At 43.4% G+C, this 72089-nt stretch overlaps 2 long non-coding RNA genes across 2 annotated transcripts; one reads left to right on the top strand and one right to left on the bottom strand.

The window, feature by feature from the left end:
* Positions 1–21834: 21834 nt before the first annotated feature.
* Positions 21835–23708, bottom strand: LOC310845228. Its single transcript, XR_014564583.1, has 2 exons — positions 23310–23708; positions 21835–22215 (listed from the first exon to the last, which is right to left on the bottom strand). It is a non-coding gene; the product is annotated as an uncharacterized lncRNA (long non-coding RNA).
* Positions 23709–27673: 3965 nt separating this feature from the next.
* On the top strand, positions 27674–68293 carry LOC310845702. Its single transcript, XR_014564919.1, has 3 exons — positions 27674–27928; positions 28236–28352; positions 67901–68293. It is a non-coding gene; the product is annotated as an uncharacterized lncRNA (long non-coding RNA).
* The last annotated feature ends 3796 nt before the right edge of the window (positions 68294–72089 follow it).

The raw sequence follows: 72089 nt of genomic DNA, 5'->3' as shown, positions 1-72089 counted from the left end.
TTGATGAGGCCCTAAGCTACCGAATGTAATGGGGCCCTTTATATTTCCAGCTGTCCTTTGTCAACGACAAATTGTTGCTGTTTTTTGTGTTGAATATATGCTATACAGTCACACCTTGGGTCAAAGTAGCTTCGGGCTGAGCATTTTTGGGTGGCCTGGAAGTAACAGAGCACGTTACTTCTGGGTTTCGCCACTTGCACATGCACTCAAAATGACATCACGTGCATGCGCGGAAGCGGTGAATTGTGACCTGCGCATGTGCAGACGCAGGTTGCATTCGCTTTAGGATGCGAACGGGGCTCTGGATCGGATCCCATTCGCATCCAGAGGTACCACTGTATAGTAATTTATGTAGCTAATAGGTATCTAAATCCATTTGCACGTAACAAAATATTTATTTTATCAAAGTAATTGTTGAACTGAAATACAATTAAGAAGTATATTAATAGTGAAATACAATTAAGAAGTATATTAATAGTGAAATAATTATTAAGCTCTAACTTAAAATGATTTTTTATTTATAACAGGGTTTTTTCCTTTAATTTTTTTTAGGGCCCCAAAGAGAGTGGGGCCCTAAGCTATAGCTTGTTTAGCTTATACATAAATCCGGCACTGGGTGGGCCGAAGGGACCTCGGCCTCTAGGAGTTGGCTCCTACGTCCAGCACCAGCACCTTGTGATATTTCTCGCCCTATCTCAGCCCTTCCGCCCACCTACATTCGCCTCCGCTGCTCAGAGTCTCCCCCTTAGGGACTAGTCGATTGCAAGAGCCCAATTAATTGCTTGGCTTTGGCAGCGACGCGGCTGGCCGTTTGACTCTGGAAGAGGCTGCCTTCCACCGTCCGAGGCGATCCACCGCCCACCCTTTTCTTTCTTTCACACATCCGCCCCGAGAGCCGATGCATTTCAAAGCGAAGAGCCCTCCATGTTTTGACAAAGCGCATCAAAGGCACGCCGCCTCCGTGCGGCTCCTCCGCCCCACCTGTTGGAGGGCTGCCTGCGATAAGGGTGGCAAATGCGCCACTCTTTTGGCAGTCTGAAGTGTGTCTGGCGGGGCCGTGCTAGAAGGATCCCGCGGACGACGCGTTGGCATGTTCTGTCAGGGGAAACAGTCGCCCCTTCATGAATTTAGACAAGGCAGCGATAATGAGTCTGCCTGCTTCTCGGCTGTGATTCTGCAGCGGCGCGAGGGATCAGGAGCTTAGCACTTCAAAGGGGATTCCCGCTGCTTCGCTGCGCTCAGTGCCAGAATTACAGAGCATCCGGCTACCTAACCATCTCTGATCTTTTTGCTGCCAGTTTCGTGCTTCCCCGGAGGTCACAGAGGATCCATGACCGCCACCTACTGGACAAGGAATTCAACCGCAGTTCGGATCTGCATAGAAGGAGGATGTCTTAATCAATTGGTTCACCAAAAAGAAAAAAAGAAAAGTCATGCACAAACAAAACCTGGCAAATTTCTTTGCAAAATACTCCAAAAGCAGGAGTGGCTAATAAAATATTGGGAGGGGGCCAGGTAAGCCCCACCCCGCATAATCGACCATAAGACACCCCCCCATTTGAATAACAATTTTCATCAACTTTGGCAGGGAGCCCCACCCCCCTCTAAATGTTATTGGGAGGGGGCTGAAGGGACCGTGGCCCCTAGAAGTTGGCTCCTATGCCCAAAAGGAAGAAGATAAACTGTGATGGCAAACTCACAAAGCTTTATAATTTCATTCATTCCATGATATGTCTAACAGCCTTAAATAGCTGCCCAGAGTGGCTGGGGAAACCCAGCCAGATGGGCGGGGTAACAATAATAAATTAGTATTATAGTATTGTGGTGACAGCAGGGGAATAGCTTTATTAGAACCCCAAAGCTAAGCAATGAGCAAGGTTCTTCATCAGGGGTAAGCAACCCATTCCGAAGCCAAAAGACTGAATCATACAATTGCAATTGGAACTTGGAAGGGACCCCAAGAGTCATCTAGTCCAGGACCCAACTGAGATGATTTTCATTTTATGCACCACTTGTTTATTAAAGGCTGCAGCCCTAGACACATTACTTAAGAATACTTCCCATTGGACTTGTTGGACCTTACTTCTAAGGAAACCAGTCTCCAAGTCACTTGTCAAACAGATAGTTTCAAGCCTCTTTTCAGGGTCGCTGATATTTCAGCTAGCCACTGCAGCTATACTTTCAACAGGATTTTGATGTGCAGAAATGAACAGGAAGCAGATCAGCATAAACGTCTGCTAATTGTAGATCGAGCTTCTGGACAGTTGAAAGATTTGTGCCTTTATCTTCACATTGTACAGATAGGCTGCAGTTGCTCTTGGTTTTGATTTGTAGGCCCCTTTTTTGCTCTGAATATGTTTAAACACACAGCAGTTGATTAATCTTGTACTTGCTAATTATAGCTATTAGGCTCACACAGGGATGGCTCCATCTGAATTTGCTGTGCTGTCGTAAGGTGTGAATTCAAGTGCTCAGTTTAGTCTGGTTGTCACATTATTTTCAGATAGCGCAGACAGCAGCTGTAGTTTCAGAGAGAGAGAGTTCATGCACCAAAATAAGCTTCAAAAAGGTTTGCAAAGTACAATCCCTGTAGAAGTCAAGGATAGCACATCCCTACCATTCTCAGAGCTTACCAAATTTCAAGAGAAATTATTACCTTTAATATAGATATCCTTTATTTTAACCTCTTAGCAGTCGGACAATAAAAGCCTGTTTTAAACCAGATGCATTTCAGAGATGGCATTTCATTCAGGTTTATGGGAATGGCAAAAACAAGGACATTTGGAACAAGACTTAGGGGCTGTGGTAGGCATCTCGATGAAGATGTCCACCCACTGTTTGGCAGCTGTGAAAAAGGCAGATTCAACACTAGGGATCATAATGGCAGGAATTTAAAATAAAAGTTTGCATCCTAATGCCATGATACAGATGGTGCATCTGCATTTGGAATACAGTGGTAAAGGGACCCCTGACCATTAGGTCCAGTCATGGCTGACTCTGGGGTTGCAGTGCTCATCTCACTTTATTGGTCAAGGGAGCCAGTGTACATCTTCTGGGTCATGTGGCCAGCATGACTAAGCCATTTCTGGCGAACCAGAGCAGCACACGGAAACACTGTTTACCTTCCCGCCAGAGCGGTACCTATTTATCTACTTGCACTTTGACGTGCTTTTGAACTGCTGGGTTGGCAGGAGCAGGGACCAAGCTACGGGAGCTCACCCTGTCACGGGGATTCGAACCGCCGATCTTCTGATTGGCAAGCTCTAGGCTTTGTGGTTTAACCCACAGCGCCACCTGTGTCCTGGAGGTACATTCTTAACTTGAAACTGTTCTTAACCTGAAGCACCACTTTAGCTAATGAGGCCTCTTGCTGCTGCCGCGCCGTCGGAACACAATTTCTGTTCTCATCCTGAAGCAAAGTTCTTAACTTGAGGTACTATTTCTGGGTTAGCAGAGTCTATAACCTGAAGCGTATGTAACCTGAAGCATATGTAACCTGAGGTACCACTGTACTGTGTACAGTTCTGGTCACCTCAACTCTGAGAATTGCAGCTATATGAGGAGAATAGGTGTCTCCTAACAACTTTCAGTACCCTTAATAAACTACCATTCCTAGAATTCCTTGGGGAAGCTGAAACTGCTTTAAATGCAGTGCTTTTTTTCTGGGGGGATGCAGACATACACATACCCCTAAACATTTTGTGAATCTTGGTTTGGCCTCATTGAGGGGCAGTATTTCAATATGAGTAGGAAAATGACAGTACCGCTAAACATTTTTTTAAAAAAGAAAAAAAAGCACTGTTTAAATGTATAGTGCAGATGGGGCTATAGGCAGAGTATTAATGACCACAAACAAACATAACGTTTGCCTCTAGCAAGCATAATTTTTTGTTTCTTGACTTCATTGAAATTCATATGATTTCATTCCCCCAAATAAGGTGTAAACATAAAAATGCTAACTGAAGCTCCTAAAATATCATTTTTACTTACAAAAAATGCTTAGAGGTTTTATTTACAATTTAAGTTGTATACAAATTCTGTTCAATTTAATAAAATAAACCAGGAGGGGCTTCATAATTATTTTTTAAAAATAACAAATTATAGGCCCTGCCTATGGGCTTACCACTTTTTTATTACTATAATTACTGGAATAAAGAATTAGCTGGTATTATGTTTGATAACTTACAGTGAAATCTGTGGCTTTATCTGTAAATTTTAAAGGGTTTGATTAACAGACGAGAATGGATTCTTTTTTAACTTTTGCATAAAATGATTTTTTTTTTTTGTATGAGCTGTGCCAGAGGAAGTTCCATTTTTAGCATCTATTATATGCTTGAAATGCACATAATGGAATTCAATCCAAGGCATTCATTCAAATGAATAGTGAGAAATTGGGACACAGCATGAAGAATGTCGTGTTTTTGCCTCTTAACAATTTTAGCTTGAGCTTTAAGCCAAAAAAGCAGTTTAGAAGCCAGAACTACTTTGATTAGACAACTGATGCATCAACACTTTGATAGTATTATCTGTAGACTTACAATTTGAGAGTCACAATTAAATAAGTAATTGTTACTATGTTGCAATTTACTGTTGATAGTGATGTGATAAAACAATGACTGCCTCCGAACTCTATTATCCGACGAACACAGAAATCACTTTAAAAAAATACCCTGAATCAGAAAGGCAGTATTCTTATTCCAATCGCTAGTGTAAACTATTCCAGAAGAGTTCTTCTGAGGTGACGCTTTCATCTTCAGTAAAATAACTCTTTCTTAACTGGTTTGTAGCTTGCAAGACTGCGATTTCCAAACTGGTGCCAGAGTCTTGTGGTAGTTTTGCATTGTTTTGCACTGCGAACACCACATTTGGTGCTGCCCTCCCAAACTGAGTAATTGACTTTCAAACCGGAGACCATAGGTATGCCAAACTTCAGCCTCACTTTGCAGGGGATCCAGAATTTCAGGGTCACATGTTAATGAAGCTTAGATGGATTTTCTTATGTCAGATTTCATGTAAGGCACGTCACTTGATGATCAAGAGATGTCAGCAATCTTTAGTGGAAAACCACTGTATTCTTGTTCTCTGCCATTTGGAGTTCTGGAGTTAATTTTGCTGGCAAGTGAGCACCCTCCTTATGTAACAGAGCTATATAGGAATCCATTATACAATCCACTGATTATAACAATCTGCTACGATACTAAGCTACATCACCTAGTAAGAACCATGGCAGTGCTTAAAATTTAATTTCTGGAAAACGTTTTGTAAAGCAATCTCAATCAACAAATTTTATGGGGATAATCCAGTCAGCATCATTCACTTTAGGATTACTCCTTATTGAAAAGTGCTCTTGGCCGTACTTATCTGGGAATAAAAGCTAAATAGTTCAGCTAGCACAATCAAACTCCCTGAAGTTCTTATCTACCTGATATACATTTTAGGCATCAGTGATCGTCCTATTTAAAAGGTAAAAGGTCTATTCATATAAAGGGCAATCAATTGCATTGTGTTTGTTTTTTTGTTTACCCACATTTTACCAATGACAATGATGAAGACAGTTGAGGATGGTAAAACAGTTGAATTGTTCTTTGATAACTCAAATTCCTTATCAAATTAAGCAAGCTGTAAGCTTCTCTTCTCTCACTGCAAGCGTATTTTCAGTGAATTCATGTTATGAAAGCCACAAAGCTTTGCAGATTTACCGGGGATGAACCCCACTGAGCAAAGTAGGGCTTTTATTGGAGTGTGTATGCATAGGATCAGACCTTCAAAGCCCCAGTAAAATGAACAGCATGAAAGGTAAACACAATGGATCTGGGTGCACTCTGAAGATTCCTTCACCATATACCTATACTCCCACTTGGACTACTGCAATACGCTCTACATGGGGCTGCCTTTGAAGGTGACCTGGAAACTACAACTAATCCAGAATGCAGCAGCTAGACTGGTGACTGGGAGTAGCTTCTGAGACCACATAACACTGGTCCTGAAAGACCTTTATTGGCTTCAAGTATGTTTTTGGGCACAATTCAAAGTGTTGGTAAAAGGGTAAAGGGACCCCTGACCATTAGGTCCAGTTGTGGCCGACTCTGGGGTTGCGGCGCTCATCTCACTTTATTGGTCGAGGGAGCTGGCGTACAGCTTCTGGGTCATGTGGCCAGCATGACTAAGCCGCTTCTGGCAAACCAGAGCAGTGCACGGAAACTCCATTTACCTTCCCACCGGAGCAATACCTAATTATCTACTTGCACTTTGATGTGCTTTCGAACTGCTAGGTTGGCAGGAGCAGGGACTAAGCTACGGGACCTTCTGATCGGCAAGTCCTAGGCTCTGTAGTTTAACCCACAGTGCCACCAGCATCCCTTGGTTGGTGCTGACCTTTAAAGCCCTAAACAGCCTCAGTCCAGTATACCTGAAGGAGCATCGCAACCCCCATCATTCTGCCTGGACAATGAAATCCAGCTCTGAGGGCCTTCTGGTGGTTCCCTGACTGCGAGCAGCGAAGCTACAGGGAACCAGGCAGAGGGCCTTCTCGGTAGTGGTGCCTGCCCAGTGAAACGCCCTCCCATCAGATGTCAAAGAAATATGTTTAGTTAGGGAAGCTTTTAATATTTGATGAATTATTGTATTTTAATATTCTGCTGGAAGCCATCCAGAGCGACTGGGAAACCCAGCCGGATGGGCAGGGTATAAATAAATTAATAAATTAATAAATTAATAAATTAATAAATTAATAAATTAATAAATTAATAAATTAATAAATTAATAAATTAATAAATTAATAAATTATTATTATTATTATTATTATGGTTTTTCAGCTATTTCTCTTCACCATTGCTAGCCAGCACTTTCCCTAGTGTATAGCTGGCATGTAAAAAGTCCAAATTCAACTCTTGACACCTTCAGGTAGGAGTAGGAAAGATTCTTGTCTAAAACCCTGGGGAACAGTCACCGCCTGACAGTATTGACCAGTGATGAGGAACCTGTGGCCTTCTTTGACCATTGGTCATGTGGACTGGACTTGATAGAGTTCATCAATCTTAGTACAGTGGTACCTCGGGTTACATATGCTTCAGGTTACATACACTTCAGGTTACAGACTCCGCTAACCCAGAAATAGTGCTTCAGGTTAAGAACTTTGCTTCAGGATGAGAACAGAAATCGGGCTCCGGGGGCGTGGCGGCAGCAGGAGGCCCCACCAGCTAAAGTGGTGCTTCAGGTTAAGAACAGTTTCAGGTTAAGAATGACCTTTGAACCCAAGAACCTAGCAGAGTGCCTCTCCCAGTATCAGCCATTTCAGGCCTTGTGATCAGCTGGGGAGGTCCTGTTGGTGGTGGCACCAATCGGTGCTGCTCTGCTGACGCTGGCCCATGACAGGGCCTTCTTGGTGATGGTTCCCCATTTGTGAATGCTCTCTCTGGAGAGTTGCAGCCTTCCTCCCTCATGTTTAACATGCACGGGAAATATTAGACCAATTCCTCTTCACCCAGGCATTTGATAACTGATTTGTGCTGTTTTTGAAAACCTTGAAAGTTTCAGCTGTGAGGGTATGTTACTGTTTCTTAATGAAAACCAAACCAAACCATGTTCTTAATATTTTTAAAAAATTTCCAATATGCGTAACAAGAACAAGAAGAAGAACTTGTCAGGAATGCTGCTTCCTGTACTGTTGGAATAGGTGACCCTCCCAACTCTCAAATTCCATGATTCTGTGGGGATGAGTCATAGCTCAGTAGCAAAGATCTTCGAGATAAACACCTTTGCCAGAGATCTTAGAGAGATACTGCGAATCAGAGTAGATGTACCAATATATCATATCTTCACAATATGTTGAGCCATATTAAATAGACTGGATCATCACCCTCTCCCATCCCTCCAAACTAAATATTCTTTTTAAAATCCCTTTTACAAGACAACAAAAGCTACCTTTGATCAGTCCCATTGAAAGCAGCACACTGGGACATTCAAACGGAGCCATGTTTGCTCCAAGGTGCTTGTACTGCATTCATTCACAAGTATTTTGGTAATAAAATGGATTTGGAAGACAAAACCCACTGTTGATATCAAACTTAAACCTATGCATACCAGAAGGCCTTTCAGTTGCCACATAACACAAAATGCACCAAGTTGTATCTACCACTACATTGGCTATTTTTCATTTTTGAACATACTGGATCATGTGTTACTATCCTCCCCTGCCCCTTGTTATATTAATTATGTTAAAGAAAGCGCACTCTGTTCTTATTTTGTTTTGTTTTACAATCAGAAAATGGAAAAATGTAGCATTTTGGTTTGTGTGTGCGCCATGATGTGCACAGAGGTCAGTCTGCAATGCCCCCTGCAGGACAACCTAAGCATTTATTGGGGTGAATTACTGACTTGAGCATTTAATTCATGCGTTTGAGCTGCCTGAAATGCTTCACCACTCGCCTTCCCTATCTCCCCAGCCACTTTCATTTGCACCAGCTTCAGATCTCTCTCTGATATTCTCTGGACTGCTGGAACTGCTGGATGCAGAATACATCTTCCGAGTTTCATTTATACAATCAGTCTAACTGCAAAGATTAGGTACACATGGCATAGGAGACTGTACAGGCTGCATGTTTAGGACTGTATAGGATGAAAAGTGTACAGGTTTCCTATTTAGGAAGGAATATAGGAAGCTGGCTTCTGCCAAGGCAAACTGTTGGTCCATGTAATTCATCCTTTCCTCCACTAACTGGCAGCAGCTCTCCAGCATTTCAGATAGAGGATAATCCGAGTCCTAGCTGAAGATGTGAGAAATTCAGCTGCTACACACAAACTACTACCACAGAACTACAGAATTCCAGGAAGTGCCTTGGTTAAGGGTGCCAAGAGTTGTTAGTCTGAAGGAGCGTCTCTACCCCCATCGTTCAGCCTTCTGGTGGTTCCCTCACTGCGAGAAGCGAGGTTACAGGGAAGCAGGCAGAGGGCCTTCTCAGTAATGGCGCCTGCCCTGTGGAACGCCCTCCTATCAGATGTCAAGGAAATGAACAGCTATCTGACTTTTAGAAGACATCTGAAGGCAACCCTGTTCAGGGAAGATTTTAATGTTTGATGTTTTATCATGTTTATTCTGTTGGGATCCGCCCAGAGTAGCTAGGGCAACCTAGTCAGATGGATGGCATATAAATAATAAACTATTATCATATTATTATAATACAGTGGTACCTCATTTTTTGAACGTAATCCATTCTGGAAGACCATTTGACTTCCGAAACATTCGAACACCGAGGCGCAAAGGGTAGTATGCCTATTCGGTAGAGAAAATTGTGAAAAACAACAGATACATGCAGTGGAAGCCGTTCGATTTCCAAGGCGCGTTCGAAAATGGAAGCAATTACTTCCGGGTTTTTGGCATTTGAAAACAGAAACATTCGGCAACGGAGACGTCCAAAAACCAAGGTACCACTGTAATTATTATTATTGATCTGCATCCTCCTCAGAGAGCTATACTTTGCAGAGTTCTCTGGGAAGAGAGATTGCCTGTTTAACTACTCTAGAAATGGTAGCTCTCTGAGGGGAATAGGGGGTCTCTCAGAACCCTTAACAAATAGAGTTCCCAGGATTCCCTGGGGAAAGCCATGTTTGTTTAAAGTTGGATGATACTTATTTAAATGTATCATATCTTAGACCAGGAGGGCGCAACTTGCCTAATTCCAAAAGCCCTCTCGGGTGATTAGCTGAGTCCTCTGTCATTAGCAATCTGTCCCTTCCCTTATTGGTGGGAAGGAAGAGCAGGTGAGCCCACCCACCACTGATATCATCCCCACCCACAGTTGAGATGCAGTCTTCCTAGATATATTGCCTCTGAGGGAATGCAAAGGAAAAGGTTGCTCACCACTCCTTTCTATTGCAAGCCTGCAGGCAAGACTTGATTTGTTTTGAGTTGTTGTATATTCAACAGACAGGGGGACGCAGGTGGCGCTGTGGGTTAAAGCCTCAGCACCTAGGACTTGCCGATCAAAGGTCGGTGGTTCGAATCCCTGCGGCGGGATGCGCTCCCGCTGCTCGGTCCCAGCGCCTGCCAACCTAGCAGTTCGAAAGCACCTCCGGGTGCAAGTAGATAAATAGGGACCGCTTACCAGCGGGAAGGTAAACGGCGTTTCCGTGTGCGGCTCTGGCTCGCCAGAGCAGCAATGTCACGCTGGCCACGTGACCCGGAAGTGTCTCCGGACAGCGCTGGCCCCTGGCCTCTTAAGTGAGATGGGCGCACAACCCCAGAGTCTGTCAAGACTGGCCCGTACGGGCAGGGGTACCTTTACCTTTACCTTTATATTCAACAGATACTGAAGGAAGTATATGTTTAACTTTCCCAGTGAAATCAATGGGCCTTTAAAGCGTCTATCATAAGCTAGAGTGTGCGAGTGACATTTGTCACACTTGATAGCATAATATGAGGTATATAATTGAATCAGAATAAGTACTTGTTGCGCAATGAATGTATCATGCACAAAAGACTCCAAGGCAAAAGCCCTCTGGCAGAATGTTTGGGTGAATACATTCAATGAACACATTCAACTTGTTTCTGCTTTTCTAAATTGGATGACTACAGAGTAATATAATAGGCAGTAATGTCAAGTGGGGACGTATATGTGTGAAGGAATCATTATGGCAGGCTTCACAAACCTGGTGGCCTTTATCATCATCATTTACCCACCCTTAACCTTGGGTCCCCGGGCAGGTTACAGCAATTAAAAATTAAAAACTAAACAGATTGTGATCACAAGCATAGGGTGGACCCTGAAAAGAGGTGCCTCTTCAGCATTCAGTGAAGGTTGTACTGTATAGTGAAGAAGCCAGACACACCTCTATGTGGTTTACAAGAGATATTAAAATTATCCATAAAAACCAGCTAAAAACAATTTAACACATTCAAAAATAATTGTGTTAACAATAAAAGATTGAAACAATCCAACTGGATAGGCTTGCCTAAACAAAAACGTTTTCAGCAAGCGCCAAAAAGATTACTGCCTGTTGTCAACAGGCAGGGAGTTCCAAATGTGGGTGCTGTCAGAATAAAAAGTCCATTTCTCACAACTGCAGAATGATGTGGCACATCTGCTGATTGAAGCGGTTGAGTGGGTGCATATGGAGGAAGGCGACCCTGCAAGTAAACTGGTCCCAAGTATTTAAGGACGTCCCAGCTCCTGTTCAAAAGCACGTCAAAGTGCAAGTAGATAAATAGGTACCACTCTAGCGGGAAGGTAAACGGCATTTCCGTGCACTGCTCTGGTTCGCCAGAAGCAGCCTAGTCATGCTGGCCACATGACCTGGGGAAACTTTCTGCAGACAAACGTTGGCTCCCTTGGCCAGTAAAGCGAGATGAACGCCGCAACCCCAGAGTCGTTCGTGACTGGACTCAACTGTCAAGAGTCCCTTACCTTTTTTTTTTAAATAAAAAAACCTATAAAGTAACTAGATGATTAGTTTAAAGTAACTGGATGATTACTAATGTAACTGGATGATTACTATAAAGTAAAGTAACTGGATGATTACTATAAAGTAACTGGATGATTACTAATGTTGCAGTGTGGGATGTTCCTGTTCATCAGCCCTGTCCATGCTTTCCTTCACAAGGACCTGGGATAGCTCAGTCAGTAGAGCATGAGACCCTTAATCTCAGGGTTGTGGGTTCAAGCTCCACGTTGGGAAAAAGATTCCTGCTTTAGAGTGGGTTGGACTAGATGATTCTTGTGGTCCTTTCAATTCTGTGATACCCCATTCCATTCTCACCACACCTGGCTTTGCCTCCCCTTCCTCGCCGCAGCATTCTGTGCCGCCTGAGCACACCCAGTCTTTGCTGGATGGTTCTGGGTGTGTGTGTACGTTTTCCTGTTAGAGATGCGTTGCACTCCTGCCAACCTCAGGGTTGCCCAAAGCCCTCTGCGGCCAGCCTTCCTGTATGTGGATGGGTGCCCTTTTGCCTACACGCTGCCCCTCAGAGCATTTGGATTGCTCTCAGTCTCCATGACGACCCCAGTCCCTGCAATTCAAAAGAGCGAACCCAAATTTTGTTATGACTGATCTGTCTTTTATGCAGGAAGATAATGCCCTTTCTACGTCTCTAGACTGAGAACGGAGAGGAAAGGTTGGCATGGCAATTATCAAAAGACCTTGAGCAAGCCGGCTAGGGAGCCCCACGGATATGCTGGATGCGTCAGCTTGGAATGAGGCGGAAATTGTTCAAGGGCTCTCAGAGAAGAACAGAACCAAATCTCAAACATTAGGCTGACGACACAAAGTGCTGTCAAAGGAACACAGGAAGCAACCTTAGGCCAGGTTAGGCTATTTGCTCATTTAGCTGGTATTGTCTGCTCTGACTGGCAATGGCTCTCCAGGGTCTCATACAGGAGTCTTTCCTATCAGTAGTAGGGCCGTAGCTCGGTGATGCAGTATCTGCCTAGTGTACAGAAGGTCCTCAAGTGCGGTCCTGGGTTCAGACTCCTGCTTGAAACCTTGGAGAGCTGCTGCCAGCCAGTGTACGCAGTATTGAGATGGAGCCCAATGCTTTGACTTAGTATGAGGCAGATTCCTACATTCCTACCTAGCCCTTTTACTGAACTTTCCTGGAATAGAACCTGCTGGGACCTTCTGTATGCAAAGTATATTTGTTCCAGTAGACCCAGAAACAGAGGTCTACTGCAGTTGGCTGTGCCAACCAGATGCCTGTGGCAAGCAAGCAGGTTTTCAGCACAAGGGCCCTCTCCCCTCCTGTAAAGGGACCCCTGACCATTAGGGCCAGTCGTGGCTGACTCTGGGGTTGTGTCGCTCATCTCGCTTTATTAGCTGAGGGAGCCGGCGTACAGCTTCCGGGTCATGTGGCCAGCATGACTAAGCCGCTTTTGGCGAACCAGAGCAGCGCATGGAAACACTGTTTACCTTCCCGCCAGAGCGGTACCTATTTATCTACTTGCACTGTGTGCTTTTGAACTGCTAGGTTGGCAGGAGCAGGGACTGAGCAATGGGAGCTCACCCCGTAGCAGTGATTTGAACCGCCCACCTTCTGATCGGCAAGTCCTAGGCTCTGTGGTTTAACCCACAGTGCCACCCACGTCCCCTCCCCTTCTGTAGTTTCCAGCAACTGGTATTCAGAAGTAGTGCTGCCTCCAGCTCTGGAGACAGAGCTGAGCCATCATGGGTAGTAGTAGCCATTCTGAGTGCCAGTTGCTGGAAACCACAGGAGGAGAGAGGGCTCTTGCACTTGGGTCCTGCTTGCAGGTTTCCCACAGACATCTGGTTGGCCACTGTGAGAACAGGGTGCTGGACTAGATGGGCCATTGGCCTGATCCAGCAGGCTCTTCTTATGTTCTTGCATACTTACCCATAGAACTCAATGTGTCTTACTTCTGGGTAGGACTTGCACAGAATTTAACTGTCCATCTCAGTGATTCTAGATTAATGCTGCAATGAGGTAGAATCCAAATACAGTGTACCTCGGTTTTTAAGTGTCTTGGAAGCTGAACATTTTGGTTTTCGAACGCTGAAAACCCAGAAGCATTTGCTTCCATTTCCAAACGCTTTTTGGAAGTTGAACAGCTTCTGCTGTGGTTTTTTTCAATTTTCTCAGTTGACTTTGCCAACTGCCCTTTGTGCCTTGGTTGTTGAACATTTCGGAAGTCAAACAGACTTCTGGAATGGATTACGTTCAACAACCGAGGTACCACTGTACTAAGTAAAAGCATAGATTAGTTAGAAGGGTTCAGAGCTGAGGAATAAGTACAGTGGTACCTCAGGTTAAGTACTTAATTCGTTCCGGAGGTCCATTCTTAACCTGAAACTGTTCTTAACCTGAAGCACCACTTTAGCTAATGGGGTCTACTGCTGCTGTCGCGCCGCGAGAGCCCGATTTCTGTTCTTATCCTCAAGCAAAGTTCTTATCCTGAAGCACTATTTCTGGGCTAGCGGAGTGTGTAACCTGAAGCGTATGTAACCCGAGGTACCACAGTACTGTATGGTAGGGTAGGGAGTTTATGGATTAAAATTATACACAAATTATAAACACTACCTTTGAGTTACTCATAAAGCCTAGTTTGGTTCCCATCCTAAGCACATATAACCCAGAAGTAAATCTCACCGACTGACTTCTGTGCTTAAGGTTCCACAGTGTGTTACTCAGGAATGAAAAATAATGGTCATCTTTTGGCTTTACTGTGCGGACCAAAGTCATGATGCCTGCCAGGGATAGCTTTGATAACAGGGAGGAACAGTTGATCTTTCAGCCGGCTTGGTAATCAAAAGAAAAACACTGTTGCGGAAACACAATGAGAAGAATGAAAGGACGGGGCTTTGCTACCGCTCTGTGAAAGCCAATTAAGTGTATGGAGGGGAAGAGGTGAAATCAGAGCCATCGATGGATTTATTAAGCCAGAACAACAAGCGCAAAGTCGAAGGACATTCCTCCCACACGTTCTGCTTTTAACTAGTTTCTCATGTCCCCTTGCCTGCGCAGGGAAAGATATGAAGTTTCCAGCTGCAATACAGTGCAAGGGTAAAATGTCTACTTGGGGAAAACAATTCAGGTAAGAGGCTACCTGGGTTTGAATATAGCAGCCTGCTAATCAGGCCCATGGCCCATCTAGTCCCTGTGATCCTGTTCTCACAGTGGCCAACCAGATGCCTGGGGGAAACCAGCATGCATGATTTAAGCACAAAAGCACTCTTCCTTCCTGTGGTTTCCAGCAACTGGTATTCAGAAACATTGCTGCCTCCATTTCATGGCTAGTAGTAGCCACTGATGGCCTTCCCTGCCATGTACAGTATTTGCACAATCCTCTTTTAATACCATCCTTGGTTGCCTCAGGAGAGTGAGGAAAATTCACAGGGATGATTCACACCCTGGCCGGCACTTTCTTGATCTTCTGCCCTCAGGCAGAAGTTATAGAAGCATGATTAGTTGCACCAACAGGGTAAAGAACAGCTTCTATCCGTGGGCTGTTAGGCTGCTGAATGAAAAGATTACAACAGGGCAACTGACTTTCGGGTTTAGTGGGTATGTGTCAGTAAACGAGGGGAATTAAGACTAAGAGAGCTGAGTGGGGGGTGCTCATGTAATCTCACTGTATACAAGTTGTACAAGTGACAATAAAGTATTTCAATTCAATTTCAATTCAATAAAGCCACCAGCTTGGCAGCCAGCTCTGTCCCCTATGGGAGTGAGTTCCATAGGTTGCCTATGTGCTGTGTGAAGAATTACTTTCATTAAGACTGCAGCTCTACATATGCGTTTATCTGGGAGTAAGTACCATTGAACTCAATGGAGCCTGGAGAAAACAGGCATAGGTTTGTAATGCAACACTTAATAGTGCTAAAATAGGAATAAAGCAGGGACACAGGTGGCGCTCTGGGTTAAACCACAGAGCCTAGGACTTGCCGATCAGAAGGTCGGTGGTTCAAATCCCTGCGACGGGGTGAGCTCCCGTTGCTCGGTCCCTGCTCCTGCCAACCTAACAGTTTGAAAGCATGTCAAAGTGCAAGTAGATAAATAGCTATCGCTCTGGCGGGAAGGTAAACGGCCTTTCCATGCACTGCTCTGGTTTGCCAGAAGCATGTGGCTTAGTCATGCTGGCCACATCACCTGGAAGCTGTACGCCGGCTCCCTTGGCCAATAAAGTGAGATGAGCGCCGCAACCCCAGAGTCGGTCATGACTGGATCTAATGGTCAGGGGTCCCCTTTACTTTAGGCACAAAGCATCACTTTGTAATTCAATTCTTCCATTGAAGAGTGCTTAGTATTGTGGCCCAATAAATCTGTTGTTCTGAGGGGAGGCAAGGCAAGTAGGTATTACAGTGGTACCTCGGGTTAAGTACTTAATTTGTTCCAGAGGTCCATTCTTAACCTGAAACTGTTCTTAACCTGAAGCACCACTTTAGCTAATGGGGCCTCCTGCTGCCACCACGCCGCTGGAACACAATTTCTGTTCTCATCCTGAAGCAAAGTTCTTAACCTGAGGTACTATTTCTGGGTTAGCAGAGTCTGTAACCTGAAGCGTATGTAACCCGAGGTACCAGTGTATTATTATTATTATTATTATTATTATTAATTTTTCATACTGCCCTTCATCCAAGGATCACAGGGCAGTTTACAATATAAAAACACAAAAATACATACCATAATGACAAACAAAAACAACCCCTCACATATAGTTTAAAAGGCCATAGATTGTTTAATTAGCAAAAGCCTGGGAGAAGAGGAATGTTTCTGCCTAGTGCCTAAAGATATGTAATGAAAGTGCCAAGTGAGCTTCTCTGGGGAGAACGTTTCATAAATGGGGAGCTGCAGCCACAGAAAAGGTCCCTTCTCATGTTGCCTCCAGGCATTTCACAGAGGAGGCACACTAAGAAGGGATTCAGACGATGATTGCAGGGTTCAGGTCAGTTCATATGGGGAGAGGTAGTCCCAACAGGCATTGAGGTCCTTGAGGCATTGTGGTATCAGCTGTTTAAGGCAGTATAGGTCAAAACCAGCCCTTTGAATTGGGTCCAGAAAGTTAACCTGCATTGGTTCTAGTTGTTTGTGGGGTACATTTTACAAGGACTGCCCCTTCTGAGATCTCTGAAGTAGGTACAGTCTTACCCACCACGACAGCAAAGCTGATCTACTCAGAGACTAGATTCACTCTGCTGCTGCCTGTTGCGTGCCGAGGTCCCCAAGCCACCCAAAAACAAACTCACACTTCACACATCAAATTTTGTTTAAGGTTTTTGGCATGATTTTGGCCACAGCTTTATTTAAATACACAAATGTGAGTGGTTGCTTAGGGATTGGTTATGACTATCTGTCCCCCCCCCCCCCGGCTGGGGACAGAACTGACTTCCAGACACCACCACAAGCCAGTAAGGGAAAACAATATCGGGGAGAAAATGGAGCTGAGTCACAGACCCTCACCTCTCCCCGCATGCTTCCGGGGGCTTGCACGGCCCAAGCCTGATGCCAGGGGCTTGGACGAAAGCATGGCAAGCCCCTGGATTCCTTTAACGGAATTCCCTTGCAGCACCACCATTGGATGGGTAGGCCCAGCCAATCCTTACCCCTCCACCAACCAAATTTTAACTAATGCCTAACCGCAACCTTACAAGTTGTGACGATTTGCTATGCAGTAGGCAAAACCCAAATGGCACCAATCAATCAGCCAAATGGACAAAATTCCTACCAGGCCCCTGCCCCAACAGCAGGCGGGCCCATGACAGGCACAGCAAGGTCAAGGACAAAAAAACACCCCCAATTCAGGGAGGGTGGGTAGGTGATCCGGTGCACGCAGCCCAAGAGGACGCCCAAAGCTGTGTGTCCAGTAGTTAAAACCTTTGTCCCCACCCCCAAATTGGCAACATTGAAATCTCCCCAGAGACTCAAATTACACAATCACTGCCTGTGGACATCCAAACAGAACTGCCCAGCAACAGTGGGGTGGCCTGCTGGCCCCACCGCAACACGTGCTCTCTGTTACGGAGAACACGTTTTACCACTTCTTGTCTACTTCCACTTTCACTGAAGCCCTGCTTCGTATCTACACAAAGAAAGTTCTGGATTTTTGCCTTGAACAGCCAATTGCAAATCTTTTCTTCAAAGTTCTTACAGGGAGCAATGCAGCCCTGAATCAATCTACTTAGAAGAGACTTTCTTTAGAAATTACTGCCAGCTAAGTATGCTTAAGATTGCCACCTGGATAATATAATTTAGAGATAACAGATTAATAAGGGGCCCTAATATTTTTGGGACTAGAGAAACAGCAGGAAATGTAAGGAATTGTTGTGGCAACCACAAAATACCCATTTCATAGAAGAAAAGCTAGTGATGCTCAGAACACTCCACCTGTAGGTAAAGCACCTATATTCCTAAAACAAACAAACAAACAAACAAACACAAAAAGTTCCCAACAGAAAAAAATAGGGAGAGGAGACCTTGTCAAACACCAAGGGTAGTGTCTGAGAGTAGCCAGGTGCCCAGAGATGTTTGCAGCCTCAGTGATAGAATAGTGTATTGATACATTATTTGTTTATATTCTTCCTTATTGTGTTGCTCACTGGAAGGACAGATCGTGAAGCTGAGGCTCCAATACTTTGGCCACCTCATGAGAAGAGAAGACTCCCTGGAAAAGACCCTGATGTTGGGAAAGATGGAGGGCACAAGGAGAAGGGGACGACAGAGGACGAGATGGTTGGAAAGTGTTCTCAAAGCTACCAGCATGAGTTTGACCAAACTGCGAGAGGCAGTGGAAGACAGAAGTGCCTGGCGTGCTCTGGTCCATGGAGTCACAAAAAGTCGGACACGACTAAACGACTAAACAACAGCAACAACAACATTGTGTTGGTTTCACCAAAATCCTGCTGTTGTGTGCTGAACTAGGGTAGTCAGGTCAAAGGAGGACTTGAATCATCTCTTGTGATAATTCAGAGCTGCGTTCTTTTATCAGCTGTAGTTTGTCACACAGGGGTCAGAAAAAAAGCTGAACTGGATGAAATTATCCCTTTTATGAAAAGGTACTACTTTGACTATTCTATAAAAAGTTGTGGTTTAATAAGATAACGGCACTCTGCATGTGCCCTGAGGCTCTCTTTCTTTGGGCAAACAGATACCACAATTACTATACCTGGCTTCTGTAGAGGGGAGATCCTTTTAACCTGTTCTGCTACATTTGCATGGACGCCTGGGCCGCAAAGTTATTTGCAAGCCACTAGTAAACCAGATTGTGCCAACCTTTTGCGGCAACCACTGTTTCATTCTAATAGCTTAACAGTTTGGATTTAACAATACAACCTATGTCATGAGCATCTGAGGAACAATGCATTGACAGCTGCTTAAAACACACCTGAAAAATGCATGTATATAAGGAGCCAAAAGTGGATACTAATTCCACCCCATCATGGTGCTTATTCTGTTGTTTCTGTGCAGGATCAGACCAGAAAAGCAGCAGGTTCATTGCCAAAGGAGGCTCCCAGCTTTCCTTTGGCTCCCTAGCTGCATTTTGAATATCTAGAAGCTTTCCCTGTTTTAAGCATTCACCATTATTTTGTTGAGATATACAGTGGTACCTCGGGTTACATACGCTTCAGGTTACATATGCTTCAGGTTACAGACTCCGCTAACCCAGAAATAGTACCTCGGGTTAAGAACTTTGCTTCAGGATGAGAACAGAAATCGACTGGCAGAATCCGAGACGTGGGAGAAGAAACAACTGAGGAGGATTGGGAAAAGTTTAAGGACTATTTGAAAAAACACTATAAGTTGTATGAATGTTAAAAAAATGCACCTTTCAGGAAATTCTAGCTTCAGCAAATGTAAGTTATTGGAATGAAAATTAAGACACAAGAATTCAGAGGTAAAATAATGAAATAACTTTATTGTGTTTAATATAAAACATATAAGAATTGAGCGACAGTAAAATTGAAAATAGGGAACATGATAAAATGGAAGTTACAATAAGTTTTGAAATAAGTTAACAAATTGCTGATGCTTTATAAGACAGAGAACGCAGGGTTCGGAGGATGTGAGGAAGTCCTATAGGTTAGATGGAAAAAGAATATGGAAATTTGTTATTTATATCTCTCTTTCTTATAACCACTCTTTATTCTTTTTTCTGTATTTCTGTACCTTTAAAAAAGCAATAAAAAAATGTTTAAAAAAAAAAAAAGAGAACAGAAATCGTGCTCCAGTGGAACAGCGGCAGCAGGAGGCCCCATTAGCTAAAGTGGTGCTTCAGGTTAAGAACAGTTTCAGGTTAAGAACGGAACTCCGGAACGAATTAAGTACTTAACCCGAGGTACCACTGTAGCTGGGAACGGGAGCGATAAATCAGCATTGGAGGCTGGGAGGAATTGAGAAACTGGAAGATTGTAGGGTGTTCAGATGCAAAGGGCAGGGGGAGCATTTTAATAGGTGAAGCTTTTCTCATCCTTGAGCTGAACCTGTATGGCAACCCACATTGTGCCAGCTGTAAAGCCACCACCTCTCTTTACCCAACTACTAGAGCTTCAGGAGTTCTGTCTACCTTTATATTAGTTTTCTTGGAAAAGAGAAGGAAGGCTGAACATCAATATTTTTGGAGATGCCCCCTGAGTTCAATGGGGCACACTCCCAAGTACCTGGACATAGGATTGCAGCCTGATTCTCCCTGTATATATAATCCATGAGAGTCCTCAAATTGTGTTGCTTTCCTCGAGACCCTTGAACTAACACTCATAGGCTGGCTGCTTACTTGTACAAACCCCAGACCAATTAAATCTATTATTCATTGCGAAGTTTTCAAATGATAGGACCCCGAATGCTTATCTCTGAGCTCTGCTACTCAGAGAGCTGGAGCTTCAACCATTTCGTTTGATAGCCTATCAAGAGATATGTGCCCCAATAGATATCTGTGAATGAACGAAATGATTGGTTCCGGGCACAGAGCTAGTAACTGAGTAACAATTCACATATTTAAGCAGCACATTGCAAACGTGGGCTGTGATCTTGTGCAGACTTCCATGTAAGACCCATTAGGACATGGTGAGACTTAACTTCTGAGTAAATATACATAGGGTTGCACTACTGAGCTGTGGATTTCTCTATGAGCCAGATAACATTTTTTGAAAAATAACAACAACATGCCCTAAAAGTACATTACAGAATTTCAAGGAAATATTGGAATAAATGCATTCTATGGCTTTTTATTCCCTATTATCACAGACCCCAGTTGTTCTTAATGCTGGATTTGAAAGAGAGTGTGTGGGGGGGGGTTGCAGGAGAGGGGGTGTATTTTCAACTAAATATATGTAAAAAGAAATGCCCTAGCACCCCTTTTCATTTCACCTTTTATATGGATAGAAGCATTGTGTTTTTAGCAGCTGCAAATAAATTTAACATGTGAAGTTTTTTCCCTGTTCAAAAGTGGGGGTGCTGTGATAAGGATTTGTCTCTCAAGCAGTTGTTAAAGACACAAAGCCTCTGTCCATATAAATGAACAGATGAGGCTTTCACTATCACTGCATCCTTATTCATGGAGAAAACTTTACCTGTTGAGTTTCTACCCAATTGTCCCCTGCACTTAGCTTCTCTCAATAAATTAAAAAGCAAGGGGAATAGCTGTCACTCAGTGGCAGAGCATCTAGTTAGCAGACAGGTGTCTTCAGGTACAGAGCGGAGGGACCCCTGTGTGAAACCCTGGAAAGCTGTTGCCAGTCAGTGTAGGCAATACTGAACTAGATGGAGCCATGTATATAATAATATATTATTACCTGTGTTTCTGTGCAAGAGTTCCCAACTTTATCCCTCCCCACCCCAGTTTGAACAAGTCCCATTGTTTTTGATGAGATTTCAACACACAGAGCTGGTTTCAAGATGAGTAGCTCCTGTCCTCAATGCAGAGTAACCTCAGCACCCCAGAATGCCCGGTTTTGGTGGAACCTAAATGTTTTAAAAGTGTACTTAAACTTCTCTGGTTTCCATGGGGTTTAGGAGCATGTGTGCTGCCAAGCAGCTTTTTAAGGAGATATTGAAATGTTGCTTTTGCTTAACTACACTGCAAGGAACCCAAGGGCCATTGTGTTTCAATATACAATTACCACACCGTGAACCAGTGCACCAGTTGTTTGCTTGTTGTGCAACGTTACACTTTTGGGATCATTGGTTTTGTGTGTGTGTGTGTGTGTGTGTGTGTGTGCTCAGAGGCACCTAGATTTAATTTAAAAGATGTTGAAGCACCCACAAACACATTGAAGCACCCACACTCATTTCCCAATCCGGCTAAGTGAAAGTATTGCTACAATAACACACGGTTTCTATTTCTTCCCTCGCTCTCACTCCACCCGTCTTAATGCAAAATAAGTAAGAGGCATAAGTGCAGTCAAGAGTTCTTTTTATTTTTCAGCAACTCAAAGGGGAAGCACATTTACAAACTGAATGAAGCCAGGAAAGGTGGCACAAAACAATCAAAGCAACCACAGTTTCCCACAAATTGATAGCATTTATGAACTTGTACTTTTTGAACATTATTGCAGTGTATGCTTAAAATTCAATACATCATTAAATTCAGCACATCATTATGCAAAGTTCTGTCAGAAAACATATAGGCATATTACACAGCAATTCTATACAGATGAGTAAGAATTAGAAAATTAATTGAACTGAAAGGGATGCAACAATCTCGAAACAGATCTTTAATAAAAGCAAGGCAACGATTCCCCCGCTGCTTTAACATTGAGAGTTACATGAAAAATGATCTGTGGATGAAACAAAGAAGAAAATTAGTTTTATGTTCTCTTATATTCTAACAATATAATATCACATAATCACACCCAGGCTTCCTTACTGGGAAACACTTGCCTTTAGCAAGACTGATATAAACAGATAGAGCATTTCCTATTAACTGATTGCCTGTGCTGGGAAAAGCTGCACCTGTTGAATTTTGCCTACTATGCAGCCGTTAAAAGCACTGATCCTTTGACTACAAAAAGGTGGCAATTCTAAATGAGCTCTACATAACAGATTTCCTAAATCAAAGGCTAACTCACTTTTAAAAAAGCATGATTCACTACACTTTGAATTACAGCCAAAGCTAACCTGCTTATTAGATTAAAGAACCTGTTTTTAAGTACCCTTTCGCATTCAAAAACCTAACTGGCATGCAAAATAATAATCTTTAGAATTCATGCAAGTTTCTCATACAAGCGGTTTTGCAAATCAACCCTACAGCCCAGTTTACTCAGAAGTCCTCCCCCCCCCCGCTCCCCACATTTTGCCTGTGGAAGATGTCTTGCCGCAGAAGAGCAGGGCGGTGGAGCACCTCAATCGCCCCATTTTCCCATGCCGTATGCCTCTTTAGATCAGATTCTCAAAGAAGTATATGCATAGGAAAAAGGAACAACGAGCAAGTATGGAGAGGAATCCTGCAGTTTGCAACAGAGGTCACCAAGAAACCTAGAAGAAAAACATACATGAAATACACACAAATATATTCCCTATGCACCCATTTACATTTCCACATGAGGCAACATTAATTTATTTGCAGTGCCCCCATTCACTGCTTCTTTCAACAGCATCTAAAACACAAGAACTAGATATCTCAAAGAAAAGACACTCACATATGGACCAACGTGCGGCAGGAAGAAAAAGACTGAACAAAAAGTGATTTCGTTGCTTTAAAGAGTGGCACAATGCAAGAAAACTCCTCTGTAACCCCAGGAAATCTCTTACTAGTGCCATAGCGTTGCAAGAAAAAGTAGAAAAATCTCCCCAAAAAGTGCCCGGATCACCGAAGGCGCTGGACTTGTCTCCTGCTCCCAATGCGAAGAGGAACTCCTCACAATGATCTTACCTGATCAGTTGCCGGGGCTCTTCAGTGCTCCACGTCCCTCTGCCTCAGAATTTATCCTTTGACCAAGACCTTGAGGAGGGATTACAAGACAGTGTTGCTGTTTTCCGAAGCGATAACCATCCTTCCCCCTTGCCAAGGCCTCGGCTGCACCTGCAGATGGGGGCCACGCAAGAACTGTGCTTTGCTGAAGGCTTGGGAAGTATCACTTTTGCAAGAGAGGGGAGGGAACGCAGCTGGCAAAGGGGGGGCTGATCCAAGCCATGGGAAGGCACAGCCCAAGGTGCCCCGTTATCGCCTGTTTTTCATTCACGGACGTCAGCAATTTCTGAAATGTTAGCCTGGGAGAGGACTTTCAGTTCTGGGAAAAGTTGTTTTTCATTTTCTTCCTTTTGTAAAAAAAGAAAGGCCTTTCGTGCTCACATGACTGTCAAGGCCAATGCTTCCCCGTGTTTTTCTAAGCGCTAGTCAGGATCCCTGAAATTTTGTTCTTTATTGCTAATAAAGGAAGACATTATTTACTGTGCACAGAACTACAGTTCCTAGAGTGGTATAATAATCAACCCCCTTTCCCAGGGAATGCTGGGAACTGCAGTTCTCTGTCAGGAGTAGCTGTCTCCTAACAACTCTCAGCATCCTGAACAAACAACAGCTCCCAGAATTCTCTGGAGGAATCCATGACTGTTTAAAGTGGTTTCAAATGCATGGCTTTAAATTTGTGTTGTGATTGTGGCCTATGGTGCCCCGACTCGTGAACAGTTGGTGAAGGATTTTAGGCAGTCTAAACGTGACTTTTGCAAATTCCAGAAACTCTAATAGTTGCTGATAAACAAAAAAAATTCCTTCCAGTAGCACCTTAAAGACCAACTAAGTCAGTTCTTGGTATGAGCTTTCGTGTGCATGCACACTTCTTCAGATACACTGAAACAGAAGTTTCCAGACCCTACTGATAAAGTTGCTGATAAAGTGAGATTTGACTAGGAGATCCTTATTACAAAGATATCTTAGGGTTGTGGTTGTTGTTTTTAACCAGCTCTTGAAACATGTTTATGAATTTATATACAGCAGACCGTATATCCTATTTTCCAGGGACACCCCAAATTTACAGAAGCCATCACAGTTTTTGATTTGATCCCAGAAGGTCCTGCTTTTCCTTAGGACGTCCCTATTTTCACTGGAGAAATGTTGGAGGGTATGGAGTTATGTGACCCCAGAGCCAAGGAGATAAGTAACTATACAACCTTTAGAAGATATCTGAAGGCAGCCCTATATAGTTTTATTATGCTTTTAAAGTGGTACCTCAGGTTAAGTACTGTACTTAATTCGTTCCGGAGGTCTGTTCTTAACCTGAAACTGTTCTTAACCTGAAGCACCACTTTAGCTAATGGGGCCTCCTGCTGCCGCTGCGCCGCCAGAGCATGATTTCTGTTCTCATCCTGAAGCAAAGTTCTTAACCAGAGGTACTATTTCTGGGTTAGCGGAGTCTGTAACCTGAAGCGTATGTAACCCGAGGTACTACTGTATATGTGTTGGAAGTCACCCAGAGTATCATCGTCATCATCATCATCATCATCATCATCATCATTATGAAATAGGGCATCCCTATTTTCAATGGAGAAATGTTGGAGGGTATGTATACTGACTTTTCTAATTTTTTTGGTAAGCTGTTATGGGTATTTATTGCAGAAGACCAAGATATATTAAATGGCATTGTCATTATTGCTGCAATTATATACCCGCTTATCTGGCTGGAACTAAAACGTATTGAACTCTGTGGGTTTTTCTTCTAGGTGGACATGCACAGGATTGCACCTTTCTTTCATTGAGCTCAGGGTAGTGCCCATGGCTCTTTGGCCCCTATTTTGTCATCACAGCAGCCCTGTAAGAAAGGCGAAGGTCAGTAACTTTTTATCAAGCTAGTATTGAAGTGCTTTTAACCACATCTTGATAGGGTAGATGATACTGTTTATCAGCCTGCTGTGGAAAGTTTCATGCAGCTGCTAAAGGCCAGGTGGGCTTTTCTCCAACTTGGCTGCATTAGCTGCAAACTCTATCTGAAAGAGGGACCTGCTGAACTTAGGAGAACTTTCTTCTGGACAAGATATGCACAGTATTGGGCTGGAGAGATTTTAAAGCAGTCAGAACTGCAAGGTCAAAACATTAATATATGATGGCTGCATACACAAAGACCACATAGGCAGAGAAGACTTCCTGGGATTTCAAGCTCTAAAGTGGAAACATGTAGGGAGCCTCTGTAACATATGAAGTTGAGAATCATATAGTGCCCAAAATGATCAAGTTCAGTTCTCACGAAAGATGATTTTCAGAACTTAGCTCTGCAACTGTCCCTTCATGCTGTCTTGTGTGCATTGCAGGGTTTGTTTACTTGTTGGTGGCAACTTTAGGCATATTAAAATTGTGTCCCTTGGAATGCTGGGGGTATTATTCAGCCAATAAGATGCTAAGCTTCCTCCACAGACACCTAAAGGGAAGACAGAGGTTTCTTTTAGTACCCTTTTAAAAATTACCCCATAAAAGCGGCCCTACTGTTAGGCAGATTGAGGTGGCCACCTTGGGGGGCAGGTGCTGGGGGCAGAGGTGACACTTGCCCTGGTTGTTCCTCCTGATCTCTATGACTGTTCCTTCTCTTGGAGGAGAGACCTGGGTGTGCCAGTCAGCCTGTCCTGTGCCCCACAAACTAGCATGCTGTCCTGAGGTGCAGGAGAAGATGTGATTCCTTCACATTTGTGGGACAATTCAGGAATAGGCCTCAAGCCTCTTAAACCAGGGTTGGGGAAACTGGGTCTCTTCAGACATTGTTAACCCCCATCAGCCCCAACCAGCATGGCCAAAATGGTCAGGGATGATGGGAACTGGAGTACAACATTAGAAGCGCCACAAGTTTTCAAACCCTGACCTAAAGAAAGCTCAGATATTTTAAGTTGTTTTATTCTGCCCTTCCTCCAAGGAGCTGAGAAAGGCATATAGTATATGCCACATATAGTTCCTCAAGTCACTTATATATAATCCTGTGAGATTGGTTGGGCTTCCTTTATGGATGACTGGGAATATCTTAGACCACCACTCAAACTATTATAACCATAGGTAAAGGTAAAGGGACCCCTGACCATTAGGTCCAGTTGTGACCGACTCTGGGGTTGTGGCACTCATCTCGCTTTATTGGCCAGGGAGCCGGCGTACAGCTTCCGGGTCATGTGGCCAGCATGACTAAGCCGCTTCTGGCAAACCAGAGCAGTGCATGGAAACGCCGCTTACCTTCCCACTGGAGCAGTACCTATTTATCTAATTGCACTTTGACATGCTTTCAAACTGCTAGGTTGGCAGGAGCAGGGACCGAGCAACGGGAGCTCACCCCATTGCGGGGATTCGAACCGCCAAACTTCTACTCGGCAAGTCTAGGCTCTGTGGTTTAACCAATAGCACCACCCGCTATTATTTGGGGAAAGCTGGCACTTTTCTTCCAGGTGCCCTAATGTCTTAAACTTTTGATTTCTGCCTGCAACGAACCACATATTATAGGCTTATTTATTTATTTTTAAAAGCATGCCCTATCAGAGTATACATTATTTTGTGCTGCATAATGATGACAAGGGAATTAAAGGCGGGCCAAAGACTTTCGGCACTCCTGCATTTGTGCACCAAGACACCCAAGCCACAAAGTTCCCAGGAGAACAATAAATCACACTGACACGGAATATTTTGGTTTATGGGTTCAAATAGGCCACCACTTTATTGATTACAGATGTGCATGGTTTGGCTTAGGCACTGGGGTGAAGCCAGGCTATATCTTGACTCCTGCCCATCTACAGGGAGTCCACAGAAGGGTAAACCACTGATAGGGGGTGCCCTATAACTTACATCAGATAGTGGCACCACCTCGAGGGCTCCCTGTAAGGGCTGTGACATGGCCCTAGCCCACGCCCAAGCTTCAGATAGTACTCACATCCCGGATCCCTTTAACAGATAGTACTCACACCCCGGACCCCTCCAAACAAACAAAGGCATACACAGTGCCTAACCTCACAAAAGTTGTGACAATTGCTACTAGGTAGGTGGGAGCCAAATGGCCGGTGCCAATTTGCCAAGTGGAAAAAATTCCTATCCAGCCACAACAACATGGCGACTGACAATTGCCATAGCAAGGTCATCTCAGAGCAAAGCATGAAAAGAGGATGGGCAGGCAGGGAGACATGACGAAGAGGCAAGGAAGAGGGAGCTGGCTGGCTGCACTAAGATTAAATGGCCCACGGCCACACCCACCTTGCAAACTGATTGGCTAGAGCTGTCTCTTAACACAGGTGAAGTGGCCGGCCTTTGAATAGGGGCGAGGTGGTGTATCTCCACCCCTACGCTAGAAAACTATTGAGGTCATGAGCAAGAAACAGGTTGTGCCCACACTGCCAGCATACTAGGTCTTAAACTGAGTTAGACCCTTGGTCCATCAAGCTCAGTATTGTCAACACTGCCTGGTAAAATCTCTACAGGGTTTCAGGCAGGACTTTTCCAGCCCTACCTGAAGACACCAGGGATAGAACCAGGGACTCTCTGCATGAGAAGCAAGTGCTCTAACATGGAGCTACAGCCCTTTCTCTTAAATCCAGGTCAGTGAATAGGAGTGCAAACCTAGACTATGGTAATTATTCTTAGTTCATTAATTTATAGTTCAAGGGCCGAATCTCACCTGTATAGCACATGATCTTTAAAAGAAACCCTGGAGAAAATGAGACCTTTCTTTTGTTTATGAGAAATGGAAGCCTAGCCAAAGGGGGGGAAAATGTGTGTGTGTTTAGAAAAGGCTTCATATCTTTGTGTACATACAGTGTGAAATGTGAGGAGTTTACCAGCTTGAAACTGTTCTTTGTTACATGCTTATCAGAACATTGCTTTCTCACTCTGGTTTTCTGTTAGATCATCTAAAGCTGTGGAGACATGGAATGCATAAACAAGTGATGCCCAGATCTCTTTGTAAGTAGCACAAATGCAGATGGCCCGGAAGCGCTGGGGGGAGAAAACAAAACAAGCAAGGTATTGTGAATCTGAAGTGTAACAGCTAGAAGAATGCAAAAATATAATTTGTATTCTCTTCCATCTGCAATTTCTCCACTGGGCCCAGAGAAAACCTGTACAAGAAAGGGGCAGAGAAAAGAAAAGGGGAAGCTCAGCTGAACTGTGCTTTGAAAGAATCAGAAACATATTAAATGCTCCCTGTGACAATGACAAGTTCCTATTAACTGTAGGATATATGTGACTCACTCATCAATGCAGATTCTGGCTAGGACAGTAATTCCCAATTGGTGGCCTGGGGACCCAAAGGTGTGTCCATGGCACCAATCACATAGCAAAAATTACGACAGAGGTATCAACATTTTCAAAAGTACGGGGTCCATGGCTTGGCTTTTGAAAAACAAGGGTTCTGCAGTACTTAGTTAATTGGGAACCACTGGGCTAGGATGATCAGATGGATGCAGTGGTGAGCTTCTTCTATCCTTTTAAATCCTCATCTATGGAAGAAGGCGTTTCAACATCTTTGGCTGGTCATGCAGCACTGGCAAAAATGGCATAATCTTACCTTGCACACAGAACCTAAGGGATCCCTGGCACTAGGGTTTTTTACACCTTGTCTCATTGAGGGCATGGTCCACTATGCAAGATCAGTACTGCATTGTGCACTGCATTGCACCGGCCTTAATAATAATACAGTAATAATAATAATAATAGTCAGGGAACTGCCATCGGCTCAGAGGCAAGAGACAGATGGGCAGTTGTGTTACAGGGAGCCTCTGAAAATCTTCCGGCAAGGAGGAAAGCCCCACCTCCAGCGGAGAAGAGGAGCAGGGACCAGAGGATGCTAGTGAGAGCCTTAACACGGCTCCTGAGCAAGCCGGAGAGGAGGGAAGCACGCCCTTGCCATCACCCATCCTGCGCAGTAGTCGAGGCACAGGGAGGGGCGGAAACGGTTGGGGGTAAAGAAACTTTAATGTTGGGAGAGGTACAAAAAAAGGCCACTCCCGGATTCTGCTAGTGATTGAGTCAGACATGTACTTGTGACGCTCTTCACTGTAAATAGTTTGCACCAAAATAAAGCCTGTAAAAGACAGGTTGGAGTCCTGCCTGGTTACTCTCGAGCAACCGCAACAGCCATCTGACAATAATAATAATAATAATAATAATAATAATAATAATATGGGTGGCTTCCAGCATATAAAAAATAATAATAGTAAAACATTAAACCTTTAAATACTTCCCTATACAGGGCTGCCTTCAGATGCCTCTTAAAGGTTATAGAATTACTCATCTCCTTGACATCTGATGGGAGGGCATTCCACAGGGTGGGCACCACTACCGAGGATGCCCTCTGCCTGAATATTACAATTAAGGCTTCAAACAGCTTTCACAGCTCCTTACAGTGACAACTGCACCCTGTTGTCTGAGCTTAAGCAAGAGCCTTTTGTTACTTCTAGGTAACAAGTGTGTAGCCTGGCAAGACTATCCATCAGGCAGATGGGCCAGGAGGTGCCAGTGCTCTGCTCGACATCTCTAGGTAGGACCGGGAGAGACACGTGCTTGAAACCTTGGAGAGCTGCTGCCAGTCAGGATAGACAGTGCTAAGCTAGATGGACCAGTGGTCTGACTCAGTAGAAGACAGCTTCCTATGTTTCTGTGTTCCTATTCTAAAAAAGGTTCATGCCATCTCATCCCATCTGCTGCCAGCACAGAAATTGACCCAGCCACCATGCCCCACTGTTCTGAAGTAGAGAGAGCCTTCTTCCACTTCCAGAGAGGTGTTATGTGTTTGGGGAAGGAAGTGCCATCCAGCAGCTTCTGGGCTAACCTTAAAGGCAGCCCCACACAGGGTGAACTATGATAATCCGGTCTTGAGGTTCATAGGTCACTGTGGCTAGGCCATCTGTGTCAAAGACCAGTTGTTGACTGCACACCAGCAGAAGCTAATAAAATGAACTATTTTCCACTGTAGCCACTTGAGGAGGGCTGATGGCAAAAAGTTAAAAGGTAAAGATCAAGGACCCTGTTATGTACTGAGTTGAATAGGATCCAAACTGCAGCAGTCTGATTGGTCCTAGAACAATAGGATCCAAAATGCAGCAGTCTGATTGGTCCTAGAACAATAGGATTCAAAATGCAGCAGTCTGATTAGTCCTAGAACAATGCAGCAGTATGATTGGTCGGCAGGAGCCACCCAATCCAGCTCCAGATAGAAGTGAATCCACAACCTGATTGGCCTACAGGAGAATTCCGGAATTAGCCAATCACGTGCAGCCCATTGTGTAAATAATGTATGTAAAGCAGATACTCTGAGGGGACTTCCATTCCCTCCTCACCACTATGAGCTGAATAAGGAGCATGAAATCCACTCTCGACTCTGAGTATATTTCAGACCCCTGGAAAGTTAAGTCCAGTCAGAGGTGACTATGGGGTTGCAGTGCTCATCTCGCTTTCAGGTCAAGGGAGCTGGCATTTGTCCACAGACAGCTTTCTGAGTCATGTGACCAGCATGACAAAACCAATGGGACACCGTGATGGAAACCAGAGCACACAGAAATGCTGTTTACCTTCCCACCGCAGCAGTACCTCGTTATCTACTTACACTGGCATGCTTTTGAACTGTTAGGTTGGCAGAAGCTGGGATACAGCAACAGGAGCTCACCCTGTCGCAGAGTTTTGAACCACTGACCTTCTGATCAGCAAGCCCAAGAGAGCACTCCCAACCTGTGCACTTGCTCCATTTGGGGTGGCTGTAGTACAACATTGTCCAGAACACGCAACCACAAGGCTTCCATTTGGCTTTCATCTTGCCAGGTTATGGCTGACCTGTCAGAAATGGATTTCTGGACTAGATGGCTGTTTCTCAGAACCAGTAAGACCCATAAGATCACAAGTACCATCCAGCAGAGACTACCTTTTACTTACTGTAGTTTGCTCCTCACCAAGCTACACTTCCCGGCACCCTTACCACACTACATTTCCCAAGATTTTTTGGAAGAAGCCAGGTGCTTTAAAGCCAGCTGTGATTCCTACAAGGGGTTGGACTGCATGACACTTGGGGTCCCTTCCAGTTCTATCTTTCTTAGATTCTACAATTTTATAGTTATAAAACCAATGATTCATCTGTTAACTAATGACATATGCAAAACTTATTTTTGCTTATTTTTGGAAAAATTATTTGAGGGAAAATACATAGTAACCTTCATGGAAGCTGCAATTTTAATTCATAGGAGCTCAAATAAGGAGACCGTTTTCTTCTTTTAACCTTATTTTGAAGGGGAGTTCTGTACAGAGGCGATTTAGCCTTCAAGAGAGAAATCTAAACCGGGGACCTTGATGAGAGAGGAAGAGTTCACATAGCCTTGATGCAAGTTACAGATATCAAACAGGTGGAGGAGGGCGGAAGACACGCAGGCGGAGGGAGAATTATCTTTTAGCTCTTGATGTGGGAGTATCAGGAAAATGAACCTTGGAGAAGGGAAAGCATCTGAGCGAAAACACAGTGACACAGCTGCAGAGTTATGGATACAGCAAAGCCAAAGGCCTGTAATTGATGAAGGTCACTTGCTTCGCAAGCTGTGTTTTCGTAAGCGATTGCTGAACATGTAGGCTCCAAAGGCAGTGGGAAAGAGAGCAGAGCTTGTGCAGGGTCTAGCGGCTCAAATGGGGTTGGGGAAACTGTGCCCCTTCAGATGTTCTTGGACTCCCATTAGCCCCAATCAGAATGGTCAAAGCTCAAGGATGATGGGAGTTGTAGTTCAACAACATCTGGGGGCTGCAGATTAGCCACCACTGGGCTAAAAAGAGAGAGCCATGAACCAGGATGTCCCTGGGTAAAATCTCCCCTTCCCCATGAACACCAGGGACAAGCAGCAATGAGATCAACTCGGGGTGCCTTAAGTTGGATATCCATTTACCATGTCAATGCCCATGTACGTTTTACATGTATGATGCCATGCTCTTCTGTACCTTTGCTAGGAGCATCCAGGCACTTGTTCTTCCTCAGTACACAGGCACACAAACACACACACACACCGCCACTGCTGTACTGCTGCTTTTCCTGGGAATGACAACAAAACGGCAAATGTGATTCAATGCATGAAGCACATTGCAGTAAATAGAGATGCACACATGCACACACACATCCCAGCTCCACATATACTGTACTCTGATGGGGTCTGTGTTGGTGGTGAATGACCAGGAAAGGGATCTTGGCATTGTGGTAGATCGTTAGGTAGATGCACGTAGGGACTCAGCGTGCAGTAGCTGTGGAAAAACTGAAGTCACCCCAAAAGAAGGTATTGGAGCACGCCAAATTGTTTGCTCATGTGCACGCACCAAAGTAGGTCTACTTGAAAGGCAACCCATGAAGGTCTACATTGTTGCATACCCCTAATTATTATTTTTGTACAATAATAAGGTAGAATAGAAGACTATCTAATCATAAAAGGGATGTGGGTGTGAGGGGGCTTGGCTGCCACTACAGTAGCAAAGGAAGGCAGGGCCGGAGGGCCAGGGTGCACCGGAAGCTGGGGGGGGGATCGTAGGGAGGCAGTGGGAGCTGCAGGGCTGGGAGTTGCTGGGAGTCCCAGGCATTGCAGGAGGGCGGAGCCTCAAAAGTCCAGCAAAGGAAGTTTTGACGTTATTTCCCTAAAAAGCTCAACAGCTCTCCATCAAAGCTCTGCCCCAGGCAGAGGAGTCCCTCACTTCTGAATTTGGGGGTCCCACACTTCTGAATTTGCCACCACTCTACTATCTATAAACGCAAGGTGTACAATTACGGCCCTAGTAAATAGGGAAACAAAAAGTGCTGTGAAAGAAGATACATTTTTGTTTTTGTTCTTGTAACTGTTGCCAAGGTCTTATTAATGACAAGATTCAACCTATTGGGTCATGCTGCAAATTAGGTGTAAAATGGAAGAAAAGCAGGCAAGTTTGGGAGGAACCGAGTCAGTTTAGCTGGATGCGACGAGTGCATTTAAAATAATGATCAGAATGGCCAAAACTTCTGAAGAATAGGATCAAGCAGATAATGAGGGGAAAGTGTCATTAGGAAAATGTGATGAGAATTAAATTGCTTTTTAGCAACGGGCGTACTCTGGAAACAATTTAATACTCAAGTGCAATTCCCACATGACAATCTATTCGCTTTATCTTGCTTGATCCTGTGTCTCGGGATGGTAATTTGAAAATGTCCTCAGCCCTTCTGATGTTTCCTGGACTGGATGTGAGATTTTAAAAGTTAAAAGCTGGTCCAAATAACAAAAGCACTTCCCTTGGAGCCTTTCTGATCCATAAATGCAGCAATGCTTCTGAATACCAGTTACTAGAAACCATTGGAGGGGACAGTGCTTTTGTCCTCAGGTCCCGCTTGCTGGTTTCCCACAGTTTTCTGGTTGTCCACAGTAAGAACAGGAAGCTGGATTGATGGGCCACTGGCCTGATCCAATAGGCCCTTCTTATGTTCCTAATAAAAGGGACGCGGGTGGCGCTGTGGGTTAAACCACAGAGCCTAGGACTTGCCGATCAGAAGGTTGGCGGTTTGAATCCCCGTGACAGGGTGAGCTCCCATTGCTCAGTCCCTGCTCCTGCCAACCTAGCAGTTTGAAAGCACGTCAAAGTGCAAGTAGATAAATAGGTACCACTCCAGCGGGAAGGTAAACGGTGTTTCCGTGAGCTGCTCTGGTTCACCAGAAGCTGCTTAGTCATGCTGGCCACATGACCCGGAAGCTGTACGCCGGCTCCCTTGGCCAATAAAGCGAGATGAGCACCGCAACCCCAGAGTCAGTCACGACTGGACCTAATGGCCAGGGGTCCCTTTACCTTTTATGTTCCTAATAACAAATATGGTGTAGGCAGAATATGGCTACCCTCAGATAGGTGAATGGACGTTCTGTTCCCAGAGAGGAAATAAGCCTTCTCTCCCAAAAGCGTTGCTGATATCCAGGGCAAAAACTGGATGTTTTAGTCACTGGAAGCCAGTGGCCACTTACAGAAAAGCAGCTTCAGGTTTATTTAGCACAGACAAATAGCAAGTCAATAGTGGGGATGCTCAGTCTCCTCCACACAGTACTATTTCCTCTCCAAAATGTGGGTTAACTCTGTTGCGAGGAGAAGCTACAACACGGTCTCTTGCTTTTCTGTGTCATAAGATGCTTGTGCAGGGGTGGGGAACCTGTGGCTCTCCAGACAATGCTGGACTTCAACTCCCATCATCCCTAGCTATTTACCATGCTGGCTGGGGCTGATGGGTGTTGAAGTCCAACAACAGCTGGAGCACCACAGGTTCCCCATTCCTGACTTAGGATGGGCAGAGCTAGTTCCAGCTTTGAGGAGTCTCTGGGCAAAGCACCCTTTGATGTCACCTTCCTTCCCTTCAGGGCCCTGTTGGCCTTACTTTGCAATTATGGGTAGCAGAGACAGATTTAAGGCAGCATTACTAATAACTTCCCACTCACCCACCATCGATGTTTGTAAACAAAATTTCAGACAATTGCATTTTTTAATCCCACCAAATCCATTTCCATCCTCTTTAACAGGTTTCTTAATATGTTCTGCTATTTCCCCCCTTAAACTTCAAACCCCGCTGTGGACTTCACATACGGAAAGCAACTTCACATATGGAAAGGTTTCCAGTCCTCCTTAAAGGAATCTAAATTTGTGTCTCTTATCAGTGATGTAGGTTTTGCCATTTCTGTGCACTCCAAGGTTTTCATCAGCTATTCTTCCTTCTTGGGTATTTTCCCTCATCCTTCCACTTCTGTGCATAGAGATTCCTGCTGTGGTTGCATACATAAATGCAGTTGAAGCTTTCTTTGACATAGTGAATTGAGCAGAATGGAAGGCAAAGAGGTGGGGAGTGCTGAGTTTTGAGCTCGCATAGGGCTGAAATTTGAAAGACGGAAGTGCCTATGGGTAGCAGCTGTGCTGGGGGACTGGGCTTACTTGCCATTTTAATTTCCCCATTTTAATTTCCCACAATGGTACACACAGATCATCCAGGGGCACTGTGGGAAATAAAAATGGCAGCTAGATCCAGCAACATGGTGCTGCTTAGAGATTAGGAGGTTAGTTTAAACTTGGATGTTAGGAGGTTTAGTTTAGTTAGGAGGTTGGAGGTTAATTTAAAGGTGGATTATAGAGCTGCTCTCTGTGATTGACCTGCCAGGTGCTGATGTCACCCTGCAGTCAGGTCAACTTGGGCTAAAGGGTTTGAGTACACAGTCAGTCATGTGACTTCTCAGACAAAGGCTGTACTCCTCCTTTTCCCCCTTTTTTTACACTTCTGCTTATCTGGGAGTAAGTCCAATTGTGCAGGATAGGACTTCTGAGTAAAAATGCCCTGGACTGCATTACACATACTGGATAATAGCTGAAATTTCAGGTTTCTGTGTGTGAAAGTCAGCATCTCATTAGAAGTTACCAACATCTAAAGTCTGGGTAGTGGTTGTGTCCCATCATTTTCCTCTAGGGCTTTCACCAATGCCATTTATTTATTTATTTTTTAAAAAGAATCTTATGCTTATTATGTATTAATTTTCATTTACTGATAGCTGCTTTGAAGGCCTGTTAGGGCCATGAATATTTAAAATGAAAATGAAAATAAAAGCAAACTAATGAAGAAATGCTAATCTTCCTAAAATGTCTTTCCTTTCCCTAAAGTACCTCCTACACTAGTTTGCATTGTTCAGTACAGATACATCTGAAGATGCCAGTGAAAATTCTCCTTCCCCCAATACGAAGCTACTTCAAGATTGAAAATAAGGGTGCTGGTCTTCCCAATCCCTGTGATCTGTCACACGTGTGGTTTATCTAGTGCAGACTAATACATAGGTAATTATGACATAGAGTTCAGATCATTTCAAAAGGGAGATGGCAAACTGTCCTGTTTTCAGACTTGTTTCTGGTGAACAGGATGACCTCTGTTTGTGTGTGTATGTACCAAATTTTAATACACAGACGCATGCTCATAATTTTGATGCCCTCAATAAGCAATGCCCAACAGCCTTTTCTGTGCACAGATCTACACCACTAATTTTCCTCTCTTTCTCTGTATGTGTTAGTTGTTTTCAGATGATATGTGCACACCATAGCAAAAGAAAAATGGGCATATTGCAGGGCTGGCCCTATCATTAAAGTGAGTGAGGTGGCTCCCTCAGGCAGCTGAACTTGGGTGTCATGAAAATAGTTTGTTCCTCAACTTGTTGTTACTGAGTTTTTATTGCCAGGTTGGGAGAGAAGTGCTTGTGGGTTTTCTGTCACAAAATAGCTTGAAGGGTCTTCTCTACTGTACACCTTGACTTGTGGTGCTGATGGTACTATTTGCTGCTCTGCCTCAGACAGCGAAATGTATTGGGCCAGCCCTGATAGGCCTAGTGTGTGAAGACTGGCACCACAAATAAGCAATGCACAAATAAGCAATTATATAATGTGAAGGTTTGGTCCAATGCCAACTGGTTCAGTTGCATCATTACCCTAGGCACGTCCACTCAGAGGTAAACTACTCTTAGTTCAAAGTTAATGCCATTTAATACTAGGTAAATGGGTATATTTAGATTGCAAAAACACCATGGCATAGTTTGAGAGAAGATCCGCAGGCCATGGGAGCAGATTCTAAAACTGCTAAAATCCAAGAAATTCAGTTGATGATTCATGAAGACTCATCCATGAATCATAAACTGAATCTAAATGTCTCATAAACTGAGTCTGAATGTCCAAGTGGCGAGTATAGCCTTGATTCTTATTCAGTAACATGTGGTTTGGGAAGCTGTTCTTATAACAACTAACTATTTTTCTTTCTTTGAAGCAGATTGGGAATGTTGCAGTCTAAACTGGCAAGCTTGTATATATTTTTCTCAACTTTTCTCAGATTGTTGTCCCTGGCGCTATCTGTGTTGGCCTGCCTGCATTATCAGTTTCCCAGCAATTTCTGTAACGGCAGAAAAGAGACAGGGCAATTAAAATTCCTGCTTGTATGAGGCTGCCTTTAAGAGTGCAGTTGAAGGCTAGAACTGCAAAAAGCTTGCTTGACAATATTTTTTATTGATTTATTGGTTCTGTATCCCATCCTCCTTCCTCTAGGATCCTAGGATCTAGGCTCACAGCAACCATAACATATTATCAATCTGAAACAACAATTAAAATCATCATCAACAATGAAATACAATGCAGCAGACATTACTGAACTCTTCTCCAAAGACCTGAATGAACAAATATGTTTTATGTTTCAAGTTGTTACCCAAATGACAGCAGTGTAGGAGACAGTTGGATCTCCATATTGAAGGAATTCAGTAACCAGGGTGCCACCACTGCAAAAGCCCTGTGGGTACTGAGGAAAACACTACTATAAGTACTTGGGTCCCAAGTAAATCAGAGTTTTGTACACCAGTACCAACACCTTGAATCAGGTCTGGTAGCTCTCAGGAGTGCTCATATGAGTGGCTACAGAATTCATCATAAGGGAACTCCCAGACAATCCAGTTTGATAGTTCCCATATGGCTGCAAAATTCTTTGTGTGATTTGAAGGTCAGGTTGTTTGCATATCTTCCCTGATGGATCTAACCCAAGATTATATAGTCCAGCATCCTGTTTTCCACAGTGGCCAAGCAGAAGCCTATGAGGAGCCCAAACACAGGACATGAGGACAGTAGCTGCTCTAGTAAAAAGGCTGAGGGGAAGAAAAGAGAAGACAAAAAGACGGTTTGCCCCATCATGCTGGGTGCTGATGTCAGGCCAGAAACCCACCATCCATATACAGTGGTACCTGGGCTGGCAGACTGCAGTCCTGAACACCCTCCGGAAACTGGGTTTTGCCCCTCAAGCCCTTCTAAGTCTGGGCTTGGGCCAGGCAAAAGCTACGGTCAGGCAAAGAATATTAGACACCGAGAGACAGCAGGACTGTGCAATTGGAGAAATTCTATAGTCTGCACCGGCAGTATATCTCTTCTTTCTTGTATCTAGGGATGCAAGAAGGGCCTTTACACTTGCCAGAAGCTCGGCTCTTCCCTCGCCGGTCCTGCATGGAGCCTTTAGAAGGGTCCTGTATGCTCAGAGATTTTGCACCTGCCCATTGGGAGAGATAGGAAGCCCAGAACACTTGTTCTTTAGATGTCCTTTTTATAAAGAGGCATGTAGTAAGATCTTGGATCCCCTACTGGTGAGGCTCGCCGACCTCCCGCAAAAGCAAAAATTTGACCTTTTGCTGTTAGGCAAAGGTAAGAAGATGACCTGGATGGTCGCCAGATTCTGTGTACAGATCTGTAGGCGCAGACCATCGCCCAACTCAAAATAGTCCGGCATGAAAATCCCCAAACATGGCTCCATGGATGATTCTGAGTCAACTCCCTGGGACAGTTTATTGTTTACATTGTTGCTAAATTTAGTGTTGTACATTGTTTTAATTGTCTGTTTTAACCATATCTGCACAGCAGTTTCTAATGTTGTGAGTGTCCTCTATTTAAGAGGCTTCTACTCTGCAGCCTCTTATAGTTGTTTTAACTGCGAGTCTTTTAGTTCTTTTGCTCTTACAGTTGTTTTAACTGTATGTGCTTGTTTGTTTTTAGTTCTTATCTGTTTTAATTATCAGTTTTTTATCCATCCACTATCAGTGTTCAATCTTGTATTTTATCCAGACGTTTTATCCTATGCCTGTTTCCTTGTCCTCATTTGCTCTAACAATTATCGGTTTAAAAAATTCTAACTGCTATTTTATCTATATGCTTTTTAAATACGGTCTGAGACCGTAATAAAGTTCATTCATTCATACAGTGGTACCTTGGGTTACATACACTTCGGGTTACAGACGCTTCACGTTACAGACTCCACTAACCCAGAAATAGTACCTCGAGTTAAGAACTTTGCTTCAGGATGAGAACAGAAATCGTGCTCTGGCAGTGTGGCAGCAGCAGGAGGCCCCATTAGTGGTGCTAAAGTGGTGCTTCAGGTTTCAGGCTAAGAATGGACCTCCGGAACGAATTAAGTACTTAACCCGAGGTACCACTGTATTGGGGACAAACAATATTTTCAAAAGCAGCTACAAAACTTTTTCTGACCCTCCCCCCAACTCTCTCGTTCACTAAAAAGAATCATTCAACAGACATACACGGGCTATTGTCATGCCCAAATGTGCATGCATATTTTAGATATGCTTCTAGGAACTAATGTCAGAGACTTCAGCTCGAAACATTGCAACACCTTGAAAAATGGGTGTGACCAGCAATCAGAGCAGGCCACATGTGTGCACTGCAGGGATTAAGTCTCTACAATACAATCTCCAAACATCTGGGAGCTACGGTGCATGCTGAGCCATAATGATCTCTCCTGTGAGCATCAGTGCCGATGCCCTTGACTCCCCAGGGGAAAGACTCTGATGTCGATACAGTTCCAATCATTCCGAAGCATTTCCCTCCAGCTGTTAAATGATTTGTTACCCATTTCTGAAATGTTAACACCAGATATGTTGCAAGACTGCGGGTTATGATGAAAAACACCAACCTCGATGACAAATCTGACACATGCGTCGCAAGAGATGGAGGCCCCATTATCCACTTTTTCATAAGCGCAAGATTAAGAAAGGTTTGAAATTTGAGTGGACTTAAAATATAGCTGGGAAGGGACAGATAAGACAGCAATCTCCCTTGAGGCTTTCACCTACTTCTTCTCCTTCTGAGCTTCAAGCTACCCCTTAATGTCTGGGGCTTAATCTTTAATGTGCTTTTTAGACTCCAGACAGAATGAAGTCCCTGTTCTGTGCAAGATAAAACCCAATTCCACACTAAGAGCAGCTAAATTGACTATATGCAGGTGCACAATTGTGCATCTCTTGAGAGGAATGAAAAGCAGGGGAAAAGGAAGGATGACACAGAAATTGACTGCTCACTTGCCGTAGAACAGCCCACGCCACTGCAATGCTCAAAACATTATTTGTGTGTGTGTATGTACACACACACACACACACACACACACACACACAATATGAGCTTTGAAGGCTCAGAAGACCAGACTCAAATATTTTGCAAGCGGGTCACATGTGGCATAATTTAAGTCCTGCTCAAAACAGAAGCAAGTTAAGTGAGAATTGCAGTCTGTGGCCTTGGAGGTACTTGGTCCATGTGGGATGAAGCAGGGGAAAACCAGACTTTTCTGAGCTCTTGCATCCGTCTGGCCTTTGCCAACTCCCTTGCTTCACCTCTGTGCGGCACCCCAAGCCATTCCAGAAGGTCCCCTCTACCCTAAGGTATGTAGGTGCAGGGGGAGTATGGCAGAAAGGAAGAGAGAGGAAAACCCTGTTTAGTGAGTGGGGTTCCATTTGTGAGAAATAAGGCCCAAGCCATTGCCTTTGCTGCAGGCAATCTCTGTGCACACAAAAGAGTGGATGGCCCACCACCAAATCTCAATTTCACTGGAAGATCATCAGGGTTCCCCCCCCCCCACATACATTTCCTGCAAATAGTCTGGGCTGATGTACGGATCCTCTCCATCTTGCCCTGAGAATCATCCTTAGACCCTACACAATAGCCATCAGTAGGATGGAGCTGCTCTTGTGGTGCTCTGAAAATGATCAGGTCTGCTTTCCTGACACCGATACAATGTCCATTTGTTTATTTATCTTACCATTATATCCTGCCTTTCTACAGTCATGGAACCCAAAGGGGCTGTGGTTCCAGGCACTGGCCATACCCAGACATGCTTAGCTTCGGCAAAATGGTGGACCATATCTTGGGACCAGTCATTTAAAGCAGGATGGGGAATCTCAGGCCTGGAGGCCAACACACATTCAGTGAGAGTCAGAGAGAGTTACAGCCTGGAGAGATGGGGGGTAGCTGGGGAATGGGGGTAGCCTGGAAGGAATCCTAAGGGTCATCTTTAAAGTCCAAGCTGCACTCACTCCCCAGCCAACCTCCATCCCTCCAGGCTGTAACTCTCTCTGACTGTGTGTTGCACTCTTCTTGGTTGTTTTTTTCCTGCCCAGATGGTGTCCTTGAGCCCTGATAATGCCTCTTGGTTGCCTGGAGAACAGAGAGGAGTGAGCGAGTGTGTTTTTAAAAATCAGCTTGGGTAAAATTAACATTCACTGCTGTGCCCCCTTTGCATCTGGCCCTGGAGACCACTGGATTGTGGCCACCAGAAGGGAATGTGGCCTTCCGGTTGAAAACGGTTCCCCATCCTTGATGTGAAGGCAAAGTGCTCTGCACAAGCTTTAAAAAGCAAATGTGGCTCCCCGCCCTCTTCCTTAGCACAGGCTGATCCTCTCGCTGCAGTAACACGAGCTTCTGCTTATGTAATTTCAAGCGGAAACAGTGGTGTTGGGTCAGATGCTGTGACACAAGCTTCCAAAAACATTTGCATATATATATTTTTAAAAGGTTTCTGCTAACCAGCAACACTTAGTTGGGCATGACTTCTGTCACTGATGAGTCACACAGAAATTTAGCTGGCTGATCCCTGACCCATGGGTCCCTGGAATTGTAATGCTTGGGGTGGTGGTTCTTTTTTTTTAAAAAAAAAAAATGCTTTCCAAATAAATGGTTTCGAAATGAATTTGTGCTGAAAAGGGCATTTAGAATGGGGGTTGTCATTTTTTGCATTCTGCTGCAATGCTTATAACAAATGGGAAATTACCGGTAGTGCAATAATGGGTTCATGGCATGATTCTCTCTCTCTCTCTCTCTCTCTCTCTCTCTCTCTCTCTCTCTCTCTCTCACACACACACACACACACACACACACACACTGGGATAAGGAATTTAATTACATTGTATTGGAGGTGAGAACTTGGCTTTAGGGTCCTGTTTTGTTATTATCTTGGATATGGTTCCCCCCCTCCTCTAAAGTTCTCCAGCTGACACTAAGAAATCAATCAGTTGTGATGGACTGGTGGGCAGCTCACAAGACAATGGCCTGGAGACAAGAAAGGTCAAGGCTGGAATTATATTTTGGCAGCTGATACATTTCTTCTTTACCAAACAATATAAAAGGTAGCTTGGCAAAGCAACACGAGTCATTACTTCTGAAACAACCGTGGAATATTTGCCTACATTGTAAATGCTTGCACATAATTTCTTTGTGTTGGTTTATCAACTCCACCTTTTCTCCAAAGATCTCAGGATGGCATTCATGGCTCCTCCACTTTATCATCACAATGGCCCTGTGATGCTGACATGGGACCTGACTGGAGGACTGGACTAAGCAATGGAGGGGAGGGCAGGCAGACAGTAAACAAAATGGTGGCAGTTGGCACTGTGGAAGCAGCAGCAGATTGGCTGTGGAGGTGCCAGTCTGCCACCCCCTTCCGATCTGCCACCTGAGACATAGGGATCAGCTTGGTTAATGAGATAACTTGGACCCATCTCAGCTTAATCTACCTGAGTGGATTGTTTTTATCTAATATCTAGCTCTGGGCTCCTTGAAAGAAGGACAGGATGGGCTCAAATTTGTTCCAGTGCAGGGTAATATTAAAAATACCCTCAATATATATTTTAGCAAACTGATGCATTAAAAGGAATGAGCCAACTGCCTTTTGATTACAAAAACTTCCCTGCTTACTTGGTGGAATAACCATTCCCTACTTGCTACTGGATTTGGCTGTTTCAATCCTGTTAAAGTTAGCAGGAATGCTCCATTATTCAATTCAATTCTATTCCACAGAGCATCTCATAAACATGGTCAATAAACACAGGGAACTATTTGGCAAGAGGTAGTTGGAAGTTGCAGCAGGTTTGTTGAAATCAGTGAGACAGAAGTGTCCAGTTAAAGGCTTACGTAAGCTCCACTGACATCAATGCAACTGAAGCCTGTTTCTCACATCATAGGTCCAGATTGGTTCCTGTTTGTCTGCAGCCTGTGGGGTTTGGTAACTTAATGTAGAAACCACACAGATAGGCGTAGGGTCATGAGAGTGAGGGAGTTTGCGGCAGTGGGTGAGTGAATGTATGGGGGTGTGGAATTTGTATGCATCTTGAATGTGTGGAAGTGTATTGGGTGAGTCCAATCATATTTTATTTTATGGATGTGGAGGTTTTATTTTATATACTGTATTTAACTTTTATTGAGTTTAATTTTGTTTGCTCTTCTTTTTAGACCTTTTCCGGTGAAAAGCATAATATAAATACTTGAAATACTACTACTACTGTTGTTGTTTAGTCGTGTCCGACTCTTCGTGACCCCATGGACCAGAGCATGCCAGGCACTCCTGTCTTCCACTGCCTCCCACAGTTTGGTCAAACTCATGCTGGTAGCTTCAAGAACACTATCCAACCATCTCGTCCTCTGTTGTCCCCTTCTCCTTGTGCTCTCCATCTTTCCCAACATCAGGGTCTTTTCCAGGGAGTCTTCTCTTCTCATGAGGTGGCCAAAGTATTGGAGCCTCAGCTTCAGGATCTGTCCTTCCAGTGAACACTCAGGGCTGATTTCCTTAAGAATGGATAGGTAATAATAGATAATTGGCACTTGCAAAATTGAGACCACTGTTTCATATTACGACTGTTATGTGAAGCATTTCTTGAACATGTCCTACAGCACTAGATGGCAGTATCACCTAACTAAAACAGATACTTTCCCTTAGAGTTTATTGTCAAAGATGGAACCTTATCATAATTTACTGTCTTTGAACCATTATTTAACAAGAAGACAGAAACAAGGAATTCGTTGAATCACTTTGCTCTGAAGTCTGGGAACATTACTGACCACATCCTGAGAATTCAGCCTTGATCGAACTGCCTCATTAACTTTAGCAAGATGTCTGAAAACTGAGCATTTGGGGTGGGGAAAACACTCCTTTCTCTGTAAGTTTAAACAGAATGCAACATGAGATATTAGATGCTTTATAAAGTTGTAGTGGAATGGGGAAGTATAGGATAAGTTATAGACAGGTACTTGCCATGTGATTACTTACATACAAGTAATACATCAAAATAAAAAGCACTTGCTGCTATCAATAATAAGGTGTTTCTCATTCACTCCGTCAGTGAATAATGAAGCCAAAATGGAGACAACAACAATAACACACTTGGAGTTTGTTTTTTAACAAGTAGATCAAGCTGCCAAACCCCCCCAAAAGTCTAGCTTTCCCCCTGTCGATAGCACTCTTGCCAACAAGATGTTTGTAGCTGAGTAAAGATAATGGGTGCCACTACCTCATTTTGCCTGGTACTGTTCCTCTGCCTTTTTAGATGCAGTCTAAACTTTGCAGGAGAAGCTTGCCCAGAGTGGAGATAAGTCATGAGAAAAGGCTGGATTTCTATGTGCCAGGTCAGGAAAGGGGAACCGGGTAGCAACCCTGATAAGGGGGTAGGGCTGTAGCTCAGGGGCAGAGGATCTGCTTTGCATGCAGAAGGTTCCAGGTTCAGTCCCCAGCATCTGCAGGCACGATTGGGAGATGCTCTGTGTCTGAAACCCTGGAAAGTCATTGCCAGTCAATATTACTGGACGAGATGGACCAATGGTCTGACCTGGTATTCTATTTATTCTAAAATACTCCTAGACTGCTTTAATATTTTTAAGTTCCAAAGTGGTATACAAAGAAGCAAAAACAGACCATGAATAATATAACCAGTTTAAAAATAATATAATACACAGTTCCAGACTTTCTGCCGTGACCAATAATCTACCTGTCCTATATCATTACTTTGATAATGTATGAGTAAATAAAAAGGTCTTTAGCATATGCTGGAAGCATGAAATCATCCAAGGAGAATGTTTTGCATGGCCTCTTCAGATGATCTCACTGTCTAGGCAACTCTTTGTGGGAGAAGGTCTGTCTCTCAGGTGTCTCCCATTCTCAGGTGTAGACAATGGTCAATTTCCTTATGTCTTACTTGAGTCAGGCTATGAAAACAGTTAGTTTAAGATCTGTGAGTTTGCTGGTTGATGATAAAGGTTCTCACAGCTTCCATCTCCAGATATTCCACCACATGGCTGGCCTGGAACAGGCTTAATCTATCAGGTAGAAAGAGCTGAAGATTTGCTCACCCCCTGTCAGGTAGATCCTATCCATGCCTTTCTTCTAGAGACTACCTGAAAAGGAAGTGGAACTAATGGGAATACTAGGATCAGACATGGTCTACTGGGAGGTTATTTCCAGGGCAAGGGCAAAATTTATTTAGAATGCATGGACTTGGAATGAGCTTGCCTCCAGTGAAACTACCATACTAGCAGCCCATTTTCTGATACTCCTTTGTCCATAATAACTTCTTCCCAGTTTTACTGTAAAATGTTGAACTTTGACATTTGAAGATAGAATCCTCATGGTGTTCCAGGTAACATATTAAAAATGAAGCTTTAGAAGCATCCAAAAGCACAGTGGAAGTATATGGACTTGTCAATCGATATCTATTCCTGCCATGGTCATTGTTGTTCATCTCACCATCACCACCACCTCAGCTTAAATGATCAAGGAACAGCATCTTCCCTTTTCGTTTTCATTTTCTTTCCATTTCTTTCACTTTATTTGTCCACTAAAATTTTTCAATAAAATATAAATATTAAGAAATCTTCCCAACAGCCCATTTCCTTTAGATTATTTACTAATAATCACTATGATGAGTAGTCAGATCTAACCATAGTGATGTCTGCCTTGGTTATGCACCTTTGAAGATGGTTTGAAAATTGTGCTGGTACAGAATGCGGTACCTCAAACACATTTGAGAGTTTTGCACTCATTCTACCAATCTTCACCAACCTGGTGCCTTCCTGATGTTTTGGACTACAATTCCCACCAGCGCCAGTCATTGGAAGGGTACCATGATGGTGAATGCTGTATTCTACCTATTCTGTATTGGTTATTTTGGCTCTCTAGTCATTGACTTGCAACTATTGATTGGCTGAAAGTTGAAGGTGCTGGTTTTTTACTTTTGCCCTGAACAGTTTGGGACCAGGTTATACAAAGGACCACCTATTTGAGTCTTTCTCAGTGATAGCCCCACACATTTGAACTCCCTTTATAGGGAAATATGTACAGTATGGTCTGATCAGTGCTGATCTCTCTCTCTCTCTCTCTCTCTCTCTCTCTCTCTCTCTCTCTCTGTGTGTGTGTGTGTGTGTACAGTGCTTTTTTCTTTTAAAAATGTACTCTTATTTTGACTCAAGAAAATCACAATTTTATAGTTCAAATCAGGAAAAATAAATACAGTAAATAGACAAAAGTACAAAGATTCACAAAATGTTTCAGGGTATGTGTACCTCTGTGCTCCCCCAGAAAAAAGCACTGTATATATAGCATATATATATACTTTTTTATTCCTCTGTTTTGCTAAATTGGGCTGTACTTAAAGAATAAGTAAATTAGCTGTCATGCTGACATGAATGACTGCATTTTTAATATGATGTGCTTTAGAGACTTGTAAGTACAGTGGCACCTCAGTTTAAGAAACTCTGGAAAACCAGAAATAGTGTCTTGGTTTAAGAACTTTACCTCCGTCTACGAACGGAAGCCGAACGGTGGAAGGGCACCGGCAGCGAAAGGCCTCATTAGGGAAAGCGCACCTCAGTTTAAGAATTGATTTGGTTTAAGAATGGACTTCAGGAATGGATTAAGTTCGTAAACCAAGGTACCACTGTATTAGGACATTGCACCCTGAAAAGCAAGTTGCACATCTTTTAAACAAATAAATAAAGGTATAGACTCTGCTGGGATCTTTGGGCAGTAATCCATGCTGATCTGTAGAGTGTTTATGTAACTGTGACCAAGGGAGGTAGGGCACATTTTGTTCCTAAGGATGGCTTCTCCCGCACACACTAAATTATTATTAATAGTACATATTTTATACTCCATCTTTTTCCTGGACTCAGCAGCTGTTTCTACACTATCAGAGATTATGTTGGACACCCAAAGAACTGCAGGGATATGGGTGTGCTGCTATCATGGGCTGCTATACTTATTCATTGGGGAGCAGAAAGGCAATTTGAAGCAATTTTGCTCAGCAAACTCATAGTATAATACCAGAAGAAGACAGGAGACCATTAGTTACTGTCTCAAACCCTTAGGGGCATCTCGGAGAATTTTCTTCCTTTCTTTTTCTTTTTCTTGTCTGACTGAACTAATAACATTTGGAAAGGCAAAAAGGAAGGTCAGCTCCTGCCCTCAGCTGCAATATAAAATGCTCCTTATCAGTGAAAAATGGCCAAGCAAATACCTCTGGCTATTAACTACTCAGGGTTGCATTATATCTTGCTACCACTAATGATCTCTCCTCTTCAACTTAAATCTTTAATGTTTTTTATATATATAAAAAACCCCTCTGTCTTAACTTCAGTTGCATTGGAGACTACTGTGGATGCTACATTTTTAATCAGTTATTCTCCCTATGAGTAAAAGACCCGCTTGTCAGAGTATAAATTATAGCTCAGGAGAAGTCCAGGACATAATTAATGCCTTCTTATGAGAGAGGGAAGAGTTCCAGCCACTCTGAAAGAGGCAGTTGTTCAGAAAGATTTTTTGGATCATAATTATTGGCCAGTCACAAATCTGTCCTCCTTGGTATTTGAGGTAGCACTAGCCATGGTACAACTCTAGATGATTTTGGATGACATGATTTGTCTGGACCCATTCCAATCCAGTTTCAGGCTTGGTTTTGGCACCGAAATAGTCTTGATCATCCTGAAGGAGAGAGAGGTGGTTCTATTAGACCTCTTGGTGGCATTTGATGCCATTGATCATAGTACCTTTCTGGACTTATCTGGGACCATGAACATTGGCCCTGATAATGGGAAATCGTTCTCAGTTTCACCTCAGCATCCAAGATCCAGCACTGGCTACATGTTTTCAGATCTATGCCTCCTCATTGCAACAAGGGCAGACCACCATATTTATTTTTCTTATTTTTACATGTATACCCCACCTTTCTCCTCTCATGGAAAAAAGGCAACATGTATGTGGTATATTGTGAATCGCCCTGAGACCTGTGGGTATAGGACAGTATCCAAATTTATAATAATAATAATAATAATAATAATAATAATAATAATAATAATAATAATGTACCCTGGTGGTTACCAATCCAGGCATTTACTATAGACCTCCTTAGTCTCATCAAGGTGGTGGACCCATGTGCCTTCTGACATATCCTGGGACTTTGATGGTTTTCTTTTTCTTTTTTTTAATTAAAGATTTTCTTGTTTTACAGAAGTATGTGTAATGTCTCTCGTATTTTTTCCATGTAACATTTTTACTAATCAGTTTCATTTGTTGAGACATTAGGGGAAAATAAGGGGTGGAGGGGGGGGAAGATGGGTGGGGGTGGGGTCGGGTGTTTCTATTTTGCTTAATGTATGTAGGGTTTGGTGTCAGCGTTGCTCGTGCAGGTTCTCTGCTGTTCATTTGTGTTTCTTTGGTGGTGAGAGAGGTTGGAGTTGGCCTAGGGTGTGGTTGTTTGTTTGTGATTGGCTGTGGTGATCTTTGTTTTCGTGTTTGAGTGGGGTGGGTGGGTGTTTTGGATCAGGTTAGCCATATTGATTTCTATGCTGTTGGTGGATTATTGTCATTGTCTTGTTGGGCTGTGATATGATAAAGGGGAGCCTTCTTCTGTTGTCCCCGTGTCAGTTTCAGTTTATTAGTTAATTTTTCTAGTAGGGCTGTTTCCCATACTATTTGGTACCATTGGTCCATGCTTACTCCTGACAGGTCTCTCCAGTGTCTGGATATATGGTGTTTCTGGCTGCTGAAAGTTGATGGTTTTCTTTTAACCTTTTTCTCTCTGTCCGCTTTTCTTATTTTCTTTTTATCTGCTCTTATAAAGCAGTTGGCACAATGTTGTTGCTGTATACCATCAGGTGTGCTGGTTGACTATTTGCAGCTGGGGAGAGAGGAGTGGCTGGAGATGGACTACACCAGGGGTCAGCAAACTTTTTCAGCTTTAAATAAAAGCACACATTCTACTCATGTAAAAACACACTGATTCCCAGGCCATCCATGGGCCGGATTTAGAGGGCGATTGGGCTGGATCCAGCCCCTGGGCCTTAGTTTGCCTACCCATGGACTACACTGAGCTTTATCTTGAGAGTGGAACAGCTTCTGGTAAAAGTTTATAACAGCTCTCCCTTCTGTGGGTGAGTCATGTGGGGTTGTGGGGATGTGGGTGGCACTGTGGTCTAAACCACTGAGCCTCTTGGGCTTGCCAATCAGAAGGTCGGCAGTTCCCAGTTCCTGCCAGCGTAGCAGTTCGAAAGCACACCAGTGCAAGTAGATAAATAGGTACCGCTATGACGGAAAGGTAAACAGTGTTTCCTTGTGCACTGGAACTCTTTGTGGTGTCCCGTTGCGCCAGAAGCAGTTTAGTCATGCTGGCCACATGACCTGGAAAGCTGTCTGTGGACAAACACCGGCTCCCTCAGCCTGAAAGTGAGATGACCGCTGCAACCCCATAGTCGCCTTTGACTGGACTTAACCGTCCATGAGTCCTTTACCTAACTCAGAAGAGATTTGCCCCTCTGGGATATCACTTCGGAGACTAACAGGGACTCACACTCCCCCCGATGCCACCCATTGGAAACTAGAATATTGGCCGGCTTCTGAGAGAGGGACAGGCCTGAGACCCTGACCTAGGAGGAATGCCTCTCTGTGGGAAGTTGGGTATGTGTGGCACCCCCTGAAATGAGAGATAAGAAGAGGCATGTGACTAATTAGCTAATATCTTCTGACTGAGCAGTGGGTGGGATCCGTTTGACCATTGGCTCTTATTTACTACCAGTGGCCCTAATTACTGGATTTTAGTCAGTCTGTAATAGAATTAATGCTGCTCGCACTATGGCCCCTTAATCTTTATTAATTGTTCCGTGCTGAAAAGCTGGCACTCTATACTCGAGTGTATTGGAAACCAGGCACTCAATGCTTAACAGCAATTGGCTGCTATAAAATATCCATTAGGGATGCAGTCTGTTAATTGCTGTTATGCTGGTGGATTTGGCAAGAGGGTGGGGTGCCCCGTCCCTGGAGGAGGGGGCAGCAAAGTCATGGGAGCTGCGACCTCAGCTGTGATAGGTAGGGGGAGGCAGGGCAATAGAGGGCAGAGAAAGAGTGTTAGATACAGTGAAAGTATCACTCCTTCTGGTCTTCCCTCCAGCCAGCAGAATGTTAACCTCCAACTTGGAAAGGCCAGGGACTGAATGGTTTGGAAGCTGCAACTAAAGGAGCAGCAGTGGTACAGTGGTACCTCGGGTTACAGACGCTTCAGGTTACAAACGCTCCAGGTTACAGACTCCGCTAACCCAGAAATAGTACCTCGGGTTAAGAACTTTGCTTCAGGATGAGAACAGAAATCGTGTGGCGGTGGCACAGCGGCAGTGGGAGGCCCCATTGGCTAAAGTGGTACCTCAGGTTAAGAACAGTTTCAGGTTAAGAATGGACCTCCAGAACGAATTAAGTTCTTAACCCGAGGTACCACTGGCCCATATAAGTTCAGCACAAACAGTTGGGCCTGGTGAGCATTTAAGGTCTCCAACCCTAATCTGCGGATTGCCATCTGATTGGATTTTATTCTGACTCTGATCTGATTTTAGGATGTACCGGTAATTTAATTGATTGCCTGCTTTTATATTAATGTGTTATACATTTGATATTAGCCGCTCTGAGCCCGGTTTTGGCTGGGGAGGGCGGGGTATAAATAAAAAATATTACTTTTATTATTACTGCCTGGATCGATGGATGACAGACAGGTGTGTGTGTGTCAAAACTGCCTACCCTGTACAGGTAAAATGCACTTTCATTCCTCCATCCACTTTTGCCTCTGGCCCTGCTCAGCATTGGCATGTGGCCCCCAGAAGGGAATGTGGATTTCTAATACCATCAAAAGCCCCTCTTTTGAAAGGATTTCCAGAGGAGCACAGCAAGGCTTGTGCTCGCTTGCATTCGAGCTACCCTGCAAAGCGTTTGAGAAATTAAAGCAGGAGAAGAGCAAATCCCTCTCTTGCTGGAGCCATTCACATTATGCCAGCCAAGGGATCCATTTATTGGAATTGTCTGTATAAATATCTCATCACCATAGCCCTGCATTTAATTTGGCTCTGAAGTGAAGCTTCCAGCAAATGGAGCGCTCTCTCTCTCTCCTCTCTCTCTCTCTCTCCCATTGTTGCATACAATTATTACACCTCAGGCTCATGCCACACTCACCCAGGTTCTGCTCTTAACTACAAGCCACCAGGAAATGAATTCAATCTGTTTGTTTTATTTAAAAGAGTTTCATGTGAACATCTCCTATGGATGTCTCTTGAACTCAACCTAATTTTAAGAGAGAGAGAGCAAGAACAGGCTGGGGGTGGGAGCTAAGACAACGAATGTGGTATGACCCTAGTCAAATGACCTAAAGAAAAATTTGAGAGGGCAGTTCTACAGGTTTTTTTCTTTAAAGCATTCTGCCAAGTTTAGATAAGTCAGCTATAAGCTGTCAAGATACTCTCCTCCCCCAAACTGTTCCCTCCAGTTCTCCCATCCTAAAGAAAAGCAGAGGTAGTAATTACACCGTTGAACCCAGCAGCAGGGAAGTTAACATCTCACAGCTTTTCCAACTGCACCTTGATTAGCTTTTCAGTGCTAAAATTAAAACTGTGAGAGCTCAAGATAAACTGCCTACTCAGCGAACCCTCATTTTTGTTTGCTTAAGAAAGAGAGAGAGGGATGGAAAGAAGGAAAGAACGAATAAATCACCCTGATTTTAGGAAAGTCCATTAAAAGTAGACAATATGCAAAATCGCTTTGGGCATTGCAACTTCAAGGCCGATGGGGGGTGAAGAGCAACGTGCTCTCTTTCACAGATTGCATCTTATCCCTAGCAAAGAGACAGGATATTGGAGCCAGACTGACAAAATTCAAAAAACGAAAACAAAATTCCACCCCGCTTTCAACCAATTAGCTTTAATTCTGGAATATATGTGAACTTAGTCTGACGTACATGTCAATGTCTGAAATATGATTCCCCCCTCCCTTTTGGTTCGTAATTCCAACAGCCATTTGTAAAAACCAGGAAACTGTTCAAAGCTAAATTCATCGGTAATGGAAACAGTGTGATGTAAAATTGCTTATTGGTTTCCATTATCATATTATATTTGAATTCTCCTTGCACTGAATTCCCCTTGATTAAAATAAAGAGATTCATTTTATCCCTACATTTTTCTTTTTGTGAAAGGAACTGTGGGACTTCTCCTTATGCTTAACAAAAAAATTCTTCAAATTTTCTGATACACTTTTTTAGACTGCAATATCCCATTAACGTAGGACCAGACCAATCACATTTACTGTCTTTGCATTTAATGTGCAGGGTCTTTGTTGTTGTTGTTGTTTTAAAAAAGTGCATAGAGCATCAGCTGGGGGCAGGAGTAGGGAAGGGTGGAGGCTGATAATTGCCAGGAACATAGTGGGGAATGATAAGTTTAATCCTTTCCTCTATGATGCACTCCTGAGGAAAATCCCCTTTCTGAGGCTGCTACTTGCATTGAGAGGAAATCCCCCATTTTTGCCAATGCAAATAGCCTATTCAAGTGAGTACAGCAGGGGAGGAAAGGGTTAAACTGGCCTTTGCCACCTGATCATTATTAGGCTCCCTACCTGCCAGCAGTTAATTTAATATGCACATTAAATGCAAAGACACATTTAACATCACACTTCCTTCGGCACCCTAAGACATCTTATTAAAATGAACATGATCCCACCCACTAATGACTTGGCATGGAGTTGCCACCACCATTCCTAAAATGATGCTGACAAAGAGATGGTTGCTGGGAAGAAGTTTAACATTGGACAAGGTTTCAATGCCTTGTGGAAGAATTCCCCTTTCATTAAACTAAGGTTACCAGACTTTTTTCAAAGAATCCGGGGACACCTTTTTTTAAAAAAAAGAGAGAGAAAAAGTTAATTTAAAAAATATTATTTTTTAAAAAAAGAAGTAATATCTTCTCTTCTGTGGTCTCCTCTGTCGTGTGGCCCAGGCCTGCTCTCTTGGAGCGCTAGCCACCGTGGAGTAGGCTTGGGTTGGGCCTGGGCTCAGCCACGTGTCCTTGCCTTCCTGGTGCTTTCCTACCTCTTTTCCTCAGCAGCGGCAGCAACAGCAGCGCAGCAAGGTCAGGATTTCCCTCTTTTTTCTCCTTCCTCTTTCTCTCTCTTCCTTCTCCTTCTCCCTGCATCGGTTCCAGGGTTTTTACTGGCCCCAGAGCGCCGCTGGGCAGTCGACCAGGTGCTCTCGCTCCCAGCTCAATTTGGGTCATGGGGGTGGGTGTGTCAGTGGTTCCCCCTGTTGATGCGCCGGGTATCTCCAGTTCCCCCTTGGCAGTGGTGGCGGCAGCAGCAGTCTCAGCAGCCCAGAGCCAGACTGGTAGAGCAGTTGGCTATGGCTGGCTTCAGGAGCTGCTCGCTGCCGTGGCCCTTGCCATTTTGCCTCACCGGAAGTCCCCATATGATGTCTCTTGTGCCGTTGAACCAATCACACAACTTTCATTCCCTACTAATAAATCTACAACACTTAAAACATAAATCCGGGGACATTAAATGAAATCCGGGGACATTCCGGGGACAGATTTTGTCTGGGGACAGATTTGTGAATCCGGGGACTGTCCCCGGGAAACGGGGACGTCTGGTAACCATACATTAAACCAGCCAGTAGGAATTCTATTTCCTTCAGAAATTCCCTCCTCTTCCTGAAGTGTTATAGTCAGTCACATCGGGAGGTGGGACGCCACACATGGCAGCTCAGAGCAGACAAAATTATTGGATATTTTATGAACAAGGATTCCACTGAAAGCCTGATCTTACAGTGTTCTAAACCACTGCTCATTTATGAACACTAATGTGCATACTTCACAGAGGAGCAAAGCAAAAAAAAGAAAAGTAGGAAAAATAAAGCAGGTCCCTGCCCTCCAGAGCTCACAATCTGAGAAAGGGAGAAACAAGAGTGAAAGGTGATGAACATCAACTTTCAAGCCAGGCTTGGGCCTTGTTCTAGTTGACAAAGAAGTCTGTTAGGTTTTCACATTCACAGACAAGTTGAAGAGGAATTTGGGAGGTTTTATTTTCTGTTGAGGGCCATGGTTCCTCAGTAGTAATCTGTCAGGAACCTCATGTCAGCAGTGGGTGGGGCCAGAATCAAGTGTAGGTGGGACACCACTCCTCACTACCCAATCCGGAGGTCTGGCTGCCAGGGGAGTGACAAGTCACTCTTGTCAGAGGTCTGAATTGCTTGCCTGCAGGGGACTTTCAAAATTATGTCAACGGCAGGAGACCCACCCCCTGTGTGAGAGAGCACTGGGTCTAGGAGAGAGTAAATGAGCTTGCATGCCTATTCTCACTTACCTAGCCATAAGTCCCATTGAACACCACGAGACTTACGGTACTTCTGAGTGCACACATATAAAGTTGTTCTGTCAGTCACTGAAGCTTTGCACCAGAAATCAGCAGCTAGGATTGGATGACAATGCCCTGGTGATTGTGTGAACTAACCAGGGATAGTATGCTGGTACAACAAGTCTTGTCGGCATTATTATACCGGAGACAGCAACTATTGCTAACAGTTGCAATGCTTTTGTAAAAAAAAACCTAGCATACATGTGCCTGAAACAATACGTATCATGTGTCAGAGGAAGTGCGTGACCAGGGGGAATTTATGGCCTTTGAAGACATTTTGGCCACTATGCAAGAATTTATATCAGCACAAGTCTGATATCAATATTGAAACTTGTGGGCAGCATAGATTGTTCCTGGTTTGTAGTGTGGATTTTTTTCTTGGCTCAACCCATTCACCCAAGAGGGGTTCAGCACTTCAGCGTTTCTGGGTGACACAATCGAGACCTCAGAGCATGACTGGAAGCCTCCATTGTGTCACTTAAAGACAGGGCCTCAGCCTTTGCTGCCCCATATTTGCCTTCTCCTCTCCACAAATACATTTGGGAAAGGATGGTTTAGAGAGAAACTGAGAGGAGGAAATGTTAGGGGAGGCTGGTGCTAAGATGAGCTAATGTAGGAGAGTTTGTCTATTGTTTTCAGAACTGAGAGTTCCAGCTCCACTTCCCAATTCTGAAATTTGTTGCCACCCCTAATTGAAAGTAACAGGACTTGGGGGTGGGGGAATGCTTCACTATGGCTGGATCATTCCTGTGGTGTTTGCACCCTAGAAACCATGAGCCTTAAAATGAAGTGTAGTTTCATGCTTATTGCACAGAAGAATTTGATTTATTCTAGATCCAGTGCTTGACTAGGACTTGTCATTTCTAATCAAAGTCATTGGAAAAACCCCAGAGCTCAAATGAACCAAGGTGACTGCCTTGTTAGAAAGATCCCTTAAGGAGCTGCGATGATTATCAGCCTTTGAAGGGTAAGCTAGTTATTTCAAAATTTTGAGGGAGTGTCAAGCTCAGGGGCAGTAGGCTTTTCCAAGTATCTCTTGGAATTAATGTTGATGTGTTGTTGCGAGGATTGCAGCAGATGTAAACATGCTTCCCAAAGTTGATCTGAGCTTTAAATAAAAACATGACAGGCTATCTTGGTGGAATTCCTGTCAGACATAGACAGCTTTGTGTCAAGCGTGTATCTTCAGAAGATGTTATCTGACAATTACACAGGATAGAATCTGCTACCAGGGAAGAGCGTGCAAGTAGATTTTATGAAGCACCTCTGGGCTGGTTAACCTTCACTAGGTTAATTTAAACTTTCAACTCCTCTCATACTGCCAGAATCACATGCAAGTAGGTCATATTTGTCTCAACAAGCAGCTGCGTTCAGGACTGGAGCCTCCGTGTCACCAAGGCAGGGATGCAACATGTGAGTCTGCAAAATGAGGGGAAGCAAAATCATTTGAAGGTCAATGTGATTACAAATGAGCAGGGAAGAAACAGAAAACTTGTGGCCCTCCAGGTGTTCTTGGACTTCAACTTCCATCAACCCCACCTGATGTGCATACCCAGTGTTTGCACATGTGGGCGTTTGTAAACCAAAGTGCTGCACCAACAAGCACAAATCAACCCTTCTGCTGTGCCACAAATCCAACTTAATGGTGTAACATTGGAAAATGTCAATCACTTTTCCTACCTGGGCAGTTATCTTTCCATATCAATGCCGAAATCCAGCATTGTCTGAGCTCTGCGAGTGCGGCTTTCTCCTAATTGAAGTGCAGAGTGTTTGAGGACCGGGACATTCACAGGAAGACCAAAATGCTTGTTTACAAAGCTATTGTACTACCAACTTTACTGTACGCTTGTGAAACATGGACCACTTATAAACGCCATCTCCAACTCCTCAAAAGGTTCAGTCAACGGTGTCTCTGAAAAATTGTACATATCACTTGGGAAGGCGGGCAAACTAATGTCAGTGTACTGGAAGAAGCAAAGATCACCAGTGTCAAAGCAATGATTCTTCAACATCAACTTCGTTGGACTGGCCATGTTGTTTGGACATCAGATTATTGTTTTCCAAAGCAACTACTCATTTCCAAACTTAAGAATGGAAAGTGGAATACCAGTGGACAACAAAATGCCTCCTCCCTACCAGACACTTGTGCTTATACACCTGGATATGCAGGAAGGAAGCACCATGGAGAGCTCCTAGGGAGCTGCCATGTCACAGCATATGTTTATTGCACTCTTATACCACTCAGCTCCTTCCAAAGAATGCTGGGAACTGTAGTTTCTTAAGAGAACTAAGAATGGTTAGGATACCCTTAGGAAACGACAGTTCCCTTGAGCTTGTTTGGAGGTTCTAGCAGGGGAGTGCACCTTTGACCAAAGAATGGTACACTCCTTCTATTTGGGATGGTCATCCTCTTCCACCAAGTGCGTAGCTTCGGGAGGGACGCACATGGAGCGGTGAGGGAGGAAGGGGACACCCGCCTAGCCAGCCAGATCAGCCAAATCAACCCCGGCAATCAATGGGGTGACAGATGTCATAGCCAGATCACCCTCACATGTGCTTAAAGTATTGTGTGGATGTAGCCCCAGACTTTGCTTCCTTGTCGCCCTGCTGCCTTGCCTTGTGGACTTTCCTTGGAAGAACAGGGCATGTGAGCATCTTGGAGGAAGGAAAGAATAAGATAAAAATATACTAAACTATAGCAGTTTCAATTTGCTTTTTAGCCAGCACTGCCTTATCCTCAAAGAGATTATGCAGGAGTTAGTTTAATGTTTCTGGAAGATTCCCTGTTAGAGATCCCTGCTCTATAATCAAAAATATAGTTCTCAGCATTTTTGGGAAGTGGAAGAGAGAAGAAGCTAAGGAGAATCTGTGTCTGTAGCATATCTCTGCAGCAAGGGGAAGCAGAGGACAACAGGGCAAGGGCTGTAGAACACAGCTAGGTGACATGGTTTGCATGTAGAAGGTCTCAGGTTCAATTCCCAGCATCCCCAGGTTGGGCTGGGAAGGTTTCCAGTCTGAGCTCTGAAAGAGCTTCTGCCAATCATTGTTGGCAATACTGAGCTGGTTGGACTATTGGTCCGACTCTGTGTAAACCAGCTTCCTATATATCTAAGGCTGGCATTCAAAATCGGGAAAGAAAGATGAAAAGCTACATTTCAAACTAAAGGGTACCATGTGCATTATTGATTTTTCCTTTCGGGGGGGAACATGACTGAAAACAATGAAGGATGTTATTGTGAAGTAGAGTAATTGGCTCGAGTTACCACTTGATGTCATCCTGGTGCTACAGAAAGCAGCTGAAAGGCATTTGCCAAACCCTGACTTGTGCAGAAAATATGTTGGGCATGGCTGTTGCAGGCAGCTTGGCATATTTCTTGTCTTAAGGATTTTTTCTTTAGCTCTCAGCAGAACTTTGCTGTCAGTCTCAAAACTTTACTGAAGACAGCTTAATGGGAAGGCAAGTCTACTTTTCCGGCACAGATTCGGGGGGGGGGGGGAATACCCAAGGCTTTCCCTCGTCTGAAAGAGTATAATGTGGGTGAAGATAGCATTCTGCTGAGAGATTCTTCCTTTGGCTTAAAGTCAGCTCTGAGTATTTGCAGAACTTTGGTTTTAGTCTGCAGAGAAAGGTAGGAAGTGTGAGATACTTCAGAAAATATGGTAGCAAAAGGTTAAGGGGCTTCTGAATTCCATGGCACTAACAATCCATTTGTAACTGGAAACTGCCTCAGCCATACTGGCAACCTCAACTTCACAATCAAAGCATAGATACCCAAGCAAGTTTTAATGTCACCCCCCCTTTTTTTTTGGTCAGGCATTGTTATCGATTTGATTATAATTCTCTTTCTTCGGGCAGTTACTAAAAGAACTAAAAGAAATCTGGGTGGTGATAGAGGGCAATTCTCTGGCTAGTTCTAGTTCAAATATATTTGCAAAAAATCAAATAGGTTTTCATTTCCACCTTCCCAGTTGTGAATTTTGTTAAATTTAAAGACTGGGTGGGTAGGTATTGCTTTTAAAACTATTGAGTGTTATGAGTGTTCAGGTTTTCTTTTAATAAAAAAATATATTCAATGCTAAACATGAAATCCCAAGCCTCAATTCCAAATTCCAAACCTTTGGAATTCCCAAGTACTGTCTATTTTGTTGCATCCAACCCAATTTCACTCAGAACAGACCCACTGAAATGATTTTCATTGAATCTGCTCAGAGCATGATTAATATTAGATGCAACCCTTTAAATTTGGGAAGCATTTTCACCATATTGCAGTCCATCCATGCCTGCACTCAGTGACCTGGAAAAGTACTAGATGATCAAAATAAGGGACACTTTAGTACATACTTTTGCATATTAGATCTGTTTACCAATTTTGCAATGATGCACAACTGGTTCAAGGGACACCCAGTTGTTGATGTAGTAACACAATGCACAGTAATGCTGGCCATGCTGGTGCTAACTTTCCTATATCTTATGCCCATTTTCCTAGCAGCATCTATTTTAACCCACAAGAGTTTATTTTTAAAAAAAGAAGTAGACATAAACAAATCAGGGGGATGGCCTCACTTCATGGTAAGATTCATGGTCAAGATTCAAATAGTCTTGGCATGCTTGAACACGATGACAAAAGCTGCAAGATGAAATTCAACAAAAAATACATACAAAATCCTGCATTAACCCCCCCCCTCAAAGGCACAAAAATATGGTGGGGGAGGCCTGGCTTGGCAGAAATATATGTGAAAAGAATCTTAGTTTCTTAATTTATCACAAGCTGAACGTGAGCTAGTAAGAGCATGTTGAACCTGCTGAGAAAGCTAATGGAATATGCATGAACAGAAGCACAGTGTCTAGATCAGGAAAAAAGTTCCACTCTATTTTGTCCTGATCAGATGGCATCTGAAGTACTGTACCTAGTCACAGGCACCACATTTTATGGACATTAGCAAACCAGAATGCATCCATAGGAGGACTTCCAAGAGGGTGAGGGGTCTGGAATGCAGAGCTGATGAAAGAGCTGGGCATGTTTAGCCTGGAGAAGAGACGAGCAGGGAGACATAATAGCTGGCTTCAAACCTCTGAAGGCTGTCATGTAGATTTCACATTGTCGAAGACGGAACGGATTCCTTCCCTGTTACCTCAGAAGGCGTGACTAGTACTCTCATATGCATCTAGTTGGCCACTGTCAGAAGAGGATGCTGGGTGTAAATGCTTCTCTTTAACTAGGCCTTTGGCTGGTTAACATTCTACCCTTTGTGGGAAGGGAGTCGTTAATTTGTTTTTGTTCTTTTTCTTCTTTTTATTATGCATGTTGTTTTCTCATTTTGTATTTTTATGTTGTGAACTGCCCTCTGATCTTCGGATGAAGGGCGATATACAAATTTAATAAATATTGAGAATACATAATAATTCAAAACATTGGGAGGGCTCCGGGTTGGGTATGGATGCAAAGGGATTGCATTGGAAGGAGTAAAAGTAACCTTGTAGTGGGGGGAAGGAACAGGGGGTTGGGAATTCAGTTGGGAAGCCAGATGAAAGTTGTGATGGGGGATGGAATCAGCTGTACTTCACATTCTGTCCAGAGAATAACAGGAACAGGAAATAATGTGTCCAGGGCTATAACTTTTTGCATCTCAAAAGCTCACCATTCTTTCCAGCTGCTACAATCCATGCATCATCATTACCGTGGTTACTGAAAACTGAAGAGATTTCGCTTTCTTCTGTTGATATCTTTTAGTAACGGTTTTCATCACACTTCATCAAATGACACTTTGTTATTTTCAGCTACCACAGTGATAAAGGCAAAAGATGGGCTTTAATCACTCTTCGCTGAAGGAGCCAGGATTACTTTAAATCAAACTATCTATACAATCCCCATAGTCACAACATGCCAAATGTACAAAGCATTCATGCCGTATCAAGAACAAGCCAATCTGAATTATTTTAAATTGAGTGCCTGTATCCTTAGATTTCATTTCATATTTACATTCCATTTTTCCACAGTCAGGTTGTGCTTCAAAGCTGTAGTTGCATAACCTCCAACATTTTCCTGATTAAAATAGGGACGTCACATTCCATAATGATAAATTTACTACTTACTATTTATACTCTGCCCATCTTGCCCCAGCCACTCTGGGCAGCTTTCAACATACATAAAAACATAATAAAACATTAAATATTAAAAAAAAACCCTTCCCTATACAGTATTGCCTTCAGATGGCTCGAGGGTCAGATAACTCCATACCCTCCAACATTTCTCCAATGAAAATAGGGAAATTAGAAAGAAGAAAAGAGGGACATTCCAGGATCAAATCAGAAACCAGGACAGCTTATCTAAATCAGTGACGTCCCTGGAAAATAGGGGCATTTGGAGGGTCTGTAGTTCTAACAGCATATAAATAACATTTCAATCAATACAAAATAAAAAAATTTCTTCCAGTAGCATATCAGTATCTGAAGACGTGTGCATGCATACGAAAGCTCATACCAATAACAAACTCAGTTGGTCTCTAAGGTGCTACTGGAAGGATTTTTTTTATTTTGTTTCGACTACTGCAGACCAACACGACTACCTACCTGTAACTATTTCAATCAATATAAGTCAAGAAACAGTATCAGCACCAATATCTCAAGATCACAATAATAAACCAATAAGCTGTTCTCTATATCTTGTGTGCACATAAGTGTATTTCTCCATGGGGAATGACCATACATCCTGCACCCATTTATACAACAGGGGCTGACATTTTTTGCTTTTTGCCCTCTCCAAATTCTAATCCTATTGTGATCTATCTATCTACATACACGCTGGCACAGTCCATCTGTAATGCTAAAATGAAATATGGCATAGCACAAATGTGTAGGTGTGTCAGCTCCAGATAGGAGATTGTGGTCACTTTGCTCCTCTGGTCATCTGGTGGTTTTGCTGCTGAGATTTAAACCCATAGTTTGGCTCTGTGTGTCATCCCAACCTGGTCTCATGAGCTGTGAAGCCAGAGCAAAGTGGGATAATCCACAAGCCCAGGTTTGAATGGCATGCTAAAACAAACCATAGCTTAGTTTACAGCAGCAGCAGGATTGGGGAAAGAGCAAGCTGCTGTCCAGCAATTCATTCATTTGCACTAAGCAATGGTTTGACCTAGCATTAAATGCAAATAGGTTCAAAGTTTTTGATTTCTGTGTAGAAACTCTTCTGTGACACAGCTCTAAATCTTTACCAGTTTTTAGTCTGAAAATCTCTTTCAGTTTCAGAATAGACCCCAGGGCCACATGAAGGAATCACAGTGAACAGGTGGCCCCTGACCATGTGCAGAATGTTTTCACTTTACAGTTGAATAGCCCTTGCCTGCTCAATCCACATTTGTGACTGAAGAGGTAAGCACCTTGTCGAGAGACAGTTCAGCATCCAATCTGGCCTGAACCCTGGCACCAATTAACTTCTAACTATATTTAGAATTGAAGCACTGGTTCGGGTTAAGTCAGGGCTAACACCATGTTAAAGGAAAAGAGCTTTTTTAAACTTCAATCCCTGGAATGGTCAAATACCTAACAGGGTGCAATCTGTATTTGAATCATACCTCAAGCGACTCAGATTGAGGTTCCTTAAACTCTCTCCAAGGTATGAGAGACAGAGTCACCAACATTCTGACCTTTCAATCCAGAAACTGACTTTATAAAGCCACAGTAAGGGGGGAAATACTTCTGAGTGCATTATCTGTTCGCTGTGTCCTAAATCTTACAATTTCCTTCAGAGGAAGGGAAGACTATTTTTAATGGTTGTTTGAGTGAATTCTAATAATACCTGTTAATGAACCTCACATTTTAAGGCCAAATTATCTTTATTTTTATTTATGGGGTTTTAACCCTGCTTTTCTTCTCCCAGAGGTATGATTGCGATGACTTGCAATATTCCAAAGCAACACACTCAGACTGAAACAATCAATGAAATAAATTAGGACAGAACAGAGCAAAATTCAGCCAAAAGCATAACAAACTGTCTGAAAAGGGAGGGGGGATAAAGCCCAAATAGTTACCTAAGAAACAGCAACAAGAAACGTATTCATCTGATGCTGAAAATTGCAATAATTGAAAAAAAAATTATGGGCAAAGTGACTAAATACTACTACTACTAATAATAATAATAATGAAAGTAAAGGATCATGTTTCAGGAGGTACTTATGTATCACAAGAAAGGAATAGATGCCTCACCCCAAAAGGTCAATAGGATTCAGATTTGCATAAAATTTGCAAATTTAAATATGTAAATTTAGAAATAATTATTTTAAAAATATCAGGAGCAATACAGTGCATCTCACCATAGTGGAGAATACTGATCAGGTAACCTGGTGTCCCTGCTCAGCCAGCTTTCCAGGTGCTAGCGAGGGAGGGGCTCCAGCTCTCCCTTCTTACTTTATTTTTAAACTGGTTTTGGAGTGGACAGCACCTTAAAAGGTAAAGGGACCTCTGACCGTTAGGTCCAGTCGTGGCTGACTCTGAGGTTGCGGCACTCATCTCGCTTTATTGTCTGAGGGAGCCAGCATACAGCTTCCGGGTCATGTGGCCAGCATGACTAAGCCGCTTCTGGCGAACCAGAGCAGCGCACGGAAACACCGTTTACCTTCCCGCCGGAGCGGTACCTATTTATCTACTTGCACTTTGACATGCTTTCAAACTGCTAGGTTGGCAGGAGCAGGGACTGAGCAATGGGAGCTCACCCCATCACAGGGATTTGAACCTTCTGATCAGCAAGTCCTAGTCTCTGTGGTTTAACCCACAGCACCACCCGCATCCCGGACAGCACCTTAAACAGAGGAAAAACAGAACGCATGGCTATCCTAGCCAGCACTCTTGGGTTTCCTTAATCTGGGTGCTGCCAAAGAAATTCTCCTCCCTCAGACCGTAGTAAGACTCTCCAGCTGACCACAGGAGCTGGGCTGGACCAAACAAAGTGGACAATCCTTATGGTATCTGAAATTAGATATGGTGGCAGCCCATGGACTGATTCCACAAATGTATAACTTGATTTTCCTCAAGTTATTGTTGACTAGCAGCTCAAGAAAAAACCTGATAAATGTCATGTGACGCTATCAAGGTTTTATCTCCTTACTTAGGAGACACACATGGGCAAACCACTCTTGTCTTGTAGAGGCTATAGAGGCCAATCTGCTACATGATGACTGTTGTACACTCATTGCGGGGTTTATGTAACCCCACAAGAAGATGGCAGACTAGCATCTAGTCATGTGCTGAACCAAATCTTCCTTATTTTGAAATGTGGAATAAAAAAGTTTCAACTATTTTTTTTTTAATTTCCACAGTCTCATGTTCTTTTAAATTTGGCCTTTGGAGCACATCCAGTCTGTATTGGTTTCAGACGTTTGGCCTGGCTGTCCCAAAACAGAAAGTTGCCTCTAACAGGTTTGATTTCAGCTTGCCCAGTCAAATTCATCTCCTCTTCCTTCATGCCCCTCCGCAATATTCTCTGAAGGTTTTCCCAACCTGCCCCCCAACAGCAGATATGGGGGCAAGAAGTGCATGCTGGGAGAATAAGGAATGGGAGCGAAAAGCTGTTATTCCACTTATGCAATGACTTTCTGGATTCAACCCACATCTCTATCTGACCTGTTACACCTGCTCCTGCTATGCTCTGCCTTGCTACATGCACAGCACCTCTATGAAGTAGGAAAGCATTTTCTATGGATAATATTATCCCTCCTGTACTTGTAGACCTTTATCCTCAAATTGCTCTGTGTTTCTAAAAAGATGGCAAGGCCCGGTTTCTTTGTCATTTGAAACTTTCACAGACTCAGGCTTGCATGAAAATCTGTGACGGGCTGAGCGCTCCGTGAGCATCTAAGTTAATACAAGAACATACTGGCTTTTGTTGAAATGGTTTATGGCATGACTGAGTGCGCCATCTCACATGTGTGGCTGGGAGCCCACAGCGAGCGGCTGTCACTCACATTGCTGTCTTTATGAGCAATTTTGTCAAGCATATATGATTCCAATGAGTTTTTAACAGCTGCGGAAGACAGATAGAGAAAACAGTGAAAGCCTCCAGGAATGGGGGTGGGGGTGGGGGGAGAACGGAAAGGAGAAATGTGACTGTATTACCATAAGAAAAACTAAGAGACACAAGCCCAGGATAATTGAGTGTAAAGGGGGGGAAGTAGGGATTGATTGAGGTGAAGAAGGTTGTGAAGCGCTTAGGAAGAGCTGATTTACCTTTTCACATTATGCCTCAGTGCATGAGGAAGTGAAGGGAGGAAGGGAGAAGAGCATTGTGATGGCTGCTGTAGTTTTCCTGTGCATGCATTCCTGGGCCTATGAGCCTTACTTCTGAGGACACATGCATAGGATTGAGCTGAAGCACAGAGCTGTGAACCAAGACAATGGGCCTCATCTGCATTATTCATTCAATAAAGCAGTATCATATGGCTTTAGGTAAAAAGGTAAAAGGACCCCTGGATGGTTAAGTCGCGGGGATTCAAACCGCCAACCTTCAGATCGGTAAGCCCAAGTGGCTCAGTGGTTTAGACCACAGCGCCACCCACGTCCCACTTTAAACATACCACTTTAAAGAATCATTATTTCCCCCAAAACATCTTGGGAACTATATTCTGTTAAAAGTGCTGGCATCTGAGCACCTTCCTCCTTCACATGATGAACACATGAAAGGGGATTATGTTCTCTTCCCACCCCTGCGCTATTAGCGAGAGGATACCTATGGCATCTCCAGTAGCAGCACCCTCAGGGAGAGTCTGTTTGGCCTCCCCAATAACAGCATTATATAACATAATTTCCACTTTAATAGTACAGTGGTACCTTGGTTCTCAAACACCTTGGTACTCAAACAACTTGGAACCCAAACACTGCAAACTGGGAAGTAAGTCCTCCGGTTTGTAAACTTTTTTCAGATCAGAAGCCGAACATGCTCCGTTTTGAGTGTTACACTTCCATTTTGAGTGCTATGCTGAGGTCTGTCTGTTGTTGCTATTTATTTTGCGTTTTTGCGGCTCTTTTTTGTTTTGTTTTTGTAACTGTGTGGAACACAGATTGATTGTGTGACTGCAGTACATTGTTTATTGCTTTCATTTTATGGATCAGTGGTCTCATTAGATAGTAAATTCATGTTAAATTGATGTTTTAGGGGTTTTTTTAAAAGTCTGGAACGGATTAATCCATTCTGCATTACTTTCTATGGGAAAGCGCACCTTGGGTTTGGAACGCTTTGGTTTTGGAATGGACATCCGGAACAGATTAAGTTTGAGAACCAAGGTACCACTGTATCAGAGTGGATGCAATCCTATGCTAAAAATACAAACAATATTGCAAAGAAATGTTGCCATTTAAACTGCTAGTATGAAGAACCCTGTCAAAGAAAAGAAATATCCAGTCTCTGCTTAGTTGATTCCCTCATTGTCTGGCTTCCTCTATGCTAACCCTGAATGACTCTTTATCTCACCATTCCGTTGCCAGAGTAAGGAAGATCCATCAATTACCTTGGTGTTCCAGCAGCTATCATTGCTGCTGCTCTGAAAAAAGAAGCCCCAGAGCTGTGCTCCCCTGCCTTTCCCTACAGTAGTTCAGCTTCGGGAGACTACTTTGCTAGTGTGTTGAGTCTGGGGTCTTCCAGCACAATGGCACCTGCTGAGCACCAGATGGTAAGAACATAAGAAGAGCCTGCTGGAGCAGGCCAATGGCCCATCTGGTCCAGCACCCTGTCTCACAGTGGCCAGCCAGATACTAGTGGGAAACTCACAAGCAGGACCTGAGCATGGGAGCGGGTGGCGCTATGGTCTAAACCACCCAGCCTCTTGGGCTTGCTGATCAGAAGGTCGGCAGTTCAAATCTGTGCAATGGGGTGAGCTCTGTCAGTTTATTTTATATTTAAATAGAAAATTCTACCCCACCCTTCTGATGCCTGCCAACCTAACAGTTTGAAAGCATGCCAGTGCAAGTAGATAAATAGGTACTGCTGCAGTGGGAAGGTAAATGGCGTCTCCATGTGCTCTAGCTTCCGTCACAGTGTCCTGTTGTGTCAGAAGTGATTTTGTCATGCTGTCCACGTGACCCGAAAGGCTGTCTGTGGACAAATGGCAGTTCCCTCGGCCTGAAAGCGAGATGAGCGCTACAACCCCATAGTCGCCTTTGACTGGACTTAACCTTCCAGGTGTCCTTTACCTTTAGGACCTGAGCACAAGAGCACTCTTCCCTCCTGCAGTTTCTGGCAACTGGTTCAGAAGCATTTCTGGTTCTGACCATTGAGATAGAGTAGAGCATAATCATCAACATAGTAGTTACCTTATCCTGATTGCCTTATTCCCCCAAAGGATAAAGAAGCAGAATTGCCCCTTAGTTAATCTTAAGGACTTGAATGAATCTCAACAGTTAATATTCACACGGAGATACTCATTAATACATATTTGAAATAATTCCTAATATACTAAAAAGGGAACAGGAGCAGAAGAATGACAAATTGATATATGAGGAACAATATATGTGACACGGCTGATAAATTATCTTCTAATATGTTAATGAGTTTCAGTTAAAGAAGTTGGCAAGAGAAGATTTATTAAGATTTAAAAAAATAATTTAAAAAAATGAAATGAAATGGTATGAATGAACGAATCCCTCTGTACTGGGAGAGGCAGATGGATAACATTTGAAAGAAAGTTTATATCCTTTAATTTTCTATATCCAGGAAAAAGAAACGCTACGCTAATTTTCCAAGCCTTTCAAATATGCATACACGCTTACTTCATTTGACTAATTAAAAGTTTTAAAAAGGTTTTATTAACATAAATTTCTAACAAACAGAATGAAAAACAAAGTCTGTATGATTTGAAATCTACATATTTGATTAATTCTTTATTAAAAGATATATATATATATATATATACACACACACACACAGTTTAGAGCTAAACTGAATATTAGATAAAAGTTCTTATCTGAATATTTTAACTGATTAAAATATTCTGTATTAAATTGTAAAAAAAAAAATCCTCTATGAAGTTTTTGTGAGCTTTTATAACCAAACCAAAGCCAAGCAGCTTAATTAATGGTCAATGCATTTATGGAAATCACAAGAAGAGCCCTACTGGCTCAGATCAAAGGCCCACCTATTCTAGCTTTCTGTTTCTTACAGTGCCTCTACAGATGCCCATGGGTTCCACTGTCGTCCCCCAGCAACTGATATTCAAATGCTTGGCCAGCATTTCCTAACATTATGTTTCCCACTCTCATTTCTAGATTTCAGCTCCATCAGACATTTTGAAGAGATAATGGACTAGTCCAAAGAAATGAAAGTACAACAGGACTTTCTGCTATATAAGATGATACTGGTTCCATTGGATTTGATAGCACCTATTTCCTTTAGGTCAAGGGTGCCTGTGCTGGAGAAATTAAATACAATTCACACATGCAAATCCATTTTGGCAAAAGGAGATTGTTGTTATGGGTCCCAGTCCCAAAGGCCAGGCAACAACACAGTTCAAGAAGAAAATATGTCTTCTGAGTGTGTATGGAGTAGTAGTCTTCTATTACTGTTACTCTGCAAGTGAGCAAATACGAGAAGTATTCCTGATGAAAGGAAGCAAGAAAGTTTATCAGAAAAAGGCTGCTAATATTTGTTCTTGGTCACATAAAAACAGATTCCCAATGATCTCAAATGTTACATGTGAGAAAGAACTCTCAGGTGCTAGGTCCAAGAACTTCCTTTAATTTTCTAGCTGTTTTTTATTTATTTAATGCATATGTTTTTTATTTATTTAATGCATACTATCATAAACATGCAGAAAAGCTACATTAAAGTATATCAAGTATGGAATAAAAATACTGTGAGGCATCTAAAATGCAATACACAAATGAGCTTTTCAAAATAAAATACACAATGCATGAATTCAAAAATGCCTTCCAGTAAATCTGGAACAGCTTTCACAGTTCTTGCTCCCTCTCTTGAATTCCCAATTTTGCTTATCTCTCTGCCGCCTTAGCACTTATTGTGTTCTTTGTGACATCACAGCAAATTAACCAATGGCGGCACATTCCATGGCAGGCCGGCCACACCATTTGCTCTTATATTTTGCCAAGAGAACATGTTAATTCATGCAAAATGGTTTGAGGAAACCAGCAAGCATTCTGTTTGCCCCTGTTCTTCCTTTTTATTTATTAATTGTGAATCTTTATAAGAAATTTGAATAATTATGGCAGTAGGATGAATTCCACCAGGAACTGGCTTATGAGACTGACTCACCATTTGAAGTAGATACCTATCAGCTAACTAGTACATTATCATATTGCAGCATCCAGGAAAAGTAAAGTACTTGGAAGTCCCATTGATGTAATTGTGAAAGACTATATCGTTGGTGAGATTCCATAATGGAGCAATTGCCATATCCAAACCCCTCTGGCTTAATGTAGACAGAAGGGAATCCCTTTTTGGGAGATGGCAGGGGACACAGAAGGCCCTCCTTGCCCAATTCTGGCCCCCCACTGCTGGTGGGACTTCTATGGCTCCAAAACTCTCTGGGCATACTGGTGTTGTGTGTACTCTGGTGCTATAAGTGCCATCCCTCAGGTTGACCTTCCTCTTCATTGGCAAAGTGGCAATTATGCCTGTTTCAGCCAGTTTTAGGATTGTTCCCTAAAGCAGGTCATCAACTCTCCCATCAATGCGACTTTTGGCTGGATAGTGTCTATTCATTGTGGAGATACACTGTGATTCCTAAGGCATCACAGATATGCAAACATTTCTTCTCTATTCTTGGGACAGCATTCTATCGCATCCGTTTAAAATTCACTCCTAAATCTAAAATGGGATGTGGCGACGGGATAGGCAAGAATCTTAATTGCTTCTGAAACAGCAGCAGATGAAACACAAGCCAGTGTAAAATAATGTAGTAGTTAGAGCACACAGTATCCACTGGGAGAAGTGGTCCTTGAGGTACAAAACCACTGATTTTAATGGAAGCTGGAAACTAAGTGGTAGCCAGTGCAGTCAAGCGAGGATTTATGTTGAATACTGAGTGTTACATATTAACATGAAAAACAATACTGCATATTTGGATTAATGGGGAAATAACAATATAATGGCGGGGAGGAGGTTTTGTTAGGGTGTGAAACCTAAGACGCTGGCAAGTTAGCAATGTCATGTGACTTTAAGTAGTCAAGCTCGTTAAGTTGTTAAGTTGCTCAGTATATAAAGAGTGTTTGTTTTCTCTGCCTGCGGGGCGTGAAGCAAAAATGTCTGAAAGCTCCGGAGGTGTTTCTGTTATCTGTCTGCAATAAACCTGTCTTTGGAAAGACAGGCTTCCCTGTGTTGTTATTTCTTTGCTGCTGAGACTCTGAAGCTTGTACTGCAACAAGAATCTCTGCACTGGACTTAATTAATACTCTGCAAAGAGAACTGTTGCTGGTTGCGCAGCGGAAGCATTTACTGGACCAGTACACAGACTCTCTTAGGTTATGGCTCCTTCTACGTTTCTACAGCTGTATTGTGTGCAGAGAAAGTGAAAGCAGCTTTCGGATGAGAGAAGACCGGCTTGGTCGTAAATCCAGCTCTTAAAGGAACTGAGAGGCTGCAGAAAGTTGAGAGAGCTGCGTAAGTGAAGATTTACAGCTTCATTAGCTGCAAAAGGCTAGCCTGACCTCCCGTTGTGTTTTTGTTTTGTTAATAAAAACAGAGGACGGTGGTAGGTTGCTAGTGAAGAGACGGAGGGAAAAAAGTTTAAAAGGCTTCAGAGGAGGCTGGAGGCGTCTGAAAAGTGAGTAAAACAAATCCCAAGGGGAAAGAGAAGCAAGGGCACACAGAGGGAGTAGCAGCAGACCCCAAGAATGGCAGTGGAAAATTTCCAGGTTCCCTTTACAAAGTTGAACTCTGCTAATTACGTGCAGTGGTCTAAGAGGGCTCAAGTCTGGTTGGAAGCCAAAGAAGTGTGGGCTGACTATGTCCAGAGGCGAAAGCCGTTTGTGGCTGTTGCAGCAGATGCCACAGCAGAGCAAGAGGCTGCTGCACATGCTCAGAACAGGGAACATGATAAAATGGACACTAAAGCTAGATGCATGTTGATGGTATCGATAGAAGATTCCCAATTACCTCATGTGGAAAATTTAAGGTCTGCATTTGAAATTTGGGAAGCTCTTAGGCGAATTCACCATAGAGCCACCATAGAGCGTGGGGGAACTAGCAGGCAGAGCTGTAAGGAAGCCTCACAAGTGTCTGCTATGGCCAGCAAGTCATGTTTTCGATGTGGCAGCAGGTTTCATTTGATAGCAAAGTGTCCTGAAAAGCAACAGGAATTTCAACAGTCCAAGGTCAGTTTCCGGAGCTACAGGGGAAGACGAAGTGAGAGCTACAAGAATCAACGATCCAGAGGGGGAGCAGGTGCTGATAAGGGACTATCTGCAATGGCAGCACAACAGAGTCCTAAAAGGAGCCAACAAACCTTGAAGTGGATAATTGACAGTGGAGCAAGTCACAGTTTAGTTCCAGCGACATCTAGTGGCAGCTTGAAGAACTGCAAGACATTGCCAGTTGCAAAAACTGTGACTATAGCAGACAATAGTAAACGAGAAATGAGCCTTAAAGGCACAATTTATGTTAATTGTTTGCAAACTAACCTTCCTGTTTTTGTTCTTCCAGGAATGAAGAATGGACTTTTGAGTGTGTCATGCCTGGTAAAAAGTGGTTTTAAGGTTGAGTTTGAAAATGATGTGTGCACCATTTCGAAACAGGGGAAGGAGCTAGTTAAAATTCCCTGTGAGGATGGGCTTTTTGTTTTGGATGAAGAGCAGTTAGCAGCAGGTAGATGTTCAACAGGTGAAGCGCAAGCTAAGTGTGTAAATAAGGCTCCTCATACAGGTTGTGCACATCTACTACACAGAAGGTTAGCTCATATATGCTTTAAGTATGTAAGCAAGATGCCAGATTTAGCTGAGGAGTGTAACATTAAACCCTGTCCAAATTTTCTGGATTGTTGTGCTTGTAAACATGCTAAGGTTAAGACATGTAACTATCCTAGATCTGACAGAGTAAGCAAGAAACCCTTTGAACTTGTGCACACAGATGTGTGTGGCCCTATGCCAGTCAAATCGCTTGGAGGTGCGAGATTTATGCAAATTTTGGTGGATGATTTTTCAAGGGCTAGTTGGGTTTTCTTTCTGAAAGAAAAATCGCAAGCAGCTTCCATCCTGATGGATTGGATTGAAGAAGTCGAATGTAAATTTGACACCAGGGTGCGTAAAATACAATCAGATCGTGGTGGGGAATATGTGAACCACACGCTGGAGACGTGGTTAAAAAGGAAAGGTATAGTTCATAGACTTACCAATCCCTATTCACCACAGGAGAATGCAGTTGCTGAAAGAAAATTTCGAACATTACAGGAAGCCATTGCTGCTTTGCTGTTTGATTCTGGACTTCCACAGCGGTTTTGGGCTG

This window comes from Podarcis gaigeae (assembly GCF_964106915.1).
Source record: "Podarcis gaigeae genome assembly, chromosome: 5".
In the NCBI taxonomy this organism is placed as follows: Eukaryota; Metazoa; Chordata; class Lepidosauria; order Squamata; family Lacertidae; genus Podarcis; species Podarcis gaigeae.
The sequence above is the reverse complement of the archived record's forward strand: the minus strand, read 5'-3'. Positions and strand labels throughout refer to the sequence as shown.